Below are 70795 nucleotides of genomic sequence, written 5' to 3'. Positions count from 1 at the left end.
TGACGAAGGTGAAGGAGATGAGGGAAGGCATTGTAATTTAGGGAGGAGCTATTTTATCAGTATGCTACAGAGTGAGCCTGGTTTCTAGGGCTATATGAGGACAGTGTTGTATAAGTTTCACAAGACGTGATGGTAGAATTGAACAGAACCACGTACTCAATGTCAAACTAAGCATTTGGTTGAAGTTGTTGAAGCTGCATTTCCCCAGAGGAAACAGTGTTACATCAAATATATAAAACATGAACTACAGGCCCAGGTTACCAATTAACATGTATTTATTCAGTGTTAAGCTTACGCAATGTGAGGGCCAATGCACTCAATGGTTAAGTATACAACCACAAAGTCCAGTTCAGTCACTGCTGACGTCTCTCAGTTCAGAATCATAACACTCTGTGAAACCTGCGTAAAGGGGAACTGAGGGGAACCTAATATTCATGCACCTAGCATTAATATATTTGTAAACAGCACCACCCTGTGGACTAGTATACAGAGTGAAATGTGGTTTACAATTTAGATAAGAGCCAAACCACTTGATCTTGGGTTTATTATTTGAAAAATACATTCTTTTTTTTTTAATGCTCTAATGAATACAAAAACTCTAATGAAGATTTCTGTATAATAGAAAGCACATATTCCTATTCTTCAGAATTTTTGGAAGTAGCCTATTCTTGATGTTTCATGAATAGGTAGTCTTTTCAATCAGTAGAGGAATGCATTCCCAAGGTGTTGAGACAAAGGTAGCTTTCATCAATGTTTGTGGTCTGTAGGTGTTTGTTCTGTTATATGATCCATTGGCTATTTATAGGACGCAATTCCAAAGTTCTTTGCACTGAGTACATCACAAAACACTGAGTACATCACATCTAAACATCAAGGTTCTCCTAATGCCTGCTATCCAGCTACACACATCTCTGTCCAGTCAGTCCTGAAGTCCTCATGCTCATGGGGTGATGAACTATTTCCCTCACTATGTAGTAGGGCTGGGAATTGCAAGGCACCTCCCGCTACGCTATTATCACGATACTTAGGTGACGATACGATATGTATTGCAATTCTTATGTATTCTGATTCAATACTGCGATTTTATTGCAATGTTATGTTCCAAACATATTGCTCACTATATGTCTGCTGCAGAGAGATGAGAAAGCATGAGACAATTAGTTTTGATCAGTCAGGAAATAAAAAAGTGCTGAAGACATGTTGGCTCACTATTTAAAACAAAGATGGAGAACAAGCTATAAGATTAAAAATACCAGAGTTTTGGTGCAGGTACAGACAACTAGCACTATCTAGCAAAAATTATATATATATAGTGGGGAGAACAAGTATTTGATAACCTGCAAAATCGGCAGTGTTTCCTACTTACAAAGCATGTAGAGGTCTGTCATTTTTATCATAGGTACACTTCAACTGTGAGAGACGGAATCTAAAACAAAAATCCAGAAAATCACATTGTATGATTTTTAAGTAATTCATTTGCATTTTATTGCATGACAAAAGTATTTGATCACCTACCAACCAGTAAGAATTCCGTCTCTCACAGACCTGTTAGTTTTTCTTTAAGAAGCCCTCCTGTTTTCCACTCATTACCTGTATTAACTGCACCTGTTTGAACTCGTTACCTGTATAAAAGACACCTGGCCACACACTCAATCAAACAGACTCCAACCTCTCCACAATGGCCAAGACCAGAGAGCTGTGTAAGGACATCAGGGATAAAATTGTAGACCTGCACAAGGCTGGGATGGGCTACAGGACAATAGGCAAGCAGCTTGGTGAGAAGGCAACAACTGTTGGCGCAATTATTAGAAAATGGAAGAAGTTCAAGATGACAGTCAATCACCCTCGGTCTGGGGCTCCATGCAAGATCTCACCTCGTGGGGCATCAATGATCATGAGGAAGGTGAGGGATCAGCCCAGAACTACACGGCAGGACCTGGTCAATGACCTGAAGAGAGCTGGGACCACAGTCTCAAAGAAAACTATTAGTAACACACTATGCCATCATGGATTAAAATCCTGCAGCGCACGCAAGGTCCCCCTGCTCAAGCCAGCGCATGTCCAGGCCCGTCTGAAGTTTGCCAATGACCATCTGGATGATCCAGAGGAGGAATGGGAGAAGGTCATGTGGTCTGATGAGACAAAAATAGAGCTTTTTGGTCTAAACTCCACTCGCCGTGTTTGGAGGAAGAAGAAGGATGAGTACAACCCCAAGAACACCATCCCAACCGTGAAGCATGGAGGCGGAAACATTCTTTGGGGATGCTTTTCTGCAAAGGGGACAGGACGACTGCACCGTATTGAGGGGAGGATGGATGGGGCCATGTATTGCGAGATCTTGGCCAACAACCTCCTTCCCTCAGTAAGAGCATTGAAGATGGGTCGTGGCTGGGTCTTCCAGCATGACAACAACCCGAAACACACAGCCAGGGCAACTAAGGAGTGGCTCCGTAAGAAGCATCAAGGTCCTGGAGTGGCCTAGCCAGTCTCCAGACCTGAACCCAATAGAAAATCTTTGGAGGGAGCTGAAAGTCCGTATTGCCCAGCGACAGCCCCGAAACCTGAAGGATCTGGAGAAGGTCTGTATGGAGGAGGAGTGGGCCAAAATCCCTGCTGCAGTGTGTACAAACCTGGTCAAGAACTACAGGAAACGTATGATCTCTGTAATTGCAAACAAAGGTTTCTGTACCAAATATTAAGTTCTGCTTTTCTGATGTATCAAATACTTATGTCATGCAATAAAATGCAAATGAATTACTTAAAAATCATACAATGTGATTTTCTGGATTTTTGTTTTAGATTCCATCTCTCACAGTTGAAGTGTACCTATGATAAAAATGACAGACCTCTACATGCTTTGTAAGTAGGAAAACCTGCAAAATCGTCAGTGTATCAAATACTTGTTCTCCCCACTGTATATACACAATATCGTCAAAAATAATATTGCGACATATAACTGTATTGATTTCCCCCCCCAGCACTACTATGTAGTGAAGTACAGTCTCCCAGTTCTACTCACCAGGTCTTGGAGCCAGTGAGAGTGAAGGTGCGGCTGGAGGGGTTGAACTTAGCCCGGGTCTCCATGCCACCGGGGTCACTGCCGTGGTTGGGCTCAGTCAACCCAAAACAGCCCAGGATCTCTCCACGAGCTGGGAGGTAGAGGACATATTACAGGACAAATACACCCAGATACAAACAGGATTGTGCGTCATTTAAGATGAGGCTTAAGGGATGTGGATGTCCCCTCCTCCTTACCCAGCCTGGGCAGCCACTTCTCCTTCTGCTCTTCGGTACCGTACGCGTAGATAGGGTGCATGACCAAGGAGGACTGCACACTCATGACAGAGCGGTAGCCACTGTCCACCCTCTCCACTTCCCTCGCGATCAAACCGTAGGCCACATAACTCGTCCCAGCACAGCCATAGCCTGGTCAAAGTGTGGAGGGAGAGAGGTCACATCATAGGCAATAACCTCCAAAACAAACAGTAGGCCTACATTAAAAGGGAATTAAGTGAATCTACAATCAATTATCTAATTTACATTATCTATATTTGAATGCTTCTGGCATCACACATATAGTTGATTCTGAAAAACAAATAGCCTTTAACATTTTGTGATCAAAATGACCAAAGTCCATTTCACAGAAAACAAAATCCCTCTTTGAAAGCTTACAGAGAATGATATAACCACTGGGAGGCTTACAGGTACATTATCCATTTCAAATTATAAGTTTATAAAACATGTACCAGTAGGCTGTCACTCAAATTAAAATAAGAAAACTAAGAAATACAGTTTAAGTGATAAAAAAAACAGCCAACCATGTTTCCCACCCATTCCCATCCCGCTCACCAGTTTACAGAGTCAAGTATATTTGTCCAAGCCTCAATTGTTCCTTGACTAGCACCATTCATTCTCGCTGTCGATAATTATAACTTCTAACAGTAACTGTATCCACTGGCGAACTTGGAGAGAGTGAGGTGATTACCATCTAAGAGCCAGCAATCATCTCTGATTGATTGAGAGATTCAAGGAGCTATCATCATTAGGTAACATAATATATGCCAAACATTGAATATTTACATTCATGCACATCGCACTTGTACCTTTGCCCCAGAAGCATTTAACTGCAGGGCACTCCCACAGCATATGGAGTTGGGGCCAATTTCATCATAAAACATTTTCTTGGTGTTAAATACAGTCTGTGAAGAAACTTAAAATGTATAAATTGATGGCTTGGATTACAGGATGACTTATTTTTCCATATTCTGTTCCAGTTAAAGGGTTATTCAGATTCAACAAGATCTGTGAACCAAACTTTTTTAATAGCTAGCTCAGAATGAGCTTTCTTTTTTTGTTTATATATTATAGAGATTAGAGGTCGACCGATTATGATTTTTCAACGCTGATACCGATTATTAGAGTACCAAAAAAATCAGATACTGATTAAATCGGACGATATATATAAATATATATATATCTGCAATAATGACAATTACAACAATACTGAATGAACAATGAACCCTTTTATTTTAAATAATGAAACATGTTCAATTTGGTTTAAATAATGCAAAAACAGTGTTGGAGAAGAAAGTAAAAGTGCAATATGTGCCATGTAAAAAAGCTAACATTTCAAATCAAATTTATTTGTCATATACCCATGGTTAGCAGATGTTAATGCGAGTGTAGCGAAATGCTTGTGCTTCTAGTTCCGATCATGCAGTAATATCTAACAAGTAATCTAACCTAACAATTTCACAACAACTACCTTATACACACAAGTGTAAAGGAATGAATAAGAACATGTACATAAAAATATATGAATGAGCGATGGCCGAACGGCATAGGCAAGATGCAGTAGATGGTATAGAGTACAGTATATACATATGAGATGAGTAATGTAGGGTATGTAAACATTATATAAAGTGGCATTGTTTAAAGTGGCTAGTGATACATTTATTACATACATTTTTTTATGATTAAAGTGGCTAGAGATGAGTCAGTATGCTGGCAGCAGCCACTCAATGTTAGTGATGGCTGTTTAACAGTCTGATGGCCTTGAGATAGAAGCTGTTTTTCAGTCTCTCGGTCCCCGCTTTGATGCACCTGTACTGACCTCGCCTTCTGGATGATAGCGGGGTGAACAGGCAGTGGCTCGGGTGGTTGTGTTCCTTGATGATCTTTTTGGCTTTCCTGTGACATCGGGTGGTGTAGGTGTCCTGGAAGACAGGTAGTTTGCCCCCGGTGATGCGTTGTGCAGACCTCACTACCCTCTGGAGAGCCTTACGGTTGTGGGAGGAGCAGTTGCCGTACCAGGCGGTGATACAGCCCGACAGGATGCTCTCGATTGTGCATCTGTAAAAGTTTGTTTGTTTTTGGTGACACGCCAAATTTCTTCAGCCTCCTGAGGTTGAAGAGGCGCTGCTGCGCCTTCTTCACCACGCTGTCTGTGTGGGTGGACCATTTCAGTTTGTCCGTGATGTGTACGCCGAGGAACTTCAAAAACTTTCCACTTTCTCCACTACGGTCCCGTCGATGTGGATAGGGGGCTGCTCCCTCTGCTGTTTCCTGAATTCCACGATCATCTCCTTTGTTTTGTTGACATTGAGTGTGAGGTTATTTTCCTGACACCACACTCCGAGGGCCCTCACCTCCTCCCTGTAGGCTGTCTCGTCGTTGTTGGTAATCAAGCCTCACACTCTGCAAACTTGATGATTGAGTTGGAGGCGTGCATGGCCACACAGTCATGGGTGAACAGGGAGTACAGGAGAGGGCTGAGAACGCACCCTTGTGGGGCCCCAGTGTTGAGGATCGGCGGGGTGGAGATGTTGTTATCTCCACCCCGCTGATCCTCAACACTTAAGTTCCTTGCTCAGAACATATGAAAGCTGGTGGTTCAATTTTCCCAGTTCTTCAATATTCCCAGTTAAGAAATTTAAGGTTGTAGTTATTATAGGAATTATGACGCGTCGACTATTTCTCTCTATACCATTTTTATTTCATGTACCTTTTTGACTACTGGATGTTCTTATAGGCACTTTAGTATTGCCAGTCTAATCCTGGGAGTTGATAGGCTTGAAGTCATAAACAGCGCTGTGTTTCAAGCATTACTAAGAGTAGCTCGCAAACGCAGTAAAGTGCTGTTTGAATGAATGCTTACGAGCCTGCTGCTGCCTACCACCACTCAGTCAGACTGCTCTATCAATTATCAAATCATAGACTTAATTATAATAAACACAGAGAAATACGAGCCTTTGGTCATTAATATGGTCAAATCCGGAAACTATAATTTCGAAAAGAAAAGGTTTATTCTTTCAGAACCATTCCGTATTTTGCTGAACAGGTGGCAACCCCAAGTCTAAATATTGCTGTTACATTGCACAACCTTCAATGTTATGTCATAATTATGTAAAATTCTGGCAAATTACGGTCCGTGTTAGGAAGAAACAGAGTTTGCAACGAGCCAGGCGGCCCAAACTGTTGCATATACCCTGACTCTGCTTGCAATGGACGCAAGAGAAGTGACACAATTTCCCTAGTTAATATTGCCTGCTAACATGCATTTATTTCAACTAAATATGCAGGTTTAAAAATATATACTTCTGTGTATTGATTTTAAGAAAGGCAATGATGTTTATGGTTAGAAACATTTGTGCAACGAATGTGCTTTTTTCATAAATGCGCTTTTGTTAAATCATCACCTGTTTGGCGAAGTTGAATTAGGCTGTGATTCGATGATAAATGAACAGGCACCGCATTGATTATATGCAACGCAGGACAAGCTAGTTAACCTAGTAATATCAACCATGTGTAGTTAACTAGTGATTATGTGAAGATTGATTGTTTTTTTACAAGTTTAATGCTAGCTAGCAACTTACCGTGGCTCAATGCAGCCACAAGGTCCTTTTGACACTGCACTCGCGTAACAGGTGGTCAGCCTGCCACGCAGTTTCCTCATGATTGCAATGTAATCGGCATCCAAAAAGACAGATTACCGATTGTTATGAAAACTTGAAATCGGCCCTAATTAAATCGGCCATGCCGATTAATCAGTCGACCTCTAATGGAGATCAGTCCTTTCGAGAGCCAGATAATTTATTTATAAATCCCATCATTGGATGGTTCGGTAGTTGGGTTTCCCGAGGGACTCCATAGGCCAGCATAGCTGATCTAAATTGTAAATATAGAATAAGTGATATACCTGGTAATGTGTATGTATTTCAAATCTTGGAATGTTCTCAAACCATTACTGTCCATGATATCGGCAAGGCCACCCTCCAGATCGCAAAGGTATTGACTCACCTTTAATAGTTGGGCCCAGGACACCCAACTCCCCCATCTCTGACACAATGTCTCGATGGAACACTAAGACAAAACAGGCAGCATGTTATGTTGACATGGTTTGCATAACTGACGATATTCATAATATTGACATTCCATCTTAAAGGGCAAAATTGATCCTTAAGGGATCCTTCCTAGGTTATTGGCATAAATAGCTCAATGGGCTCTGCCTGGGTGATGGTGTGTCTCAAAAGTCAGACCCACCTTCGTTTCTGTTGGCCATCAGAATGCGGGGCATGAGTTTGTCCTGACAGTAATCACGGAACGAGTCTCGGATCATGATCTCGTCTTCAGTCAGCTGACCCTCCAGCTCCAGGCCATCCCGCCAGTTAAACTGAACCTTGGCTGGTGGTTCAGTAGAGAAGGATCATAGAGCAGAGAAGCACAACTGAATAGTCATCAGACCCCAAAAATAATAGAAGGGCAATATATGTATGATTGATCTGAAAGGAGTTGATATCGACATACGTGCTTTAGCCTTCTTCTCACTAGCTTTCTCTGCATCTGTGGAAAGGACACAGATTGAGTACTTCCCCTGACAAATAGAGGCATGATGATTGTAAGAATGGCTTTGTAAAACTGCTACCATTGTGTTCTCATGATGGCAAGGTCATTATTGAGTAATGTTATACCCTTTTGTGCAGGCGCTACTGATCCCTGAGATCTTGATGCTGAAATGATGGCACATCTCTGGGGGTTGACCAGCAGACGGCACACAGCACTTCTCAGTGCCATGATGGGTAGCTAGATTTCTATGGGAGAAAAACAAGGAGAAAAACGTTTTAGAAGACAATAATCCATAAAACAATGCAACAAACTCAAATATTTGTCATTTCAAAGACATAATGGGTTATAACTTTTAACAATCATGGAATTTGAGAGAGCAGGTGGAGAAAGCAACTAGCAAATTGAACTCATGTAGCTGCATAGGATAGTTTGAGGAGAAATAAGTCGTGATTAGTTTCGAGAATGTTGAAAAAGAGATGTGGTGGTTGGCAGGCAAGTTGTTACACAAGATAACATTAGCACTAGCTTGTAGCTATCCCAACTATTTATACAGTAGCTAACGTTAGCTAGATAAATGTCGATCTGCAGGCAACTGAAACTTGGCAACTATTAACACACCTCACTGTGTGTGTTGGCCACGTTAGTTGAGGTTAAAATGTTAGTTGTGATAGCTAAAAGAGCTAGCTATTTAGCAAAATGCTGCATGCAGATACATTAATACTATTAGTTAGTTTACGTTAGCTAGACTAGCTTGAAAGTCAGTCTTGCTCTAGTATCAAGATGTAAAAGCATAGTATCGAGGTAATTTACTTGACACGAACACAAACTTACTGTTTCATCAATGTCCCAAATATGTTGGCTAACTTCAATACATAGACTGACCTGTAATTTACAGTGCTGGAGATCCGTGACCCAGGCCTCCTTAGTCCTTTCCAAATTGACAAGGTAGAGGAGGACAAACGTTAACACAGGCACCTGCGTAACGTAGGTCAGGAATGGTTAGGTTCTGTCGCCATCTTGAGTGTGGCAAATTGACGTTGATCCACAGTTAGTATGATAAAATAACATGTTAATGGTATGTCTGGAACCAAATGTAAATGATAGTGGGAAGTAAATTATTATGAAATTCAAATATATGTTTTTTTGTGTTAAAGCATTGTTCGGTTTTTTTCTTCTCTTTTCACCACTCCCTATGGCTGCTTTCTAGTGTCTCTCCATGCTGTTGCGTAGTTTTTGTCTAAGCTCTGATTGGTTTATTGGCGGGGGCGTGTAGATTCAAGGCGTGGCTATGAGAGGGTTCTTTTCATGCATTGACCACATTCATGTTCATAACTATTTTCAGAACGTAGGGACAGTGGTGGAAAAAGTACCCAATTGTCATACTTGAGTAAAAGTAAAGATACCTTAATAGAAAATGACTGAAGTAACAGGGAGAGTCACCTAGTAAAATACAACTTGAGTAAAAGTCTAAAAATATTTGGTTTTAAATATACTTATGTATTTTTTATTTTTTTTATTTAACCTTTATTTAACTATGCAAGTCAGTTAAGAACACATTCGTATTTACAATGACGGCCTACCAAAAGACAAAAAGCCTCCTCTGGGGCCGGGATTAAAATGTAAAATAAATTGAATAAAAATATAGGCCAAAACACACATCACGACAAGAGAGACAACACAACACTACACAAAGAGAGACCTAAGACAAAAACATAGCATGGCAGCAACACATGACAACACAGCATGGTAAAAACACAACATGACAACAACATGGTAGCAACACAACATGGCAGCAGAACAACATGGTAGCAGCACAAAACATTATTGGGCACAAAAATGATTGGGCTTAGACAACTGCACGAAGGGCAAGAAGGTAGAGACAACAATACATCACGCAAAGCAGCCACAACTGTCAGTAACAACAGTTAATGTAATTGCTAAAATATACTTAAGTATCAAAAGTTAAAGTATAAATAATTTCAAAATCCCTATATTAATCAAACCAGAAGCCATAATTTTCTTGTTTAAAAAAAAATTGTGGATAGCCAGGGGCACACTCCAACACTCAGAAATAATTTATAAACGAAGCATTGGTGTTTAGTGAGTCCTCCAGATCAGAGGCAACATTGGTGTTTAGTGAGTCCTCCAGATCAGAGGCAATTAGGGATGACCAGGGATGTTCCCTTGATTAGTGCGTGAATTGGAAAATCTTCTTGTCCTGCTAAGCATTCAAAATATAAGGAGTATTTTTGGGTGTCAGGGAATAAGTATTTTTTAATATTTTTTTTGTTAACCTTTATTTAACTAGGCAAGCCAGTTAAGAACAAATTCTTAATTACAATGACGGCCTACACCGGCCAAACCCGGACGACGCTGGGCCAATTGTGCGCCGCCCTATGTATGGATTAAAAAGTACATTATTTTCTTTAGGAATGTAAAGTAAAAGTAAAAGTAGTCAAAAATATAAATAGTAACGTAAAGTACAGATACTACTTAAGTAGTACTTTAAAGTACTTTACATCACTGCATATGGACCCGTCAAGCTGATAAAACGATTGTAATTTATCATTCCATACATTAACTTGACTATGACTTGGAATGTTTTTCCTGTAGATAACAATTAAACATTGAGTCACTACAGTCTGATTACTTGAGCAACCACTTTCATGACTTTGCCCTTCTCTCTGGATCTGTCACGTTCTGACCATAGTTCTTGTGTGTTTTGCTTGTTTTAGTGTTGGTCAGGACGTGAGCTGGGTGGGCATTCTATGTTGTGTGTCTAGTTTGTCTGTTTCTATGTTTGGCCTAATATGGTTCTCAATCAGAGGTAGATGTTTTGTGTTGTCTCTGATTGGGAATCATATATAGGTGGCTTGTTTTGTGTTGGGGTTTGTGGGTGGTTGTTTCCTGTCTCTGTACCAGATAGGGCTGTATCGGTAAGCCACTTTTGTTATTTTGTATTTTGTAAGTGTTCACTGTTTAATCGTCATTATTAAATCATGTTGAACACGAGCTACGCTGCGTCTTGGTCCGATCCCTGCTACACCTCCTCTTCAGACGAAGAGGAGGAAGGCTGCCGTTACAGAACCACCCACCAAACTCGGACCAAGCAGCGTAGCAACGGGCAGCAGCGACAGCAGCAGCAGCGGCCCACTACACAGGACTCCTGGACATGGGAGGAAATTTTGGAGGGTAAAGAACACTTGGCTCACATTGGAGAATATCGCCGCTCTCGTGAAGAGATGGAGGCAGCTAAAGCCCAGGAGCGGTGGTATGAGGAGGCAGCACGGAAGCGTGGCTGGAAGCCCGAGAAGAAACCCCAAAAATTTCTTGGGGGGGGGGATAAAGGGTAGTGTGGCGAAGTCAGGTAGGAAACCTACGCCCACTTCCCATGCTTACCGTGGAGAGCGGGAGTACGGGCAGACACCGTGTTATGCGGAAGAGCGCACGGTGTCTCCTGTACGTGTGCTTAGCCCGGTGCGGTACATTCCAGCTCCACGTATCGGCCGGGCTAGAGTGGGCATTGAGCCAGGTGCCATGAAGCCGGCTCAACGCGTCTGGTCTCCAGTGCGTCTCCTCGGGCCGGCATACATGGCACCAGCCTTACACATGGTGTCCCCGGTTCGCCAACACAGCCCAGTGCGGGTTATTCCACCTCCCCGCACTGGTCGGGCTACGGGGAGCATTCAACCAGGTAAGGTTGGGCAGGCTCGGTGCTCAAGGGAGCCAGTACGCCTGCACGGTCCGGTATATCCGGCGCCACCTTCCTGCCCCGCCCCAGCCCAGTACCACCAGTGCCTACACCACGCACCAGGCTTCCAGTGCGTCTCCAGAGCCCTGTTCCTCCTCCACGCACTCTCCCTGTGGTGCGTGTCTCCAGCCCAGTACCTCCAGTTCCGGCACCACGCACCAAGCCTCCTGTGCGTCTCCAGAGCCCTGTACGCACTGTTCCTTCTCCCCGCACTCGCCCTTAGGTGCGTGCCCTCAGCCCGGTACCACCAGTGCCGGTACCATGCACCAGGCCTATAGTACGCCTCGAGAGTCCAGTGTGCCCTGTTCCTGCTCCCCGCACTAGCCTTGAGGTGCGTGTCTCCAGTCCGGTACCACCAGTTCCGGCACCACGCATCAGGCCTACTGTGCGCCTCAGCAGGTCAGAGTCGGCCGTCTGTCCAACGCCGCCTGCACTGCTCGTCTGCCCAGCGCCGCCTGAGCTGCCTGCCTGCCCAGCGCCATCTGAGCCATCCGTCTGCCCAGCGCCATCTGAGCCATCCGTCTGCCCAGCGCCAGCTGAGCCATCCGTCTGCCCAGCGCCATCTGAGCCGCCCGTCTGTCCCGAGCCGTCAGAGCCGCCCGTCTGTCCCGAGCCGTCAGAGCCGCCCGTCTGTCCCGAGCCATCAGAGCCGCCCGTCTGTCCCGAGCCGCCAGAGCCGCCAGCCAGTCAGGAGCCGCCAGAGCCAGTCAGGAGCCGCCAGAGCCAGTCAGGAGCCGCCAGAGCCGCCAGAGCCAGTCAGGAGCCGCCAGAGCCACCAGCCAGTCAGGAGCCGCCAGCCAGTCAGGAGCCGCCAGAGCCGCCAGCCAGTCAGGAGCCGCCAGAGCCGCCAGCCAGTCAGGAGCCGCCAGAGCCGCCAGCCAGTCAGGAGCCGCCAGCCAGTCAGGAGCCGCCAGCCAGTCATGAGCCGCCCTTCAGTCATGAGCCGCCCTCCAGTCATGAGCTGCCCCTCTGTCCTGAGCTGCCTCTCTGTCCTGAGCTACCTCTCTGTCCTGAGCTACCTCTCTGTCCTGAGCTGTCTCCTCAATCTAGTGGGGACCTTGGTGAAGGTTCCTAGACCAGGGTCGGGGGCGAAGGTCGCCACTCAAAGGACGCTAAGGAGGGGGACAAAGACAATGGTGGAGTGGTGGCCTCGTCCTGCGCCGGAGCTGCCACCGCGGACAGATGCCCACCCAGACCCTCCCCTAGAGTTTTAGGAGGTGCGTTCGGAGTCCGCACCTCAGGAGGGGGGTACTGTCACGTTCTGACCATAGTTCTTGTGTGTTTTGCTTGTTTTAGTGTTTGATCAGGACGTGAGCTGGGTGGGCATTCTATGTTGTGTGTCTAGTTTGTCTGTTTCTATGTTTGGCCTAATATGGTTCTCAATCAGAGGCAGATGTTTTGTGTTGTCTCTGATTGGGAATCATATATAGGTGGCTTGTTTTGTGTTGGGGTTTGTGGGTGGTTGTTTCCTGTCTCTGTGTTTTCTCTGCACCAGATAGGGCTGTATCGGTAAGCCACGTTTGTTATTTTGTATTTTGTCAGCGTTCACTGTTTAATCGTCATTATTAAATCATGTTGAACACGAGCTACGCTGCGTCTTGGTCCGATCCCTGCTACACCTCCTCTTCAGACGAAGAGGAGGAAGGCTGCCGTTACAGGATCATAAAAGGAGGATCATTTTCATATTATTCTAAGATGTTGGGCCCTGACTTTACCAGTAGAGTGCAGCACATTGGCATTTGTGTAATGAGCTCAATGTAACATGCACTAATATGATAGAGTATAATAGAGCTATAATACTCTACAAAGCTCATTGAAGATTTGTTTCTGATTGTTGTTAATTAAATGTGCAAAGAGATGTTGATTCCAGACATCCAACTCCAAATCCCACATTTAGAAAAAGGTCTATAACTAAATGAGAATTAAATATATTAATAATTGGGGGAAAAAGCACTTCAATCCTGTGTGACACTTGGCAGAAGCAGTGTGCTGTTGAAAGGCCCTAAGGAATCCTGTAGTGAGATGCCCATTTAGGTAAGACCTTCAAGGTACCAGCCATGCTGAGACAAACAAACTGACATGGTGTATTGTCACCGGGTGTTATGCTGAATTATGTAACTTTTTTACCAGGACAGTCACACATTTTGAACAATAGCCACGTTGATATGGTGCCAATATGATGCCTTCCAGTGTAATGAAAATGTAATTGTTTGCCAGTCATCTGAGTTGGATAGATAGGCACCAAATCCAGCATTTTTATTTCTTTTGGAAATGATATTTTAACTTGACTGCACGTCCAACACAGTTCTTACATATTTATTGTGTAGCTCAATTAATCTGATAAATTAGAAAACAAATTACTGAGCAAGTAGGCTTAACCTGTATCGTACTCCTAATCCCTTTTCACAGCGGTTCTTCCGGTTCTTCCGTCCTGACATAGATTATTTTAGGAAATCTTGCAGCTTCTCTTCTTGAAACACTGTATCATACTGTATAAAAACATGTCCCTGTGCTCTGCATATGAAGATAAATAGATAGGCTATACTGTCTGCATGTTATATGGTCACATTGACGTACCGTTATAATAGCAGTGTCATCATGCTCACACCCACGTCCAGTGATTCGTATATTTGCCCGTCATTCAAAGTTTTGTTGGCATTCACTGGTCAACTTTTTCAAGAAGTAACGCCTTGCTAAATTTTATGAGTTTGGTTCAGATTTGGAGTGGATTTCAGCGAAGTAACTTTATCGGTAGGCTACCATTTGGACTGGGAATTATGATATATGTAGTCTTACAATTTTAGTTTACAATTGGACTCACTAATTCATGATGGAACTGGAGGGTGAGAAACCGAAGTATGGTAAGTTGTTAGCTTGTTTAGTTTATATAGGCTACCATATCTCTTTAACAGCGCTTTCACTGTCCTGGGATAGCTAGCCGACTAGCCCCATATAGTTTCGTTTTCATGTATGAAGAAGACTGGAGTGTGGAATGCAACATTGTATTGGTGTGTGTTGGATGCATGTAACAATTTAACTCAGCATTTGGCTATTACATATTTGATTTACCCCATTGACGTAGCCTAACTCAATCAACTTTTCTCTGTCTCCTTTTCAGAGAATAGACGAATGGAAATTGACTCTCACAATTCGAGACATCATTTCCATGCGTAATAGTCTATGCTTCTGTTTTCTGCTAGCCTACAGATTGCATTTGATTAGCCTATGTTGTTGTTGCCTCTCTCACATTCCCACGCCCAGGTCCCATCCCTGTGCCAAACAATGAGACTGCTGAGAAATTAGTGGTATAAGGGCCTACAACATTCCATACAATAAATGCACACTTGTATGCAAATACTGTAGCCTATCTGAAATGATCATACAATATGATTCTCAAATAGGCAGTGGGCTTTGAAGTTTCTTTCAATTCTCTAACATTTTCAGTTAATCAGTAGTAAACATGTAGTTTACTATTGTTAGGGTTAAGTTGTAGTGTCCCTACTCAGCCTTTGCTTGTCCAGTTGTTACATTCCTCAGCCTGGTATGGCACACTAGAGAACAACTCACCAGCTTTGTGCTGACAGAAATTTGACCACCATCCAAATATAGATTAGTTAATTAAAAAAATGCCTCATGGTAGGTCTGAATTTGAATTTAGAGAAGATACTGTGCGTGTTTCAGCTATTGTCAGCAAAAACCTGCTATTCCCTGCAATATAAAGGTGTTGGTAGGTTAATGGATCCAAACAATTGTTGTTCATGTAAGGGAAATGGTTTTCCTTGAAGATATGTTCTCATAATACATTAGTTAATTTATGCTGCCTAAAAAGAGCAAGAATCTCTGCTGGAGTAGACAAACCTCTGCCAAAATGATAGAGTCTGACTCCACGGTTGTAATTTGGACTGTAAATATACAGTACCAGTCAAAAGTTTGGGCACACCTACTCATTCCAGGGTTTTTCTTTATTTTTTTTACTATTTTCTACATTGTAGAATAATTGCGAAGACATCAAAACTATGAAAAAACACATATGGAATCATGTTGTAACCAAAAAAGTGTTAAACAAATCAGAATATAAGATTCTTCAAAGTATGACAGCTTTGCACACTCTTGGCATTCTCTCAACCAGCTTCATGAGGTAGTCACCTGAAATGCATTTCAATTAACAGGTGTGCCTTGTTAAAAGTTAATTTATGTAATTTCTTTCCTTCTTAATGTGTTTGAGCCAATCAGTTGTGATGTGACAAGGGGTGGTATACAGAAGATAGCCCTATTTGGTAAAAGACCAAGTCCATATTATGGCAACAACAGCTCAAATAAGCAAAGAGAAATGACAGTCCATCATTACTTCAGTCAATCTGGAAAATTTCAAGAACTTTGAAAGTTTCTTCAAGTGCAGTCCCAAAAACCATCAAGCGCTATGATGAAACTATCTCTCATGACGACCGCCACAGAAAAGGAAGACCAGAGTTACTTCTGCTGCAGAGGATAAGTTTGTTTGAGTTACCAGCCTCAGAAATTGCAGCCCAAATAAATGCTTCACAGAGTTCAAGTAACAGACACATCTCAACATCAACTGTTCAGAGGAGATTGCATGAATCAGGCCTTCGTGGTGAATTGCTGCAAAGAAACCACTACTGAAGGACAGCAATAAGAAGAAGAGTCTTGCTTGGGACAAGACTGTGAAGCATGAAGGAGGTGTGATGGTGACACTGTCAGTGATTTATTTAGAATTCAAGGCACACTTAACCAGCATGGCTACCACAGCATTCTGCAGCGATACACCATCCCATCTGGTTTGCGCTTAGTGGGACTATCATTAGTTTTTCAACAGGACAATGACCCAACACACCTCCAGGCTGTGTAAGGGCTATTTTACCAAGAAGAAGAGTGATGGAGTGCTGCATCAGATGACCTGGCCTCCACAATCACCCAACCTAACCCAATTGAGATTGTTTGGGATGAGTTGGATGGCAGAGTGAAGGAAAAGCAGTCAACAAGTGCTCAGCTTATGTGGGAATTCCTTCAAGACTGTTGGAAAAGCATGTGAAGCTGGTTGAGAGAACGCCAAGAGTGTGCAAAGCTGTCATCAAAGCAAAGGTTGGCTACTTTGAAGAATCTAAACTATAAAATATATTTTGATTTGCTTAACACTTTTTTGTTTACTACATGATTCCATATGTGTTATTTCATAGTTTTGATGTCTTCACTATTATTCTACAATGTAGAAAATAGTAAAAAATAAAGAAAAACCCTTCAATGAGTAGGTGTGTCCAATCTTTTGACTGGTACTGTATACCCCCAAAATGTGTAAGTAGTGGCACACCCAGTCATTTGGCGGGTACGCTACTGCTGCCTGCAGTTATAACATTGTAATTCTAGTACAGCAAAGCATGGTGAAAACCAGTAGAATAAAGAAATGATGAGATTCGCTCAAACTGTATACTTTCTCGCAGCATCACGAACATCTGGAACTCTTTGTTTTGAGCTAAAATATTGTTTTCAGGGTCAACACTGTCCACAAGATGTAGAAACACTGACATATTTTCTCATTTTCACTGTTTGTGTTTTGGTTTTATGTGGGGTTTGCAGGGCCCTGTGAACAACATGGAGGAGGGATAAGGCGAGGTTTATGGTTGACTTGTTAGCTGTCTCCCCTCTCCAGCCATATGAAAGCTGTTTTTCTTCTTTCCTCCGCACACAGCCCTTTCCTCCCTCTGCCTGTCTTATGATGATTCATTTATTATTTAAAACCCTCTCTTTCATTATCCAATACTTTTCCCTCTCTTCCTGGCACAATACATTTTACAACCTCAGTATAGGCTACTATTTTGTGTACAGCACTGTTTGCCTCTTCCCTCTATACAGGATTTAGGAATGTGTTGTAAGGGCTATCATACAAATAAGCAGTCAGGTCAACACCAGAGCAAGATTTTGATGGGAAGAAAAGACAGTAGAGCAACAAACTGCATTGTGGGAATAGTAAGCTGTGACTTGGCAGGAAATAAAGTTGAAGACATTCTGTGAAAAGTTGTGGGGTTAAAGGCCTCTAGCACTATATTGTGACAAAAATGACTCTCCCAAATGACTGTCAAATTCGGTGTAGTACTCTTAAATGAAAACAAAGATGCAGGTGCAGATGTATTGGAATCTGACCAGTAGGAAGCATATTTAGTGATAATCAGGTATTATGTGTTTGTGTGGTTATAAAAAGTGTGATGATTGGTAGACAGAGGCCCTTCTTTTTTCTTCTTCATTGTTTGTTCCTTGTGCGTTTGTTTTGCAGTCGTATGAAGTCTTTCTGCATTTCATGGAAATCTGTCAGGGTTTCACATAAGGCGAAGTACAAAAAACATAACTGTGGGGAGTTTGACACAGGACTGACTCAGAAATACAGTGGGGTTTAGGCTGTGATCTAACATAGTCATCCCCATTTCACATCATGGAGTAATTTCAGGCCAACACATATCAGGAAACCTCAATAACAGGGGAACTGACAGGATCAGACAGCCTCAGCCATGTGCAGTCTTAGATTGTGTGTAATTATAAGACATATTTAGGAGAGTGGTTTGAAAATTGATCCAGAGTCTCTCTGATCTTTATTTCAAGCTCTGGCAAGGTCTAGCTACACTCTTAGAAAAAAGGGTTACAAAAGGGTTATTTGGCTGTCCCCGTAGGAGAACCCTTTCTGTTTCCAGGTAGAACCCTTTTTGATTCTAGGTAGAACTCTTTTTGGTTCCATGTAGAACCCTCTGTGTAAAGGGTTCTACATGGAACTCAAAAAGGTTCTGGCTGGAACCAAAAGGGTTCTACCTAGGACCAAAAAAATATTATTCAAAGGGTTCCTGTATGGGGACGGCCAAATAACCCTTTTAGGTTCTAGATAGCACCTTTCTTTCTAAGACTGTAGCAATAGTGTAGTTTTTGCTATTCATGAACATTTACAATTGAAGTGTGGTCCAGCTGTTTTCTATTACAACAGCTGTCATCGTGTTCTCACTTCCCACATTGTCGCTTTACTCAGCAACTGTATTGAATAAACAGGCATCCCACTGGGCACACTCTGGTTGAATCAATGTTGTTTCCACAACATTTAAATTAAATTACATTGAATCAACGTGGAATGGACGTTGAATTGACGTCTGTGCCCAGTGGCATGCCCCGAGGGAAGGAGAATAGTGTTCCCTGCCAGCCCCAAATATTATTGTTTAATCTGCTTGATCACAGTCTGGTCCAAACAGACTCATGTGACTTATTAACCCAACAGCAGTTACGTTTTGTTTCCATTCAGACAGCAGACAGCCTGTGTTAGATTAAGTTATTAGGGTCATGGGGCCTGAGGAGAAGAGAAGTGGCAGAGATCAATTCCTGTAATAGTGATGTTGAGTTATTAGGAACCCCCGTCTTTGTGTGGTATGCCATGCCCTTCCTCTTCCTGACTGGTAGTCATCACTGTTGGACTTGGCTGCTCTCCCACAGCCTGTCTGGTCTGTCACATCTGGATGTTTGGAAGGTGAAAAACCCCTATACTCTTTGGAATTCTGCATTGTTTTGTAGATTTTCGTAGCTGAATCAGAGCCATGAGTAAGGGGTACGAAAATAGAGCACTATTTTGGAAATTAGGTTCATTTAGCAGACTTTTAGAGAATGTAATTGCGTTTCTTTGTCAATGTTATCAAAACATAGCCAAGTAACCTAATTGATGTTGTCTAATGGGTTGGTGCTGAGGCTCTAGCCTATCTATCTCTGCTATGAGCACAATGGAGAAAACAACAAAGACAAGACATGAATGGGCGTCTGTTTCAGTGAAGTGCAGTGCTGTCTGTTGTCTCTGAGAGAGTCTCTCACTGGAGTAAATTAGGGAGACAGACAGTAGAGGTGACACTCTCTCCTCAGGAAGATGGGCCTGTTTATCCAGCAGGCTTCAGAAAGTGGAAACTGAAGAAGAGGACATGGTTAGGACTCAGGAGCATCTTATATTCAGATATATTCATTGTTACAGCAGAGTTTTGTTTAGGATTATAGTCCAGAGCAGGGATGGAATTACATATTGTCTCTTGGGATACTCTAAAAATAGTGGACTGGACCAACATTGATATTTGTAACGTTTATGGGGGTGTCCTGGTAGCTCTGTAATTCGAACCCTGATCCAAAGTGTACAGACATCTAGTCCAGACCATAAAGAGGATGCTGTTTTTAACAGCATAGATATTTGGAGAGAGGGCACACTTCCCTACCCTAACCACCAACAAGGCTCCATATCTAGTTTCGATATCTCTGACGTAGTTATGTTATCTGCTGTAGTCAGCACTCTTGGTCAAGTCAATCTTATTTTGATTTTGAAAACTCCCTATGAGGGAAACGGTCATACATACTGCACTCAGTCAACACTCTACTGCTGCACTTACTGTAATGAGAGACAGTCTGAGGAGGGGAAGCTGCTATTATAGCCTACTGTGTTGATATGACATCATGCTTCTCTTTTCTCAGGGGTATACAGTGCCTTCGGGAAAGTATTCAGACCCCTTCCCCTTTTCCACATTTTGTTACGTTACAGCCTTATTTTAAAATTGATTAAATTAAAAAAAGTTCTACATCAATACACACAATACCCCATAATAACAAAGTGAAAACAGGTTTGTAGAGTTTTTGGCAAATTTATTAAAACTTAAAACAGAAATACCTTATTTACATAAGTATTCATACCCTTTGCTATGAGACTCGAAATTGAGCTCATGTGCATCCTGTTTCCATTGATCATCCTTGAGATGTTTCTACAACTTGATTGGAGTCCACCTGTGGTAAATTGAATTGATTGGACATGATTTGGAAAGGCACATACCTGTCTACATAAGGTCCCACAGTTGACAGTGCATGTCAGAGCAAAAAGCAAGCCATGAGGTCGAAGGAATTGTCTGTAAAGCTCCGAGACAGGATTGTGTCGAGGCACAGATCTGGGGAAGGGTACCAAAACATTTCTGCAGCATTGAAGGTCCCCAAGAACACAGTTTCCTCCATCATTCTTAAATGGAAGAGGTTTGGAACCACCAACACTCTTCCTAGAGCTGTCTGAATACTTATGTAAATGTAATATTTCAGTTTTTTTGCAAAAATTTAGAAAAACCTGTTTTTGCTTTGTCATTACGGGGTATTGTGTGTAGATTGATGAGGGGATAAAACATTTTAATACATTTTAGAATAAGGCTGTAGCGTAACATAATGTTGAAAAAGTGAAGGGGTCTGAATACTTTCCGAATGCTCTGTATAATAGTTGACTCAGGAGAAGTGCACATTGGATGAGTGTATATTGTTTAAGTGCAGTGCTGTTCACCAGTCCCAAACAAAATACATTATTTCTGTTCTCTCCAGATATGTGCATACACACATTCAGCATGACAGTCACAATCTAGTGCATAAATGAGCAACAGTACTCTATATTCTGTACATAGAGCACTGTAGACATCGGTATGGGTATAAATACAGGCATGGTGGACAGATAAAACATTTAATGGAAGGTTGACCTTATTTATGGTCGTTTTCACTGTGAGAGGAGGAGAGGCTAGGGAGGAAGGATAATATTGAGAAGAAACTCGACTCAGGAAACATTAGAAAAGTTCCAAAGCAAATACCTGAAGCTCAAGAAAACCAGAAGTAAAACTGCCTTGGACCTTGTGTAGTACACTATACAATGAGCTCTCTGTCCATAAGAGAAACCGTGGTATATATATTTCTTTGTGCAGATTCTTGGGAAACATCTAGGTATGGTAGTGTACCCTAATAAAGTTATTCCAACAACCGATGTAGCAAATAACATTTGTCCTGATAGTGAATGTAGTGAAGCTGAGGCCATAGGCACCCCTTTAAGAAAGGATGCATTAATGGATTAAAGCTGGCAGGCCCTGAAAGCACACTCCCACTCACCATGCTTCCCCAACAGAATACCACGTTGTGCTCTTGTTCCTAATGTGCTGTAGCTTTTTTAAAGTCTTTTCTCAAGCCATAGAGAAGTTGTAGAGAAAATGTAACACTGAAATGTGGGAATTCATGTCATACCTGTATTATGTATTCTGTGGAGATCCAACTCTTGCAGGGTGAAATATCCTCCCTGTGCATAGCCCATCGAGATGTTGAGACTGTTGCTGATTTGCTATTTTGTGCTGGTAGCTTGTAAACAAGTCTGTTACTGTGCTTGTAATAAATGGGGCCAGTAGGGTTTTATAGAAAATGAGGACAGAGGTAGCCTTTGCTTTCTCTCACTAACTTGTAATGAATGGAAAATTGGCCATTCCCAGAATGACATAGACTATCCCATTGGCCAAAACAAGTGACTACACTGCCTGGAAAGAGTATGGAGAGATTCCAACAGAAGCTTCTCATCAATACCCATTTTCCAAACACAGCTCATCATGAAACATACTCAATTTCCCCATAATCTGTCTTTATCATCAGCATACACAGCATCCCGTTGGGTTCAGACAAAGGTAATCTAAATTGAAATGTTATAGAGATTGCTTTTCATTGCTCACTGCTAAATGTTTTTTAATAAAATGTAGTCTAATATCCCGCTAGCGTGCAAACCCAGTGAAAGCAAAGGAAATGGCACAACAGGATGTGGTTATGGATATGTGAATATCCAGCCAGGCTGGGTGAAACCACCCAATGTAATACAGTCATGTTTCCACAAGAGGGTAGAAAACACCTATGAATATGACATGCAATGGCTCTGAGAGGACACACCTGGATATAACAGAGAGGAATAGGCAAAGCGAGAGGTTTTACTCAGCCCAAAATATGTCCATGAAAATAAGCCCACGAAGTGAGGTATTTTCGTATGGAGGTCAATGAAAGTGTCGAATTTGGTCAACAAAAAAATGTAAGGTTAGACTTTATTTTGATAGTCCGTCTGTAGATGCTCTATCCAAATAAAGTGTGGCCAAATGTAATTGCTAATTTGCTACGTGAGCTTATTTGATCGAATAGAAGTTTCATAATGATTGGGTTGTTACATGGCTTTTCGGCAACTTTTGGGGGAAAAAACGACTTTATATCGGCGTTGTGCCTGTTCTTATAGAGATAGAGGACTCATCATGGACAAGGCTCGGCATTAATACTTGTCCGCTTGCCCGGGACAAGTAAAACAATTGTCGGACAAGAAGAATATAGATTTAAGTTGTCCAAATGGACAAGTAAAAAACAATCACGCAAAAATCACAATATCAAACATTAGGTTACTCCGATCAGTATTGGATCAGTGTCCTCCGGATGCAATGTGTTGCACACTGTCCTCCCAATCTCAGCAGAGCGCATCTGAGTATAATATTGTAGGCTTGCATTGACAGGCCTTTACATCTTGCAGTCGCGAGATGCGTTTTTGAAATCAAAGCAGCCGCATGTGCACATTTGTTGATATTCATTGCTAGTTAGTGAGTTATTTGCCCAGTTACAGTAAATTCTGGTCAGCAATGAAAATCCTGTAAAAGTCATGGTGTGTGTATCACCTGTGTTCCAGTGGGCCATTACCAGAGGAGGGAGAGAGAGACATTTGCGCAGCAGGTAAAATAATGATATACAACAGACTAACTAGAATACCAGTCAAACTACACAATATGTTTTGAATTGGCTAACTCGCTAGTTGGGCTGGGCACCGGTAGGTGTATAACACTTAAATAAATCATATCAATCATTAACTATCTAGCTTTTAGCATGTATTATTGTCATTGTCATGTCCGATGTCCTAAAATAACTTTCCACCAGCACTCGTGTATAATCGCAAATGGCTGACATGCAGTTGATACGGGTGCACAGTTGATGAAACCAATGCTGCAAACTCCAGTTGTAAAACCGTTTCTCAAGCGCTCAAAATTCCAATACTGCCCATGTAATTCTGACAAAGTTACAAGAATATTCCTAGACTAGGCTTATTGACAAGTAACTCTTATACTGTCAATATCTCCCCTGAACACTGAATATTTGAACCTTATAAATAGATAAACATCTTAGTTAGATACCTCACCCACCTTAGCCATTTGATCCCAGGTTCACTGAGTGAGGGAATTATTTTATAAAGACATAAAAAGTATTTGGTTGTAATTGTATTGTTGCAGGGAGGCCAATCATGCTCCAGGAGATTTCAGGAGTGCTATTGGGTGTGCAGGATTTTGCTCCAGCCTTGCTTGAACACAGCACATTGCAAAAATCAACTGCTCAACAGGACTTGGATAAGCTGACTCTGGTGTGTATTTTACTTTGTGGGGGTTAAGTGACTTGCTCAAGGCCACAACGGCAGGAGATACTGTATAATACATGGGATCAGACCAGCAGCCTTCCATTGTCAATACCAGTGATAATAATGAATTATTTTGTGAAGTGGTTACTTGCATAATACAAAACATTTTCAGTCATATTTTTGGCTTTTTTGGGGGGGGGGTTGATTTAGCCATTGAGGACTTCCACCATTTTAAAGTAGTCAACTGGGTGGGGATTACTATGAGTTGGAAGCAATCAGCCAATGAAGAATAAGAAAATGTACTACCTTAAAATGGAGATGCCATGCTGTCACAGACACTATAATGGCACAGATACAAAGATGAGTCCTCTATCTATCTCTATGGCCAGTTGTTCACACGCTTATCTGCCCTCTCATTGGCTGGAATGGTCCATCCTCCTGCCTGCCTTCCATCTTTGAGGATATGTATTTCCATTGTTAGAGCGGACACATGTCTATCTTGTCAATATAATAGACAATCTTTGGCTATAATGAACTTCCTAATGAGCAGCTTTGAATTGAATGCACCTTGTGAATACTCCATTGGGCAGAGGGGCGCTCAGTTTGCTTTGAACGTTTGCTACGTTGCAAGAAACGGTTTGTACGTTGAAAAGACTTTGAGGTACATTTGCTCCCATTTTGGTGGGTGTGGCGAGTGGTGCCTTGATGCAATGAGTGACGTATTTAAAGGGCAGAGGCCATGATACGGTTTTCCCCAACCTGGCCGTTCAGTTGAACGTTCCAGAACATAAAAACATACTAAACGCAGCCCTGGTGTGAAAAGAATTTTGTTAGAAATAAGTAAAAAAGGCTGCGTTTACACAGGCAGTGCAATTCTGATATTTTTTCCACAAATTGGTCTTTTGAACAACCACATCAGATCTTTCACATCAGGGCCCGGTTTCCCAAAAGCATCTTAAGGCTAGTTGTTAGAACCAACAATGGGCCCAGATCTTTTTCAGAGCTGATCTGATTTGGCAAAAGGTCAATTAGTGGAAAAATATCAGAATTGCCATTTAAGATTGCTCTAAAAGTGAAATAAGGTATCAAAATATAGCTTTGTGTTCATTTGACAGTCAAAATAGCTTCAGGGCTGGAGATCTTGATTAATGCGTTCATCTATCCAGTATTATAACCAGCACACCTGAGTCTCATCAGTCTCTAGTGCACACAACAGCTTTTTAGTTTTTCCCCCAAACAAATGCTTTTAATCACTCCTGTGTAGTTTGCTTGGGATCCACAAAGATATCCAGTAGCTCTTTCACAGAGGGGGAGGGGAGAGTCAGTGTAGTGAAAAACAAGGAATTGTCTTCACCCATTTTGCCTCGGTTGTGCTCCCACCCTTCCCTGTAGGTGAGCTACCTGACCAAACTCTGGGGAGAGAGAGAGTGTGTGAAAGAGGTAGAGAAAGCCAGGAACAAAGGCAGAGAGTGAGAGAAACACAGACAAAAAGAGCTCTGTGTGGAGGGAAAAGGGGAAGAGAAAGGAACAGGTGGACCAGAGATTTGAGCTAGGCAGCTGTTGGGGGGGGAAACAGTGGGTGGACTCTGAGGAACAGGGGTGTGCTCAGAGCTGTTGCAGACAGGTCGGACAAGTTTCTCCCCACAATACCTGTCGCTCTCACTTAAACACACCAGTTGGCAGGAAAAGGAAGTGAAGCAGAAAAGGGCTGAAGAAAAAGAGGGAGAGTTTTCCAGTCATTTTTAAGTTGACTACCAGAAAGGAATTTAAAGATGCCTGAGCAGCAACCCTATTACGGAAAGAATGGTAACTACTAACTGCTCCTACCCAATTTTAGTTTCATTAGAGCTTATGTGGTTTTACCTTTTTCAACCTTATGAAAAGCTGTTTGTGTCTTTTATGATGGCTGGTTTGGTTGTAGCTTAAGTTTGTTCTTGAAGTGAGAGAGCTTTTCTCACTGCTTGAATGTTTTAACGAATCTGTCAGTTGGAGCTTGTTAATGGGTGGTGTAATTTGTCTCTAGAGAAGAGAGCACTGGGTGAAACTAGACCTCTAGTATCGGCATTATGACAACATGGCTGACAATGGGTGTGGGTTAAACCTGCTGATTATACAGGTGTGTGGAGAAATGCAAGTGAACATTGTATCAGAATGTTTTCTCTCCTTTATCAAATGCTGCTGCATTGTGTGTGTGTATATAAGGACTGAAAAATTGGCAGGAAACATTGTTTGTTTTCAGCCCTGATAAAATATAAATGCATCAGCCACTGTTGTTTTGGGCAAATGTTGCTCCAGCCTACACTCCCTCTGCAGGCTGTTTCCACCATGTCTTTGAAGGGCATCTCAGGCTGAGTATGCCCATTTAACACTTTAACATCCAGACTCTGTATCTCTGTGCTTGTGGACCTGCTGTGTCCAGTGGATTGATGTTCTCAGGGAGCAGGCCCACTATAATGCATGCTGCAATAGCACCCTGACCACTACTCTGCATTATTAATGGCTGCCATGCTGAACATCATACTCTAGAGTATCTAGTCTAGACCCAGTGGTTCAACCACCTTAAGACTGTGATTATTGATGTTCTGTGAAGTTGAGATTCACTATGGCTCAACTTGAGCACTTTTGACTGATTGTTATAACCGTACCTTTTCTCATCTAGGCCTAAATGTAGTTGACATTAATGCCTCCTTATGGTCGTCTGAGGATTTAGAACTGGCAATGAGTGAATGTAGTTTGCTCATGACATCCATTCCCTCCTTGTACAGTAACTGTATTTAACGTTGATTTATGTGGGCTGATGGCAGATGTGGAGAGTGTAGACTCTGTGCTCCTCCTCACCCTATTGGAACCCCAGGGGTCAAATCCAGGTTACACATTATATTGGGTATGAAAGGGAGAGGATATTGTGCGCTGGTTTATAGCCTAGTTTAATTTGGGGAATGTTATCAAGTTAAGAAAATCAAGAAACATTAACAAGAACAGAATTTTTAAAAACCTTTTTCATGGCATTAATCAACATTTACCTTTAAGAATGAATCAATACTGATGAACAGGGTAATCTGTCATTTTGTGTGTCTTATGTCCTTAAAGCAAATGCAGCATCGGCTGAAGGAGACATTACACGCGTTCATTCCCCACATACGCTGCTGCCTTATGTATCCTGTTGCCTGGTCACTTTACCCCTACCTATATGTAGATCACAGGAGGCTGCTGAGGGGAGGACGTTTCATAATAATGGCTGTAATGCTGTAATGGAGCAAATGGAAAGACATCAAACACATGGAAACCATGTATGATGTATTTGATACCATTCCGCTCCAGCCCATCCTCCCAACTTAAGGTGCCACCAACCACCTGTGATGTAGAGGACTACCTCGTACCCCTGCACATCAACTCGGTAGTGGTACTCCCTGTATATAACAATGTTACTTTTTACTCGTTGTTGTTGTTCGGTATTCACTGTGTATTATTCCTTGTGCCACCATTTTTATATTTTATCTTAACTCTGCATTGTTGGAAAAGGACCCCCAAGTAAGCATTTGACTGTTAGTTTATGAAGCATGTGACAATAAAATGTGATTTGATGAATAGGTTGTGCCCACATGGTAGAGTTGCTGACCTCTGGTGACTGTTTTGTGGTACTGCAGGTTCTCATGTTGCAGAAGGGCTGCTTAGTCACTACAGAGGAATTTGTTGGGTTGCCAGGTGTGCCTGCCCTGAGGGAAAAGTAATCTGACCAACAGTAAAGGGAGCAGAATGTCGACGCGTGGGCAATCCACTCTGTTTACCCCATGAAATGTATAACTAGGAGGCAGACGCCCCCACATGGAACAGTGTCAAAGTGCATCTTGGTTATTAAATGTCTTCTGACAGCCCTGCAGTGTGTACACTTTCATTCAAATTCTACGCTGCAAGCTATTTACCATCTGAAATGGTATTCCTACTGTATGTTTCAATATTTGCGTTCTTTCCATCTAGGTGAACCAAAAAAGTATGACCCCACCTTCAAAGGCCCCATCTATAACAGGTGAGAGGATTGCCAGTTCATCCACACTGTAGTCAGGATGGCACATAATTCACATCTAAAAACTATTGTTCCCATAACGTTTCCATGTCTCCCTCTCTCTTTACTCTAGGGGTTGCACTGACATTGTATGCTGCATCCTCTTCATTATTTGCATACTGGGCTATGTTGCAGTGGGAATTCTGGGTAAGTAAATGTGTCCTGTAGGCACAAACAAGCTTAACTGACCCCATATTAAGGACTTGGGTATACCCTGAGTCATGCCCTTAGGTATGTCTCTGAGTGCTGCTCACCTAAAGCATGTCTGTGTGTTAAAGATGTCTGGAATTTGATTGTTCTTTGTTGTTGATGGTTCCCTTCTCCCCTAGCCTGGTCCCAGGGAGACCCCAGGAAGGTGATCTACCCCACAGACAGCAGAGGACAGTTCTGTGGGCAGGCAGGCACTCCTCTGGAGTAAGTTCTGCCCTCACCATTCATGCACAGTGGAATACTTAACAGACAATCACTAACACTCACATGTGTTGATTGTCTCCATCATTCCCCCCTGGGCATACTCTCTCTTTAAACCTGCTCTTGTTCTCTGAACAACTGGTTGTGTGTGTATTGTAGGACGAAGCCCTTGCTGTTCTACTTCAACATCATGAAGTGTGCCAGTCCCATGGTGCTGCTGGAGTTCCAGTGCCCAACCACACAGGTGACCTGAACCTTTGTTTTCACTTGATACATTCTTGAACGCCATGTTATTTATGTATGCCTATGCACTTGTATTATCTTGTCTCATGGTAACATTTCTTTTGCCATCAGATGTGTGTGGAGAAATGCCCTGATAAGTTCTTGACGCTCAATAATGCCTACACCAATAAAGAGGACTTTAAGTATTATAAGAACTTCTGCAAGGAGGGTCTAGAGGGGCTGGTGAGTAGCATGTGAAGAAGAATCTGAGATAGGTGGCGTAGTAGTTTTTCAAATCAACATGGATGACAATGTCAATAAAATGTCAAGAATGTGACAGTGTTTTGTTCTACAGAAATAGTGTGCCGAGTGGCAATTTAGTGTGAACAATTCAAACTTTGAATATACATTGCCGCACCAATGGTTGAGATACTAAGTGCTGATTGTTCATGTGTGTTTTAGGCTGTAACACAGATCCTGACTTCTGGCCTGTGTCCTGCCATGCTGATGCCAAGTAAACCCTGTAAGTACGGCTCTAGTCTATTTTGCTCCCCTATCCTGTCTACCTGCCCTTCTTCCGTTCCTCTGAGTCGAACTCCCCAACCCTCCATCTGGCCAGCCCATCCTCCCCATTTCCGGAATTTGAAAAAAGTGAAAGACATTGTTTTACTGCTCTCCCTCATTGTCCTGTGTCTTCCCCTTCACCCCCCCTTCCTCTTCCTCCAGTCACCCGTAGGTGCTTCCCTGCCCTGGGCCAGAAGGGAGGGGAGATCACCGTGGGAAATAAATCCAAGTTTGATGATGGGGAGGGGACGATGAGAGATGCCAAAGATCTGGTGGCGGGGGTCAAGTGAGTCCATATAATTTGCATGATGTTTTCTTGTGATGGGTGCTAGTGCTACATTTACAATCAGCATTGGTCACTGTCTTTTCTTCTATAGGAATGCCACAGTGGTCATTGAAGCTCGACAAGTGGCCATGAAGATCTTTGAGGATTACACCCAGTCCTGGTACTGGATCCTAATGTAAGTCAGAATCTTCCCTTTGACACTATTGTGCAGTAATGCATTCACACTGAATTCCAAAAAGCACTTGATCAGCAAAGAGTCAGTTATGGAGCCACTAAAGTCTGTTTTTGTGTCGGGGTTCAGAGGGTTGGTGATTGCCATGCTCATCAGTCTCCTCTTCATCGTACTCCTGCGCTTCCTGGCCGGGATCATGGTGTGGGTCATGATCGTCATGGTGATTCTGGTCATTGGATACGGTAAAGACCAGTTCAACAGAAGTCCCATTTTTAGTTGTTTCTTAATGTTCATGTCTCTATGAACTCTATAATCAACAAAGCCATCTCCTGTGTCCCTTTCCCATCTCTCTATCTAAATGCTGTACTTCCCTATTGTGGCCATGCTCTGTATTGCACCACAGGTATCTTCCACTGCTCCATGGAGTATGTTAGCCTGAAGTCAGAGGCAGGCTCTAATGTCACTCTAAAGGACCTGGGCTTCCAGACAGACTTCTCTGTGTATCTGCATATCAGACAGACCTGGCTGGCCTTCAGTAAGTTTCTCCACTAACTTCCTCTCAACCTTAGTGTGGCTCAGGAGGTATATACCTGGGCCAATACATTAGAGTTATACTGTATATCATGAAGCAGGATCAATGTTAGCCAGGTAACTTTTATAAACCCTTAGATATAATGCATTGCAGTGTTATTGCAAGCATAAACTGATACAAGGACTACTAGGATTCCTGTATAAATGGCCGTGACTGAATTCTCCATTTGTTTTTATGCCTTTTCTCTCTCCCGTTCTCTTTAGTTATTATTCTGGCCATTGTGGAGGTCATCATCATTTTGCTGCTCATCTTCCTCAGGAATAGAATCCTCATCGCTATCGCTCTCATCAAAGAAGCCAGCAGGTCAGGAAACGGGAGTGCTCTCTGCACTTGCAGCCTTTTCTAATGGGATTGGATGGGAAATGGATCATTGAATGCTAGATCATTGTGGTTTAAATGGGGACATAATACATAGATGGTGGATAAGACCTTTCTAGTGCTAAACTGTGATGTTTTGTTTACAGGGCCATTGGGTATGTGATGTCAGCCCTGTTTTACCCCTTGTTCACCTTTGCCCTCTTATCCATTGTCATCGCCTACTGGGCCGTCACCGCTGTGTATCCTTCATGTTTGGAGAAAAATGACTCATAGGCTTGAGTAACTCAACATGCTCTTCTGAATGATTGATGTGTATTTGCTGGGATTTGTAGTTTTGTAGAGTCATACAGTCCTTGACAGCCTCTGGCCAGGTTCCTGTCCACCTCCAATCAGCCCATCTATAAGGTGTTCAATGATACGGCCTGCGATCACTCCAGGAAAATCTGCGAGCCAGCTGTGAGTCCTGCTTTTCCGTTAGCCCATGCAATATGTCACCATCTAACAGCCTGATCTTAATTGGAGAGACATTGAACCATCGGCTCACATCCCATGATAAAAGTGTATACAATGGATAGAATGTCAACGGTTGATTCTTCTCTACCTGTCTCCTCCAGAACTTCAGCACCTCCAGTATGAAGGCGGAGTGCCTAAACTCGAAGTGTCTGTTTGCCTACTACGGTGGAGAGACGGTCTACCACAAGTACCTGATTGGCCTGCAGTTCTACAACGTCTTCCTGTTCTTCTGGTGTGCCAACTTTGTGACAGCGCTGGGTCAGATGACCCTGGCTGGGGCCTTTGCCTCCTACTACTGGGCCTTGGTCAAGCCTGACGACATGCCTGCCTTCCCCATCTTCTCATCCCTTGGCAGATCACTCAGGTGTGTGTGACTGTTTACGTTCCTGTTCCTAACCAAGTTGGGTGTTCAGATATGTACATAATGCTCTGTTGCATATGTGGGTATCTTAACGCCATTTAATAAGGTTGGTTAGTGACATCTCCTCACTCCCCTGCTCAGGTATCACACAGGTTCCCTGGCGTTTGGCTCTCTCATCCTCTCCATCATCCAGATCATCAGGGTTCTGCTGGAGTACATCGACCACAAGCTCCAAGGTGAGCCATAGATCCTGTATTAGCAGTACTACGGTATGCTGTCATTGTATATCCTCATCAGACTTTACACTAGCTGTGTATGAATGTTGGGTTTTTTAGTACTCGTGTTGTCTCTGATTTGGTTCTGCCCTACTGTCTGTTATTCTCCCCTAAAGGAACCCAAAATAAGTGCACAAAGTTCCTACTGTGCTGTCTCAAGTGCTGCTTCTGGTGCCTGGAGAAATTCATCAAGTTCATCAACAGAAATGCCTACATTATGGTGCGTGTACTACCTGTTTGTGTGCACCTGCTATGACCAATGTCACCCAGTTAAATGCATGTCATATTGGATATAATTAATTTCAGAGGAGCTTTGTCACCTGGATCATCTGTCGCTGTTAACTGTGGGAAAATGTTTGGTTTATGCTTGATTATGAATTTGAGTCTGCTGCCTCTAGGTGGCGATATATGGCAAGAACTTCTGCACGTCTGCCAAAGATGCCTTCTTCCTCCTTATGAGGAACATGATCAGGTGAGTGAGTGTGCTGTCTCTTAATGTTTGTGTTGACTTAATGAACTTTACAAAATGGACTATGATCCATCACAACGTATCACTGTTTGACCTTGCAGGGTAGCCGTCCTGGACAAGGTGACAGACTTCCTGTTGTTCCTGGGCAAGCTCCTCATCGTGGGGCTTGTGGGTAAGTGAGGCTGTTTCTACAGGAAACATGATGAACAATAACACACTCAGTAGGGCCAGTCTTCTAATGATTGTATTTAGTTTTATTACGTTTCACTGTTGACAACCAGTGGTGCTATTGGATGAGAACTCTTCCGTCCTGTTTCCCAGGAATCTTTGCGTTCTTCTTCTTCTCTGGGAGGGTGAAGGCCTTTGAGAACACAGCTCCCAACCTCCACTACTACTGGGTTCCCATCCTGGTGAGTAGCATAGCCATGCTCCGGGTCTGGTGGGTTATGTACAAAGACATGTAGTTTAATCTATGATTTAAATGTAGCTGAGTATAACCTGTTGTGTATAGTAATGGTTGGAGTGTGTTTCTCTCCTCAGACGGTGGTGGTTGGTTCCTACCTTATTGCCCACGGCTTCTTCAGCGTGTACGCCATGTGTGTGGACACACTCTTCCTCTGCTTCTGTGAGTAACAGTAGAACCATCCCCCTCTTGTTTTACGCATTGTCATTCCCCCACAAACACAAGGTACCAGTGGTGAGAAGGTAAAGGATTATGGTGTACACAGTATACTTAGGAAATGGCTGCCTCGTGTTGGCAACTCTTTTACATCTCAAAGCTTTACTAAAAGTTTTAAGTCAAGATGTCCCAATGTGTCTAGAGTTCATGTTGTCCTGAAACGGTGACCTCCTCTCCCTTTCTTCATGACCTCTTTCACTGCTAATGGTGTTGGGCTGCCACTAATTATGAATTGCATGATGATATTCTGGTATTCTTCATAATGCTTTATTGCTAAGTTATTGATCCTAACCCAGCTATCTAGGACTATTGTTAACTTGCTGGTTGCAGACAATGGGGAAGTTTAGGTGTTGATCTATTCATTTAAAATGCGAATGGGTGCTTTTGCTGGGAATTTTGACTGACTTTCTCTTTCTCTCCCTTCTCGATTCATATTGTTTTCCTCCATCTCCCTTACTAATGCCACCCTTCACCTTCATCATCCTGTTTTCCAATCAACCATCCCATGACCCCATTTAACACACACACACACACACACACACACACATAGGCGAAGACCTGGAGAGAAATGATGGCTCTCTGGCAAGACCGTATTACATGTCAGCTTCGCTCCATGACATTCTGTCGGAGAACAAGGCTGTGGAGGAGACCGAGGAGCCAACCCAGTCCTCTCCACATCAGCCAGACGACTAAGACGTCCAGCTGAAACAATAGCAGCCTCCGATGCAGGGGAAAGACGAGGACGTTTAGGAGTAGTCATAGCAAAGACACTGTGGACGAGATCGCCACCTGCAGATCTGTCTTGTAGAAATGGGCATGCTACTGTTCATGATTGGTAGATCGACATCAAGGCCTGAATTTGGACAAGTCAAATGCTTGACCAGTGTCTTTCCTTCTCCCTATAGAAACGTGTGTGTGTGTATATATTGTGCTCTTAATGGTTGGAGTTGGCAAATGATAGTTTCATTGATTTGGAAAAAAGAGACCGACCCATAAACAATGCTAGGGATTCCACTGATGTTTTAGTGAACATGTTGCAGTTCTGACATTGTTGCTAGAAGGGAAACACTGTCAGCCATAGGAAACAATGTGCCTAATTGACTAACTATCCATTTTGGTCTGATGTATTGAACCGCCTACAGATATCACATTGTTTACAGTTAAAGCATTCAAAAGATCTCTGCAATGCTACCATCTTTAGTATTACTGCTATCAGTGCATTGTTAAAATGTTGATATTTTCAATGATCTATAAAAGCCATATGTAGTTTTGTATATACTGAAATGTATTTCTTAGTTCTGCTTGTGAGGGAAGCGACTCCATTTTTGTTCTGTAAAGCAATGCAATCAGATCCCTCATTGCCTTGAAATATTTGCCTGTCAGCAAGGTCTGTTTGACGAACTCCTAGGATCTATGAGCATTAACTGAATGCAGTTTCTCTTTCCTCTCTCTTTCTTGTGCATGTTGGTAGTATGTCTGCTAGTGATTAAAGCTGCCAGTCTTTCTGTTATTTGTCTTTCCTCCTCATTCTCTTTCTGCATTGTGTTGATGGGGAACAAGCTAAGGTAACAAACTTCCTTTTGGGTTTGACTAGGCAAGCTTTACCAATTCTGTCAAAAGCAGGCAAATTATATGTTTTGTAGGATGACATGTTAAATGACTTAAAGCACTTCTGTTTAACTTGGTGTAATCTTTGAAGCTTTGCTAATCCATCACAAGTTGGTTCTGATCTGGCCCCTGCTTGGAAATGTAACAATGTTCAAGTTTTTCCTTTTGAAATCATTTCATATTTTTGTCTCATGATGTTTTTCTTGATTCTTCAGTGGAGGACCTGGAGAGGAACGATGGCAGTGCGGAGAGACCCTACCTGATGTCTGACCGCCTCCTCAAAGTCCTGAATAAGAAGAACAAGCCTGAACCAGCAGAGTAGAGCTCTCCCATGTGGTGTGGAGGAGGGCAAAAGCTCTGTGTACAGGTGTGTAATTGTATATAGTGGAGTATGCTTTAAAGACTGGGTTGTCCAAGGACCTCATGCTGTCACTCATCCAGTACCTATGTGGCAATCTGTTGTCAGAAGTCCAAACAATCGCTGCTGTCCTCTGTGGTCGAGTGAGGCGTATAAATCCTAAATTGAATTTTAATGCTGCATGCAGAGTGCTTCTTACAAGGATGTTTTTTTCCCATTTTCATTCAGTTATTTGGTTTTGATGAATTCATAGTTTGTCTATTTAAGTATATTTTGATGACCTCATTTTCAAAAACGAGCAACCAAATGTGGTTCTTATTGAATATAGCTGTATGTTACTGTAATCAGACCAGCTGTACACCAGTATGTTATGAGCATGCTTTGTTATGAATGTTACTTGGTGTGTTACATAAAGGTGAGCACAGAACTGATCTATTTAGTAAAGTATTTTATACATTTACATAAAGCAGCATGTTTGTATGTAACCTATGCAATTATTTTAATACATGCAGTACTAAGACATACATTTTATACTTGTATAACTACTTTATATTTGTTGCAATATTTTCTCCGCTTTGTCATTACCAAAGCCCCTTTTTTAACCCGCTGTTAAACGTCAATGCTTGCTCTCTGTTATAATTGCCAGGGAATGAGCGGGAAAGAAATGTATTAAGATGGTGTGAAGCTGAAAGCAGGGGAAAATATGGGTTGTGGATCTGTTAAGTGCCTGTGGAGTTCTGAAACTAAAATAAAAGTTTTGTACATTTAGTCCTGTGTGTGTGACTGCCTGCCAGGGCAGATAGTCAGTTAAACTGTTTTAATGGTCAACTGTGGATCCTCACGGCTCTCTGAATGGCGCAAGTAAAGCATCTATAAACAGAATGAACTGTTCTACAGACAATCAATTATACAGTTGAAGTTGGAAGTTTACATACACCTTAGCCAAATACATTTAAACTCAGTTTTTCACAATTCCTGACATTTAATCATAGTAAAAAATTCCCTGTCTTAGGTCAGTTAGATTCACCACTTTATTTTAAGAATGTGAAATGTCAGAATAATAGAGAATTATTTATTTCAACTTTTTTCTTTCATCACATTCCCAGTGGGTCAGAAGTTTACATACACTCAATTAGTATTTGGTAGCATTGCCTTGAAATTGTTAAACTTGGGTCAAATGTTTAGGGTAGCCTTCCACAAGCTTCCCACAATAAGTTGGGTGAATTTTGTCCCATTCCTCCTGACAGAGCTGGTGTAACTGAGTCAGGTTTGTAGGCCTCCTTGCTCGCACACGCTTTTTCAGTTCTGCCAACACATTTTCTATAGGATTGAGGCCAGGGCTTTGATGGCCACTCCAATACCTTGATTTTGTTGTCCTTAAGCCATTTTGCCACAACTTTGGAAGTATGCTTGGGGTCATTGTCCATTTGGAAGACCCATTTACGACCAAGCTTTAACTTCCTGGCTGATGTCTTGAGATGTTGCTTCAATATATCCACAATTTTCCTTCCTCATGATGCCATCTATTTTGTGAAGTGCACCAGTCCCTCCTGCAGCAAAGCACCCCCACAACATGATGCTGTTGGGGGTGACAGCTTGCAAGCCTCCCTTTTTCCTCCAAACATAACGATGGCCAAACAGTTCTATTTTTGTTTCATCAGACCAGAGGACATTAATCCAAAAAGTATGATCTTTGTCCCCATGTGCAGTTGCAAACTGTAGTCTGGCTTTTTTATGGCAATTTTGGAGCAGTGGCTTCTTTCTTGCTGAGCGGCCTTTCAGGTTATGTCGATATAGGACTCGTTTTACTGTGTATATAGATACTTTTGTACCCGTTTCCTCCAGCATCTTCACAAGGTTCTTTGCTGTTGTTCTGGGATTGATTTGCACTTTTCGCACCAAAGTACGTTCATCTCTAGGAGACAGAATGCGTCTCCTTCCTGAGCGGTATGACGGCTGTGTGGTCCCATGGTGTTTATACTTGTATATTATTGTTTGTACAGATGAACGTGGTACCTTTAGGCGTTTGGAAATTGCTCCCAAGGATGAACCAGACTTGTGGTCTACAATTTTTTTCTGAGGTCTTGGCTTATTTCTTTTGATTTTCCCATGATGTCAAGCAAAGAGGTACTGAGTTTGAAGGTAGGCCTTGAAATACATCCACAGGTACACCTCCAATTGACTCAAATGATGTCAATTAGCCTATCAGAAGCTGATAAAGCCATGACATAATTTTCTGGAATTTTCCAAGCTGTTTAAAGGCAGAGTCAACTTAGTGTATGAAATTTCTGACCCACTGGAATTGTGATACAGTGAAATAATCTGTCAACAATTGTTGGAAATATTACTTGTGTCATGCACAAAGTAGATGTCCTAACCGACTTGCCAAAACTATAGTTTGTTAACAAGAAATTTGTGGAGTGGTTGAAAAATGAGTTTTAATGACTCCAACCTGTGTATGTAAACTTCTGACTTCAACTGTATATCATTGAAAGAACAGCTCAGCATAGAACTCCGTCACCTTCTGCAGAATGAGCTAAGGCATCTCCATATCTCTCCCAGTCCCAATGCTGGCTCTGCGTCAGGTGCTTACTCATCTGGCTAGGAACCATTATGATCCAAGAAGCATCCATCGTCCTTGGCACCAGCATGACTGACTTTCTCTTGGCATTGTCCCAACAGGACTTTACATAAAACGTATACTGGCAGCACCATAGACTACAATTGAGTCATTGTATAACATATTAGAGATGACTCGATCAGGCTTTCGGGCATATGTTCAGTGACCTCACATAGGCTTGTGATTATTTAGGTCATAACCTATGGACGTCTGTGGTTCCTCCATGGGACTCTATGATTGAACTGTGGATGTATCCTGGGTCAAATACGTTTCTGGGAGGTGCTGACAGAGCCAATGCACCTTCTCAGCTCACTCAATTCAGGAAATAACTTGATCCTATCCACTCTAGAAAAAAGGGTTCCAAAAGGGTTCTTCTGCTGTCTTCATAGGAGAACCCTTTCTGGTTCCAGGTAGAACCCTCTTTGGTTCCATGTAGAACCATCTGTAGTACGGGTTCTACATGGAACCCAAAATGGTTATACCTAGAACCTTTTAGGTTCTGGATAGCACCTTTTTTCCCCCTAAGCGTGTAGCCTAAAATATGCATTCATAAATGCCTGAATAATGCAAAATTGAATTTAATAGGTCGGCCATTTATTGTGCCATCTATTGAAGTCTTTTCATGAAAGGTCTTTGTGTAACAATATTTTGTAACCTACTATGAAAGGTCGTCCCTTTAGTACCATATTTAGTCTTTACATACACAAAGGCCAATAAAAGCATATCAGTTCAACAAAATGCATTGTGCTCTATTACCATGGAAACAAAGCCTTTTCAATAGAGTATGTCTCAAGTGACAATCACAAGACTTTGTTTCCCTCTGGTGCTCTGGTACGTCACGCCAGTCCTACAGCACAATAATGGGGTGTTTAGTGAGTAAGAGGAGGACACTTCCCCCAGAGGCAACTCAGCTTAATAGGGACAAAACTCCATTGTAATATAAGTGGTGCTATTCTTTTTCTCAAACCCTTTAGCGAAAACGTAATCAAGTTGTCCAGTTTATATTGGCTGGCTGGACCACATGATCATATCACAGTGGCTTTTATGTAACAACTAAGTGTGTATCTTGTTTGGAATCAAACAGGGTAACAATGTCAAAGGGATGCTGGTGGCTGTGTGCGTCAGCATTGCAGAGGTCTGAGTCAATCACGGTATTATGGATTCCTCTCATTCTTGTCCGAGTGGACCTAGAGGGCTACAAAGTCATCATTAGAGGTACAGGCCTTGAGACAGTCTGGCATGCACTGAATGTGGTGGCATCTGCTTCAGAAATGTCAAGTACCTGCTGTTGCTATTTAGGATTATAAATGAAGGATTATTACATGCAAACATGCCACTGTTGACCAGCACTTCCTTATACAAAATGCTAAGAGATTTATGCCAACAGGGAGAAGAGAAAGGATTCACCTTCTGTGTAATCATGAGGAATGTTCAGACCGGTATTCAGCACGCAGTGTGACTCCAGCAGGCATACCACTGTTTACATGCAAAAAAACAAAAAAAAGTTGACCTCATTCAGCAGGAATTTATCTAAGACACGCTCAACTTGCTGTCATTGTCACGTGTCGAGCTTCATCTGCACTATGGGTTAAGGACTCATCTCTACATTAGATCACTTTAGAGATCTGAAACCTCTTGATTTTAGTGAGAGTGAACTATCCTAAAATGTCTCTTTTTACTAATTGTACTGTTTTGGATTGTTACATGATGTAAGTAATAGGTTCCCCATCCAACCATACAGTTCACTCCCCCCATTGGGGGTTAGGGCACTGCTTAAACTGCTGCCAATTGCAGAACTTAGTGACTTAAACGCAATTAGGCCATAGACAAGAATCATGGGAAAACACTGCACATTTTTTTTAAACCTTTATTTAACTAGGCAAGTCAGTTAAGAACAAATTCTTATTTTCAATGACGGCCTAGGAACAACAACTGCCTTGTTCAGGGGCAGAACGACAGATTTTTACGTTGTCAGCTTGGGGATTCGATTTTGCAACCTTTCGGTTACAAGTCCAACGCTCTAACCACTAGGCTACCTGCCGCCCTGTATGTAGGGGCCATGTGTTCTCAGCCACACAGGTCAACCACAATGGTCAACCCTCAGTCACGACTCATGAGCCTCAGCTGTGGCAGCACTTTCTCTCCACAGGTAGGAATGTGTTGACTGTAAACTCCACCTAACGCTCAACCACATTCCACTTAACTTCAAATGTCAAAATGATGTCTAGCCCTCTACAAACACCATCCTATATTCTAAGAAATTGCATTGACGTCATCTGATGTCAGATGCCCATCAAACATCTGACTGCTAAAACTGCAAATAAGGTTTAGAGGAAGACATTGTAATGGAGCCAAGACAGTCGTGAAGAGGGCACGACAACACCCTTCCCCCCTCAGGAGACGGAAAAGATATAGCATGGGTCCCCAGATCCTCAAAAAGTTCAACAGCTGCACCAACAAGAACATCCTGACGGGTTGCATAACCACCTGGTAGGGCAACTGCTCAGCATCTGACCATAAGGCGCTACAGAGGGTAGTGTGTACGGTCCACTACATCACTGGGGCCAAGCTTCCTGCAATCCAGGACCGATATACTAGGCGGTGTCAGAGAAAGGCCCAAAAATGCTCCTTAACAGTTTCTACCCCCAAGCCATAAGACTGCTGAACAATTAATCAAATGCCCCCCCCCCCCCCCTTTGTTTTTACACTGCTGCTACTCGCTGTTTATTATCTATGCATAGTCACTTTACCCCTACCTACATGTACAAATGACCTCCACTAACCTGTATCCCACACATTGACTCGGTACTGGTACCCCCTGTATATAGCCTTGTTATTTTATTGTGTTACTTTTTATTTAAATGTTATTTTATTTAGTAAATATTTTCTTAGCTCTAATTCTTGAACAGCATTGTTGGTAAAAGGCTTGTAAGTAAGCATTTCACAGTAAGGTCTACACCTGTTGTATTTGGTGCATATGGCAAATAAAATTGGATAATTTTTGACCATTCCATTGGTCCTCCTTAGGAGAGGTCTCCTGCAGCCCGGGGCACCAGGTCATGCAAGTGAACTCCTCCAGTATTTTCCCAGAGAACATGGTGCCACCACGTGTTAATAGGCAAGCATAGGGAGCATGAATTGTTGACATAATTGTAATCCAAAAAAAATAAACTCAAGTAAGTCATGACACAATCAATTACCAAACTCAGTTTTGAACAAGACGTACTTTATGACCAAATTATCCTATTTACACTTTATAGTAAATTTTGACACTAGAATTACTGTTTCTGACTCATGTCGATGCCACATAGGCCGTTCAAAACCAGAGAAGTTGGTTCTAAGGGGCAGTTGACCTTTAAAGGGAAAGTCATCCAAAAGTAAGTAATCAGAGTAATCAGATTACGTTACTGAGTTTGGGTAATCCAAAAGTTACGTTACTGATTACAATTTAGGACAGGTAACTAGTAACTAACGGATTACATTTAGAAAGTACTACCCAACCCTTACACAACCAGCTTCGTGAGGCACTTGTATATTAATAGGAGAAGAATCAAGTTCAAGTTTCCGCTTTATTTGTCCCAGAGGTAGTACATACAATGCTAGTGCATCAGTCATGGGCTGACAGCCATCAATATAAATATAAACAATACTAATGATCAACATTAGCAGCAGCAATAGTACAACCTACAACATCTAAAGTATCATACTGTGTAATGACCTATACAATCAGTAATAACAATTACTGTGTAATAACATCCAATCAGTAATAATTGCTGTGTAATAACTATACAATCAGTAATAATTATTACTGTGTAATGACCATACAATCAGTCGGAATAATGTCTTAATTTTCCCTCAAAACAAACTATTAGATGTCTGTTCTGGAAAGAACAGTTATTTGATAGGTTACAGAACCATACCATACAATGTTGTAATTTCTTTAACTTCCCATAACCTAATTTGTAGATGACACATGAATAACAGATAAATGGAAGGTCCTGACGCCAACAGGTACAGGTTTAGAGCCCTAGGCTGATATATGGTGACATATTAAATAGTTAATCAGATACAGTATGGATGTAATACCCCTCCAACAAACGTCACTGATTTTAAAGCACTATTTGGCAGACATGGATTGAGTGGGTGACAAGTTTTTTCAGGAAAGTTCTCTGGAAAGGTGAGCATCTGTGCAAATATCTGTTATTGCAACTCACTGAGAAACACTCTCTTTCCATTCCATGACACACATGTTACACAAGTAGCCCTACATTGTAGGCTTTGTTGGCATAGTCTTTCTGGGGTGACCAGCTCTTTAGCTTATGGGCATTGAAAGAAAATGTGTCAATTTGATGTGCCATGTCTATGCAGTGTAATCGCAATTCTATCCATGGATTGGGATTGATTGAGCATGTTTGATTTGTCATCTATCTAAATCAGGGATGGGAAACTCCAGTCCTCGGGCTTGATTGGGGACACACTTTTGCCCCATCCCCAACTGACACACCTGACTTCAATTATCAACTAATCATGGTCTTGCAATTAGTTTAATCAAGTGTGATAGCTAAAGTGCTGGGGGAAAGTGTGACACCAATCAGAACCCAGAGGACGGGAGTTGGTCATCCCTGATCTAGGTCTACATGTGAGCTGGTGTCCTTCCAGAACCACATGCTCATGTACGTGGTTTGCTTTCCCTACTCAAGTCTATGAGGCCGGAACCCCACTGGCAGCACTTGTAACCATTAAAACCATCGTCCAGCCTTGGAGAATGTGTAAGGCAACAAGATCTAAGGGAATCTAAGTAAATCCATTATTAGAACTACAAATATAGTACATTTACTGTTATATTTTCAGAAGATGTCAACACTACAGTTCTGCACTGATAATTTAATTACTATGTAGACAAAATACTCACCTGTCACGTCCTGACCATAGAAAGCCTTTATTTTCTATGGTAGAGTAGGTCAGGGCGTGACTAGGGAGGTTAGTCCAGTTTATATTTTCTATGTGGGGTTCTAGGTTATTTTTTCTATGTTGGGGTTTTGGTATGATTCCCAATTAGAGGCAGCTGGCTATCGTTGTCTCTAATTGGGGATCATACTTAAGTAGCATTTTTTCCACCTGTGGGTTATGGGATATTGTTTATGTTTAGTTGCCTGTTAGCACTGCATTGTCGTCACAGTTCATTTGTTTTGTCTTTGTTTAAGTTTCTCTTTATTCATTAAAATTATGTGGAACTCAAAGTACGCTGCGCCTTGGTCCGACCATCATTCCAACAAACGTGACATCACCAAATATTATTCTATCTTTCAGCTACAGGAGACTCTAATAACAAGTCTCAAAAGTGGAGTCTCTACGCTTAGAAAACTGCACCTACATCCCAGAACTTCAGAGAGCAGTGTTGAGAAGACTCTCAATTGGTGCTGCTAAGGAGAACGATCCTGAGATCAGATGAACCAAGACTCCCTGAAGTGCCAACAACGGCTGAGCTGCTACAACTTTGAGGAGATGTCACCACACAACACAGGATGCAGTTAGCACACCTTTGAGCGGAGAAGGAGCTTTCCCTTATGTCAGACTTGGTGGTTCCCGGGAAAGTGTGAACCTACAGAGTACTCAAATGTTGTTGAAAGAGGGTGGAGTACAACCAAACATAAATCATATGTAAATAAGGGAAGTCTGTGTGGGCAAAAAACTTGTGTGGGAAACAATATTTGTGCAATCTTTGTCTAGCATATAGGCATCATTATTGTAATTTTGAAATGGTTTTAGAATGATTTACTAAACTGTTCTCTTTTCCTGGATATCTATGCTCCTGATGGATTTCACAACAAGTTAGCAGACCTACAGGAGGGTACATATCCAGAAAGACGATGGACTACCCTGGTGTAAATACAGTTCAAATTACACAGATGAGGTCAAATAAAGTTGTATTAGGGAGATAAACAACAATACAAGGTAGTTTCTGTAACCTTCTCAAAATAACAAAAGCACAGTGTAAAGAAAACATTCTGATAAAGTACTGAACTGATATCACCCAGACCGAGGAAGAAATCGTAAAAAAACTACTTCAAATAATATGGTACTTGTCACATGCTTCGTAAACAAAAGATGTAGACTAACAGTGAAATGCCTACTAAATTAAGGGCCATTCCCAACAATGCAGAGAATTTTTTTTATATAATAGAAAAATAATACGAGGAATAAATCCACAATGAGTGGATAACAACTACCTTACCGGGATTGTTTGCAATTAAAATGGTTAAAAATAAAAAATAGCTTCTTAAAAAAAAATTCAAGCAACAATTTTGCTAGGATTGTCTGGGAGTGGTCTGAGTAGGGAGGGGGAAACAGAAAACTAGCTGTTATTGGCAGAGAGGTTTGGAGCACGCTTTCTTTTTGGTCTAACTAATTTACCACATAGTGACATCACCAGACAGGTCAAAACCCCATTATACCAAAACGGGTTGTATTTTCAGGCGGTCATTTCAAACAGCTCTTACACTAAAAGGGCAGTATCATAATTTTCACAATATCACAGTACTATTCCAACCTCATAGTGTGGAAAAATGCACTGCTCAAAAAAATAAAGGGAACACTTAAACAACACAATGTAACTCCAAGTCAATCACACTTCTGTGAAATCAAACTGTCCACTTAGGAAGCAACACTGATTGACAATAAATTTCACATGCTGTTGTGCAAATGGAATAGACAACAGGTGGAAATTATAGGCAATTAGCAAGACACCCCCAATAAAGGAGTGGTTCTGCAGGTGGTGACCACAGACCACTTCTCAGTTCCTATGCTTCCTGGCTGATGTTTTGGTCACTTTTGAATGCTGGCGGTGCTTTCACGATAGTGGTAGCATGAGACGGAGTCTACATCCCACACAAGTGGCTCAGGTAGTGCAGCTCATCCAGGATGGCACATCAATGCGAGCTGTGGCAAGAAGGTTTGCTGTGTCTGTCAGCGTAGTGTTCAGAGCATGGAGGCGCTACCAGGAGACAGGCCAGTACATCAGGAGACGTGGAGGAGGCCCTAGGAGGGCAACAACCCAGCAGCAGGACCGCTACCTCCGCCTTTGTGCAAGGAGGAGCAGGAGGAGCACTGCCAGAGCCCTGCAAAATGACCTCCAGCAGGCCACAAATGTGCATGTGTCTGCTCAAACGGTCAGAAACAGACTCCATGAGGGTGGTATGAGGGCCCGACGTCCACAGGTGGGGGTTGTGCTTACAGCCCAACACCGTGCAGGACGTTTGGCATTTGCCAGAGAACACCAAGATTGGCAAATTCGCCACTGGCGCCCTGTGCTCTTCACAGATGAAAGCAGGTTCACACTGAGCACATGTGACAGATGTGACAGAGTCTGGAGACGCCGTGGAGAACGTTCTGCTGCCTGCAACATCCTCCAGCATGACCGGTTTGGCGGTGGGTCAGTCATGGTGTGGGGTGGCATTTCTTTGGGGGGCCGCACAGCCCTCCATGTGCTCGCCAGAGGTAGCCTGACTGCCATTAGGTACCGAGATGAGATCCTCAGACCCCTTGTGAGACCATATGCTGGTGCGGTTGGCCCTGGGTTCCTCCTAATGCAAGACAATGCTAGACCTCATGTGGCTGGAGTGTGTCAGCAGTTCCTGCAAGAGGAAGGCATTGATGCTATGGACTGGCCCGCCCGTTCCCCAGACCTGAATCCAATTGAGCACATCTGGGACATCGTGTCTCGCTCCATCCACCAACGCAACGTTGCACCAAAGTTGGATCAGCCTGTAGTGTGGTTTTCCACTTTAATTTTGAGTGTGACTCCAAATCCAGACCTCCATGGGTTGATAAATTAGATTTCCATTGATCATTTTTGTGTTATTTTGTTGTCAGCACATTCAACTATGTAAAGAAAAAAGTATTTAATAAGAATGTTTCATTCATTCAGATCTAGGATGTGTTATTTTAGTGTTCCCTTTATTTTTTTGAGCAGTGTATATAAAACACAGGAAAACACATTTTTGACTGCACAGGACTTTTAACAAAGATGTTGCTAAATTTAGGTCATAATTTTTCCAAATGACCCAGATTGGCTACACATACAGTAACTATACTGAACAAAAATATGAACTCAACATGCAACAATTTGAAAGATTTTTCTGAGTTACAGTTCATATAAGGAAATCAGTCAACTGAAATACATTCATTAGGCCCTAATCTATGGATTTCACATGACTTGGAATACAGATATCTTAAAAAAAAAAGTAATGGTGTGGATCAGAAAACCAGTCAGTATCTGGTGTGAGCACCATTTACCTCATGCAGCGTGACACATCTTCTTCGCATTAAGTGTTTTCTTCCCAGGCCTTATGCAAGGCATTATTGTTGGGATATGAGGTAAGAACAGGCCTACGATAAAGGTGTTCTAAAAAAGTACAACGTCTTTGTTAGATGTTAAGCCTATGTTAAAGGATGCTTAAAATTATTATAATACAAAAGTGATTGTGTTGAATTGTGTTTGGGAAATAGATAGACATGGTTTTAAAAAGGTAGTGTATTTCATTCAGTAGATACATTTGTAGGTGGCTTAACTTACCCATTCCCGGGGTAAATTGTGCCAAGATTTTTAAAAATTGGACAAGCTGTGTTTTCAAAACTAATGTTTACATGAATTCTGATTATTTCCAGGGATACTCATCATCCTGAAATATATGTAGATATAATTATTAGAAAGAATACTATATTTCCCTTGACGGAATGACGCTGAATGTAAAAATGGCTAAACTTACCCCACTATCCCCTATTGCAAATAAGGACAGAACACAAAAATGTTTTATTTCTCTCCCAAAACACACCCAAACTGGCCCAGAGTCTGCTTCCTCCATTGGCTAGTGCCCCTTTTTCATTCTTCACAGTGAGTTGACAGTCTGGAAGACAGATGGACAGACGGAGCGCATTGATTTGGTTGATTTGATAAAGCATGTGTGGGAAACAAATCCTGATTTCAAATTTCCTGAAAGAAAGGTCTATTTTTGGTAAATCTCAAATTAGTGAATTCAACTATCTATGGTGCATCTTCTTAAACTCGTTTGTGATTTATACTGAACAAAAATGTAAACGCAACATGTAAAGTCTTGGTCCCATGTTTCATGAGCTGAAATAAAAGATCCTTAACATTTTCCAAATGTACAAAAAGTTTATTTCTCTCAAATGTTGTGCACAAACTTGTTTACATCCCTGTTAGTGAGCATTTCTCTTTTGCCAAGATAATCCATCCACCTGACAGGTGTGGCATATCAAGAAGTTGATTAAACAGCAGGATCCTTACACAGGTGCACCTTGTGCTGGGGACAATAAAAGGTCACTCTAAAATGTGCAGTTCTGTTACACAACACAATGACATAGATGTCTCAAGTTTTGAGAGAGGGTGCAATTGGCATGCTGACTACAGAAATGTCCACCAGAGCTGTTACCAGAGAATTTATTAATTTCTCCACCATAAGCCTCCAGAACCACAGACCACGTGTATGGCGTTGTGTGGGGGTGAGCGGTTTGCTGACATCAACGTTGTGAACAGAGTGCCCCATAGTGGCGGTGCGGTTATGGTATGGGCAGGCGTAAGCTACGGACAACGAACACAATTACATTTTATCAATGGCAATTTGACTGCACTGAGATACCGTGACGTGATCCTGAAGCCCATTGTCGTGCCATTCATCCGCCGCCATCACCTCATGTTTCAGCATGATAATGCAAGGATCTGTGCACAATTCCAGGAGGCTGAAAATGTCATCCATTGAGCATGTTTGGGATGCTCTGGTTCAACATGTACGACAGCATATTCCAGTTCCTGCCAATATCCAGCAACTTCGCACAGCCATTAAGAGGAGTAGGACAACATTCCACAGGCCACAATCAACTCACTGAACAACTTAAATTTGCTCAACTTGCCATTGGTTCAACTTACCCCATGAGCACTGGCTCAACTTACCCCAAGGCAAGCATTTTAACTATATTAGCCCACACAGCTACAACGATGCACTTTCATGCTAGGTTTAGGACCTCATATTGAAGCTTATAGAGACCCCAACTGATGTATAGAACACTCTTTAAATTATCTACTTTGGTTACGATACAAGCGTCATGAAACCTCTAACACAAATGCATTTGACTTGCTGAAAATCTTTTGGACCTAACTTGCTTACCATTTTCCCATGTGGTTTCTTCCTTCACAGACTCCATGAAATGACCTGTTCCTAAATATTTGGTCAAATTATGAATTTTGTCTATGGTTTCCTAGAAACAAGGGAGGCTCAACTTACCCCACTCACCCCTAATTATCCTTGTGCTCATTCTGCCACCCTTGTTTTCCATAGAATATATAGGTTGTGGAGCTGCCAACACGCTTACAACAGATTTTACTTTCAGCATCCAGCTTTTTTCTTTATCATCACAAAAAACTCATCAGAATATGAACTTGCAGAAGCAATGAGCTCGAGTTTCGATCAGATGATTATCCCCTATATAGTTTTTGTAGGAAATATGCAAATACTTACAGAAGAGTAAACCAGAGAGCACACCCCTTTCATCAAGACCGCCCTCAAACGAGTAGCCTATTCTTCCCATAGCCGCCACCCACTGCATAAAAGCTGGGAGTTTCAAGCAAATCGCCAAGCTTCGCTTTGAAGAATTTAGATAGTGGAATTAGGTGCGGAGCTAGTGTAGTTCATTGATCTGCCTGTTGATCAGCTATGGGAAGCTCTTGACAAGTGATAGCGTGTAACTTGTATGCGGCCGCAAAATGTGACGAATAGTACGCAGATTAAAAAAAATACATGATATATTTTTATAAATATGTAGTTTAAGAAAGACGTTTCTGTAAAATATTTATTCATATCACCATGCTGCCGTAAACTTCAACTCCTTCGAAGTGGATGTGTATTTTCAACTTCAACACTTAGTTTGAACAAGATGGAAGTTATCACACCATAAACGTTCTGCGGTGACTGAGGAGATGGGAAAATGGGAGATATCAATGGTAATTTCCAATGATATGCATAAGAATTTTGTGGTTGTACGACATGCGTTTCATTTAGAAATTATAACTATCTTATTAGTTTTACTGTATTTTCAGGACTATAATGTAATGTAGGCTATTTGTTCAAACAATGCATAACCTATAATTCAGAGTCAAATGCGGTTAATAGCCCAATTTCTCTTCTTACACCTGTTGGTCATAAATCAGACAGTGCTGGCTTGTCAGAGGGTTATAGTCATGTGTAGCTATAGCCCAATAATGGACTAAATGAGCCTAACGTTACTCCGTATAATCTAAGGACATTGGATGTTATGTTTCGAGGTGAATTGGTTATGGCACCCAAATACTCCATCTAAACGTGAATCGATTCACAATTGCGGTCTGCTTTTTAGGGGCATAAAGCCCTCTACTTTCATGTCACATCCAAAATCATTCCAAAAGTGCAACATTTTGGCTACACTTACTGTACACGGTTTTAACAGTTGCAGCAGACAGTATTTTTCAGTGACAACACTTTGTGGCATCAGTCTTCTGTTTACACACAGGTGTTTGGAGAAGCAGTTAATTAGCATAGGCAGTGGACTTTGTCTTCTGTCTGTTCGCTGTAACATGGAAATATGTTTGTGTGGGAACCCTAAAGCATGCTCCTGCGGGAGAGTCGATATCTGCGCTTATAAACCCAGGGTCGTTACAATATTTTAGTCTCATTGTCTATTTATTAATTAGATAAAACTGCCTGAATGGAAAAACGAGTATTAGACCTATAGCTGGTTTCCAACAATACATGGTATCATAATGCTAACTGCTTTAGCAACTATTGACAATAGTATTTTCTGGTCGGGGCAGTTTTAAGATCACTCGTTCTAAACGGTAAAACGCATCGCTTGCGGTATGTTATTGGAAACATAAGGATCATATTTTATATCGGCGAGAATTTAATTACTACCGACCTTTTAGGGTTAGTGTTCCTACACAGCCATAACTCCATGTTACATCGCTTGTTTACGGAAGACATAAGCTGCCACCTGTGCTAATTTGCTATCTAGCGTTCTCCGTTAACCTGTGTGTAAGCATAAATGGGGTGGAAGTGTATATTATCCTGCCAACCACTATATGAAGAAGTTTTTAAGAAAAACATCAACTCAAATTGCTCCTTTTGTGATGACCACCCATAAACAGTGTTGCATTTTTTTGGGGCATTGTATTCATGTAAGAACTGGCAAGACATCAGTAGATTTTAGAATTGAACTAATTTATGAAGATTTTACACTATTGTGGAGAGATGTACTGCTTGGATTATTTACCTACGATAGAAATAAGCTGAAACATTTATATGTAATTAATTTCATTATTCTTTTGGCCAAATTTCATATTCACCAAAGTACATTTACAAACAAAACACCACATTTTCTTACCTTACAAAAAGAAATTGAACTGTATTTTAAGACAATTAAATACTCTACTAACAAAAAAGCTGTTAGAATAATAAGTGTCTGTATGTCCCTTAAGGTCCTTGTGTAATGTAATATTGTACCCCCTAGCCTAAATGTCCTTTGTATATTATTTATATATAGACTTGTGTTCCCACATGTACTTCCTGTATTGATTTGTTGTTAATAAAAAATAAAAAAAAGATTTGATCTCTCTCAAAAACTGGGGAGGAAGTGTAGTTCGTCACTGGAGGCACACAGTTTGTGCAAAGCTACTACAGTAAGTTATCTTATTTGAACATTTTTCCCGCTGATATGAAAGATAAGGTGCATATCGGAATGTGTTTCGAAAACCGGTTTGAAAGCTATGATTTATGTTTCTAAACATTAAAACCAAGCATCGAAATTGTAGTTCACATACGGGGAAGAAGGGTTTTCGAGAGCTATCCTGATATCATTTGTATCATTATGTTTAGTCTCAATATTTGACAATTCTTGTCTGTTTTGAATTTAGTTTGGTGCACCAAAGACTAAGATAAAGATGTTACTGTATAGTATCCTTGCACATAGAATTAGGATATCTGTGCCTTGGCCTCATGTAGGCCTACAGATAATCTAATGCAGTATTCCATAAAGGACAATGGTGTGATATTGGTCCCCTCACGACACCGATAATAGTGTCTCTCTTTCTTGACCTGGTCTTTTGTCAAGTATGTATAATTAGATTGTGACGCACATCTGCCTGCCTTGTACCTCAGTAACGCTCTGTAATTTAGGAGCTGGGTAATGATTATAATGTGCCTTGAGTGCTCTGCCCACCATACGCATCTGTACGTCTGTCAGATGGTATATGATTTAAAATGCTCTGATTTGCTTTGATCATACATGAATAATATTAGTGCCAATGTTAAAAACAGACCGTTTAGTTTTGACAGGGACATAGGGGGGAAAGCCTAAATTATATCAGAAAGCAGTGGACAGATATGAGGGGTGTGTATTAGAACAGAGAGATTGATTGGGGGCTAGCGACAGACTTGTATGGAGGACTGAGTTGGGGGAGTGGGTGGAGGGATACAGTGGCAAGAAAAAGTATGTGAACTATTTGGAAATACCTGGATTTCTACATAAATTGGTCATAAAATTTGATCTGATCTTCATCTAGGTCACAACAACAGACAAACAGTCTGGTTAACCAATTTAGGTAATCCAGGTAATTCCAAAGGGTTTACGTACTTTTTCTTGCCACTGTAGATTTAATAGGTTGCATATTTTAAAGGGGATTATGCTGATTTATTTACGATTTCTTTGATCATGTCGTTTCAATTATTTGACCCATGTGCCGTCTCTTTGTACCACATTGCTCTTGTCCTCAATAGGCAAGCTGTGTACCTTTTCATGTTGTTCTTTGGCATACATTAGAGTCAAGTTCCTTGTCCTGCTAAATATGCAGCCTATTGTATGAAATGTTGTAATTGGGTAAATCCATTTGAATTCAGTCACTTTTTGACAGCACCCCTTTTGATTTGAACAAAACTTTCCATACATATTGGCCCATTGTAGAAGGGCTCAGAAAGTGACTTTTTGGATCTGAATGCCAAAACAGAGAAAGGTGCTTAAAATTGGCACATTTTGCATATCATACCATGAGACAACCATGTCTTCATCACAGGAAAATATTTAACCTTAAACATAAATTATATATTTGTTCAAATTGGCACATGTTGTAGCTTCGACCCTATTTGACATAATCTGAGGTTGTGTTGTGCCCGCCATCAGTTGAGATACAACATGCTCAAGAAATTATAAATGAGTTTGACAATCCTGTTTAACCATGTATCTTTTCCAGTGATTAAGACATGGATGTCTGATGGTATGGTGGGGTATGCAAAATGGGGAAACTTTGAGCACCATTATCTCCTGAATGTTTTGTCATTCATGTCCAAAAAGTCACTTGCTGAGCACTTCTTCCATCAGCAAACATGTATGGGGGGAAAAGGGATGCTGTCAAAGTGATTGAATTCATACCTCCATTTCTGCTCAGTGTTTTCTCTAATGTAAACAGTACAGTGTTTCTAAGAGATTTGAATTAAACCTTTTAAAGCGAAGAAATCTCACCTAAATCTAGCTTTGCTAAACCAATGTGTGAATATCCTGAGAAAAATCTGTGATGGTGTGTGTACAGATGCAAACATAAGTTTGTCTTTTCACCTCTCAGCTGAATAACTGATAAACCCAAACCACCCCCTGTATCACAGACCTTCCAGGTGAAGTGTCTACATTTTGCTCACAAGATGGGCATGCCTCTGAATAGGCTTACTGTAATGGACCATAAACATCAATCTGGTCTCACAGTTGGTCATTATGGTCTGTAGGATCTGTCCTGTCAGTGGTCTACATGTCTCCCCATCTCATTGTGTGAGTTCCTCCTTCCCACCCAGAACCCAGTGCAGGAGTGGGGTGAGGAGTTTGAGGAGGGGGCGTTGTATGGAATCACCCTGCGTCGGGAGCCCGTCCAGATACCAGCCAGCCCCACCGAGGCCCGGCCATGCGTTGCCTTCGTCCAGTACCGGACCTGTAAGGTGCGCAGGCTGAAGGCAGCCACCCTGAACCGTCTAGTGAGCCACCTCCTGGACCCCTGCTGCCAGGAGCCCGACTACAGACGGATCTTTCTGTCCACCTACCAGACCTTCACCACTACCAGTGCACTCATTGAGCTGCTCTTCCAGGGGTGGGCCATGTCATTAAGTTACAGTACTCATAACTGCTGTCATGTTTCACCTGACCATTGTCTCAGAGCATAATGCAGAAGCTGTTTCACTGTAAAAAATTAGACAGTATAAAATGATGTGAGCAAGTTGTTTGACCTTTGTAGTTTGAAAACACATTGACGGTCTAGTTTTACCATCTTCTATCAAATGAATGTTTGGTGAAATGACCTAAAAATGTCTCTCCCTCTTCTTTTGCCTTCTCGTCTTCACCCAAACACACTCGTCTTTTTGCAAACACAACTCTTTTGACAAATTCCGAGTTAGTAACAAATAAGATTAGCCAAATTGGATTCAGAATGTTATGTTGGACACAGATGAGAGGGTACGTCGAGAGTGGCTGTTTTTGAGCAACACCTCTCGCTGTGTATGCAAAGTCACTTAGTTTCGTCATAGTCATTTTGTGAGGGAAGCAAGAAAGAAAAAACAATCTCAGCATCTTTGTTGTAATGATAATAAGCACCCAGCAGGTAGTTAGCCATTACAGGTTTTACAACAACAACATTTATTCACTGAGTTTGGAGTGAGGTCAGTGTCAGGATAACAACGGAGCATAGAGACAGACCAAAGAAAAACAGTCTGAAGAAGAATGTGACCAACAGGACAGTGGTCCAGTCACGATTTAGATGAGTCTGACACTCTTCCTAATTGTTCTCACAGGGACAATGGGGCTTCAGACGTGTACAACAGTGAATGTCACAGGAGGTGAGCTGGCTGCTTTTCCATTGATCACATTTATTTCCTTGACTCTGAAACAGGGAAGACATTGTTTCATCACGTTGTCTCCTCAGGTGTCTGTTGCCCCTGATCCAGACTTGGTTGGAGGAGTACAGTGAGGACTTCCGGGATCCTCCTCAGCATCCCTCCCTAAGGCTGCTGTTGGACCACCTGCACTACCTATCCTCCTTCTGTTCACTGGCCCAGCGCTCTGAAACTCTGCTTAAGAAGTTCCAGAGAGAAGGTACAGGATTCTCAATTTACTTGTTTTTCCTAACCTTTTCTGTGAATTGCCTTTGATTTTTTATACCATTGTTGACCCCCTTCTGTCATTCCTCTCTCCTTTAATAGAAATGGATAATGGTGGCCATTCTGCCCAGGCTGAGGTTAATCAGGAAAACGAGAGCTCAGGGGAGGAAGGCCTAGAATGGTACAGCCCACTGGATCAGGGTGACATCATGGACTTCTCAGTCACAGGCATCGCAGAACAGCTCACCCGACTGGACGCTGTAAGTGTCAATCCTGGCAGATAATTTCTGACTCTTAATATGCGTCCTCAGGAGTGGATCACTAACACTCTTTTTCCATTTTACCTTCCTTATCTGTGCATCTCTCAGGGGCTGTTTAGGAAGGTGGTTCCCTACCAGTGTCTGGGCTGTGTGTGGTCCCAGAGAGACAAGAAGGAGAACCTGTCTGCTACCGTTAGCGCCACCATTTCCCAGTTTAATGCAGTCACCAACCGAGTCATCACCTCCCTGCTCTGCCGGCCCACCTCCAGCCCCACTTCTGTCCGCAGGGCCTCCAGCCCAGCTCAGAGGGCCTGCGTCATTGAGAAGTGGATCAGAGTAGGACAGGTCAGACACATCTAGGGACTTGGACCATTTGAGGGATACACTTTCAAATCCAAGTGCAGCCTTCTTACACATTCTTCCACAACTTTAACCTGCATCCTGGTTCTCAGTGCATTTAGTTCTAAGTAGTAAGTTCTAAGTCAGTCTCTAACTTGTGACTGTTTTCTGAAACAGGAGTGTCGGCAGCTGAAGAATTTCTCCTCTTTGAGGGCCATCCTGTCTGCCCTTCAGTCCAATGCTGTCTACAGGCTGAGGAAGACGTGGGCTGCTGTGTGTAGGTACGGACTGTTGGGTCACACTGGAAGGGTTAGCTGAGTCATGAAGCTAGAGGGCCAATAACATTGACTGAATATGGCAAAAAAAATGAACAAAGGTGTCCTTATCCTCTGAGAATGTAATGCTTAGTAAGGAAATGATTTACTAGTAATTGACCTACATTATTCAACTAACCTTAGTTTGTACTTCATGCCATAACTATGCAATAAGCAATTTTTATTGAGTCAGTCAAGAATAGTTGAACAATAATTTTAGGTCAACATGCCATGCCTTACCAACTCTAAATCCCTTTGAAGCTTCAAGGATATCTTTTGTAATGAAGTTGCTAGTGGTGTCTTGTCTGAGTGTTATTTTTGGATTGATTTAATTGGTTTGTTTTTCTTCAGGGACAGCGTGGCCATCTTTGATAACCTCTGTGAAACCTTCCCTGATGAGAACTGTGTGTTAAGCAACAGAGAGATCAGTTTGGAGGTAAGAATCAAGTACCTTAAGGAAAATGATTTGACTTCATTTTTTAAAACTTTTTTTTAAACAGTGTTTTATTGTTTTGAGAGCAGTTGACCTTTACTTACATCTTCAAGCACTTTGATATTCTACTTTTACGACTTATTAAAACCCATCTTTCTGTGAAGTTAATGTTTAGTGAAATTGCCTTACAATGTGTTAATAGTAAGCCATTGTCCCAAAGCAAAAGAGAGGGTGTTCTATTTTTCTGTCGGCTCTGGGTGTTTGTGTCAAATCTTCATTCGGTCTGGTTACAGTGAGAGGGCTCTAAAGTAAAATTCTACATATTGCTCAGAATTTCCAAATAACATGCTAATATTAGCATAATTGTCAACAAACACTACACTAATGACAATTTCCCCAGCATTTCCTTGAGAAACACCTTCATTTGCCTCACGTCTTTATTTAATTTTACTGTATTGGTCCACCCCTTGTTCAATTGAACTGTTCCAGAAAAATAGTTTCAGTTGTGTCTGCATTAACAGCCTCACAGTATTTGTGCTTTTGACACATGTTCTTATCAAAATGTTCCTTAGCACAAAACTGCTTTTGTTCACATGTTTGCATGGATTTTAAAAGCTCAATATATTGTTTACATAATGTGTGTGTGTGTGTGTGTGTCTATTCTAAGAACAACCAATGTGGTGTTGACCCCATAAGCTGGTAAAGGAAGTTCTGACCTAGACCATATTTGACTGACTCTTTGCATATGCTGTAGGTCATTGCAGATGAGTGGACAGGCTGACAATGGAAGGCCATAAATGCAGACTGAATTTAGCTTCTATCTGACCCCTTTTCAGGATGGAAGCCAAACAGCCATGGATAACATTTCTCCCAAGATATCCAAGCGATGTCCTATTGCCAGACAGATGGTAAGCAATACTTCAGAGAGCGATTGAGTAAGAGACATTGCAGACATGATATGTAGACATGAGATAGATATATATCGATATATAGTGGGGGTCATTAAGTTTGAGTTTAGCTTTCACTTCTTTCCATGCAACATTAAATGGACAGAAATGATAGCAGAGGCCTCCTGAGTGGCGTCGTGGTCTAAGGCACTGCATCGTAGTGTTGCAACTTCAATACAGCCTGGGGTTTGATCCCAGGCTGTGTCACACCCGGCCGTGACCGGGAGTCCCATAGGGCGGTGCACAATTGACCCAGCATCGTCCGGATTAGGGGAGGGTTTGGCTGGGGGGGGCTTTACTTGGCTCATCGCACTCTAGCGACTCCTTGTGGCGGGCCGGGCAACTGCAAGCTGACTCTGATCGTCAGTTGAACGGTGTTTCCTCTGACACATTGGTGCAGCTGGCTTCCGGGTTGAGCAGGTGTTAAGTAGGACGCGTGAGTCGACCCTAGGATGCTTGAGTCGACCCTCACCTCCCCCGAGCCCAGTGGGGAGTTGTAGCGATGAGACAAGATCGCAATTGGATATCACGAAAAAGGGGGTATAAAATAAAATAGAAATGATAGCAGAATTCTGTGTATCTGAAAGTAAAATAAATAAATAAATATATATATATATACGTTTATTATAAGCTGTTACGGGGGGGGGGGGTGGAAAGGGGAGGAAGATCCTAGTACTGTCTACTCAGTATTTTGCGGTGGCAGTTTCTGCTTCTTGAAGTCACATGTAGCCCCCTAACCCCATCAGCTCTTAACCCACAAGAGGTTACAGTGATTCCCCTAGAGGAAAAATCTATTCAAAGACCGAGAGTGTCATGTGTGGCAAGAGGAAGCCATCCTAACCTTAGCCACTGATGTTTCAAATGGCCACAGATTACTAGGCTATGAAAGGACAGTAATCATAGACCAAGACCTTTTCTAGCATCATATGCACATTCTCTAAGGCTGTGTTACTAGAATCCTCTGCTGACATGCTGTCTCTGTACTGTTGTCTCCTCAGAGCACCTCCAGTGGGGTGGTTCCTTACCTGGGCACATACCTGACTATCCTCACAATGCTGGACACTGCTCTACCAGATACTGTGGAGGTAAGCAAAGAGCCATTGAAACAGACGTCTGAGTTATGGCAGCTACTTTAAGTTAATTCTATATTTACCTTAGCAGATTGCTATCTTAATGTTTAATATTGATAATAAATCTTCCATATTGTCAAGTATAATAGCATGTTGTGCTATTTTTGACAGGGGGACCTCATAAACTTTGAAAAGAGGAGGAGGGTAAGTTGTTGCTGTTTTTGTCTTCGGTCTCTAAGCCTGTAGGGAATAGGATTTTACGTAAAGAAAACAAAAGATGCAGTACAAACATGTCTAATAAATATTTCACCCTTGTTATAGGACATGACATGCATTGAATTGGTGGTACACTCACCACCACATTTTAGTGGTACTTTGACATGCCGAAGGGAAAAGTACACACCTTTATGCTTAGGGATGTTTGCTTACTGCTCTAAATTACTATCTCTTAGCCTTTATTGGAGCCCCATGACTGTTAAAATTGTTGTCAGGTGTTACTAGTTCAGGACAAGTTACATAACAACCACATAGCAGACATGGCCTCATGATCTCCCTCTCTCTGCAGGAGTTTGAGATTCTCTCTCAGATCCGGCAGCTCCAAACCTCCTGCTCTCAGTACAACCTGCCCCATCACACCAGGATCACTGCCTGGTTGCAGGGCCAGAAGCTGCTCACTGACCAGGAGAGGTGAGAACCTGTCCCCCACTGGTTTTATTGTAGATCAATGAGGAGATAAAGAGCTTTGTAAGGATTGATGGGCCTAATAATGTCTTAAAATGATGCCCCTTATAGCCAATAAACCCGTTATACAACCTGAATTGTCTCTTTCTAATATACTGTATACCCAAATGTACTACTCAAATTACATGTAAAACACAATTCCCATAATCCCTACCCTGGTTTTGCCTGTTAAGGAAAATGAATAGAAAACCCATCTAGAGCTGGGGTTGAGACAGGGCTGCAGTGTGTTCAGGCTTTTAGAATCAGATGTGTTGGTGCAGGGCTGGAACAAAAGGCTGTATACATTTAGACGAGTCCACCCTGACCTCGGGGCTCATACGTGTTTTCTATGTGTTCTGCCACAGCTATGAACTGTCCAGAAACCTGGAGCCTCCAATAGACCTCTGCTCCCCAAGCGCCTGGAGCCACCGTTTGCTCAGCAAGAAACTGTCCTCGTGAGTACTGAACACTTCTCTTAACAGCAGTTGCCATCTTGTTAATTCTACTCAAGACAGTAGTATTCACCCCATCTCTAATATATACAACTATTGTAACATTGTTGTAAATAAACAAGAACTGTAAAAGAACAATGACAAAATGCAGTATTTAAGGTTTTACTAGTGTACGTTGACCGCATTTGTTAATTTAGTGGAAAGTTCTAACTGTGTGTATTTGCAGACTCCTGAAAGTGAGTGAGGGATCCAGCAGGAAAAACCATGCAGACCAGATCAGTGTGTCGTCTTCAGGGTCCAGTGGCTCTGAGATGGAGGATCTCTCCACCCCTCCCTCCACACTCAGACTGCAGGTACAGCTCTCTCCTATCCCCTTTAGACATGCCTCTGACTGTCTCTCTCGTTCTGTCAGTCATTGCTCACCCTGGTTAAAGCTGTTTCAAATGTTTTAATAGAACACACTGTACTACAAAACATCCTCTAGTTACACTTTACTAATACCAGTAGTTACACCATGAAGCAATTCAAAAGTAATTGCCATTATGTGGCTTTTTATATAACCTCCCATTCATAACAGTGATCCCCATTGACATCTCATCGAAACTGATGTCCTTGAGAACTGGAATGTCAATTGACCAGGTCCTTGAAGCCAAGCAGGAGTGGTGTTTGCTTAGCACATGCCTTGCTGGTGAAGCATGGCTCAATACTTCAGTTGTCCACAAAATGTGCTGAGGTCAATATCTCAGAGAAACTGAAAGATTAATTCATTATTTCCATAGGCACTCATGCATGTTCTGTCTCTCTACCTTGTCCCAGTCTCTGTCCAGCTCCTGTCAAAATGTGGCGGAGGCCTTACCCTCCTCCCCGGATGGCTCCACTCCCTCCACTTGTTCCTCCAGTTCTCAGCCTGACCTCTCTGCTCCAGTGGCTGCCCACCCTAAACCCATGCTGGCCTCTCATCATAAGCGCTCTGTGTCCATGACCTCCCTCCCCCTCTACAACAGACAGGTGGCTGACTCCTGTATAGTGAGGGTCAGTGTGGAGGCTGGCAACGGCAACATGTACAAGAGCATCCTGGTGAGCTTGGGTTGTGATCTGGCGGTAGGGATTATCTTGGGGTACTGTTATGGAAATGTAAAAGGGATCATGTGTGTAGTACTCTAGCTCTGTACATTTGGTTATGATGAAATCTAAGATAAGAACTGCTGTGTTGGTTACATTTACATTTTAGTTATTTGGCAGACGCTCTTATCCAGAGTGACTTAGTTATTGCGTTCATCTTAAGATAGCTAGGGGAGACAACCACATATCACAGTCGTAGTATGTACATTTTTCCTCAAAGAAGTTATCAGTGAAGTCGGGGGGGGGGGGGGGGGGGGGTGTTGTTATTTAAGATACTCTGGTTGGTTGAAGGGAGGTTTTGCAGCCAAACCCTTCGCTTCCTCATTACAGCATATTAACTGCTTGTTTGACTTGTCCTTCTCAGCTGACTGGTCAGGACAAAACTGCCCAGGTGATCCAGAGGGCCCTGGAAAAACACAACCTGGAGCACCTGACCTGTCAAGACTTCACCCTCACACAGTTGATATCCCAGGAAAGAGGTGAGCTAAAACAATCAATGCTCTAACACAGTACATATGCCCACTCAAAGATGCCACATCACTGTGCAAATCAGTGTTGGTCAAGCAAAGAGTTGTTATAGTTTTGCATTAACTACACCTACCTATAGTAGAAATATTACTGAAGATATTGTTGTCCTGGAATGATTGAAGAGGACTTTTTAATAGTGTACGCATACTGTATGTAATATTCTCCTTTCTCATACCAACCCCATCATCTTCTGTTTTTCAGAGTTACTCATTCCGGACAAAGCTAACGTCTTCTACGCCATGTGCACGTCGGTGAACTTTGACTTTGTTCTGCACCAGTGTCCAAAGGGTCAAAAGAAACCTCTGTGCGCTACTTCCAGCCTTGGACGTTATTCAAAGTAGACACTGTTCTATGGCAATGATGAGTAACTGCAAACCAGGACTGAGTTCAAAGGATTTTGTACAGACATTTACCTGGTTGTACTTTTGTTTTTAATAACTTTCTTTTAGGACAAAAATCATGTTTAAATGTTCCATGATGGACAGACCCCTGTTTGGTTTGTTGTCAAGTGGGTGCCATGAGAGGAACAGGTGGAAGATGATAGTATGATGGCACTTCATATAAAATACACGTGTTGTGTATATACGTCTGAAGACAACAGATTTGGGGCTACATTTTGAAACCCATTGAACAGAATGTCCTTTATTTATTGGTGGAGCGAACTCTACATGATTTCCACCATTGAACACTCAACATTCCTCAAAGACTTCCTTGAGGTGCTTTACTTTGTGGAAAGGAGTCACATTGGAACAGCATCAGCAGTGACTGTGATGCTCTCTCCCTCAGTCACACAACAAAATATACAGACACGTAATAGTTGTTTCCTATTGTCTCTTCTCCTCTGAGCAAAACCAGTCACCTATTTGTTTTAATGAGAGAGATGACTGACGTTTCCCAACAGGGAGAGACAACCTATGAGACTTAAAAGGGAATGAGGTCACAGGAGACGGCCTGCCACCTGAGAAGTGGATGGGAATGTTCTCACCTGGATCACTATGTTCCCCAGGGTATCAGCCCGCCGTCATGGCGATACTGATTGGGGCTGTGCGTGCGAAAGGAGGGGCTGCCCTGACTGGCTGGATAGCATTCCACATACGCTACAGTCAGCTGCTGTAGAGGGGACACTGACAAACATTTATGGACTCAGACTGTCAAAGTTTTAATGATGGTGATAGTAATGTGTGTTGTAAATGGTTCTGTGTTGCATTTCAGTGTTAATACTTAGATTTTTTACATTGTTTTCTATTTGTCTCCTATAATGCTCTTAATGATTAGGTGGGCCTCCATGGCTGTGTTGCCTAGCTACCCAAACTCCTTGTTCCGGCCAAACGCCACGCCAACGGACGTTAATTTCTCCTCCGCAATGAGTCTGGATCTGACTACCTCCCCGATGATTTCTAGAATGAAAATCTATTCTAAACCGTCTGATTGGTCCCAGAAACCAATGGGTTGAGCCAGAACACGTGGGTAAATCGGCGTTTTGAAAATTCGTCATTGGCTTTGATATGCTGATGGATTAGAGATGATCAACCGCTGATGCCTTGTTTTGTACAACACCTCTCATTTTGACGTCGCCACAAATGACTTCAATGATCGCACTCTCAGACTGAAGTATGTTACCAACGATAGAGCAACGGAAGAATTCAGTTTGAGTCGTCAGGCAAGGCTGTGTGCACTTGTCAATTGAATATAAAATATACTGAACAAAAATATAAGCGCAACAATTTCAACTAATTTTACTGAGTTAGAGTTCATGTAAGGAAATCAGTCAAATGAAATAAATTCATTAGGCCCTAATCTATGGATTTCACATGACTGGGCAGGGGCGCAGACATCGGTGGGCCTGGGAGGGCATAGGACCACCCACTTGGGAGACTGGCACACACACTGGGGAGCAAGGCCCAGCCAATCAGAATGAGTTTTTCCCCACAAAAGGGTTTTATTACAGACCGAAATACTCCTCAGTTTCATCAGCTGTCTGGGTGGCTGGTATCAGACGATCCCACAGGTGAAGAAGCCGGATGTGTAGGTCCTGGACTGGCATAGTTACACGTGGTCTGCGGTTCTGAGGCCGGTTGGACGTACTGTCAAATTCTCTAAAACAACGGCTTATGGTAGAGAAATGAACATGCAGTTCTCTGGCAACAGCTCCGGTGGACATTCCTGCAGTCAGCATGCAAATTGCCCATTCCTTCAAAACATCTGTGGCATTGTGTTGTGTGACAACTGCACATTTTAGACTGGCCTTTTATTGTCAGCAGCACAAGCTGCACCTGTGTAATGATCAAGCTGTTTAATCAGCTCCTTGATATGCCACACCTGTCAGGTGGATGGATTATCTTGGCAAAGGAAAAAATGCTCACTAACGGGGATGTAAACAAATTTGTGCACAACATTTGAGCAAAATAAGCTTTTTGTGCGTATGGAAAAATTTCTGTGATCTTTTATTTTAGCTCATGAAATCATGGGACCAAGACTTTACATGTTGCATTTATATTTTTGTTTAGTATACATTCTAAACCATGCCAGGTTTCTTGACTGTTTAAAACTTGCAGATGAATCACCGATTGATAGGCATTTCCAAAATATGTTTTTTAAATATCAGTGTATGACACTACAGTAGCTTAATTTAGATGTTTAGAAGGACTATCATGCAAATAAGTGTTTGATATATTAAAACTTTCCACTATGATTGAACCAAGTTGGTTATGCAACATTCTGAAAAAAGGTGAAAAGAAATTCAAACACTTAGGTGCTATAAATAACTCGAGGCGCTTTCATCTGCCAGAGCATTTCATCCAGCACTTGTAGATGGGTAATTTGAACCCAGATTTAAATCTAATGTATATTACAAATCTGCCAAAACTGAATTCTCAGAGGTTGCTTAGTTGTCTCTTTGAGATGAATAGCGTTAAAGGTAATTGTAAACTAAAGAGGAAGTGTTAAATATATATGGCTTGTACAATGCTATGTGAAAATCCTGCAAACATGAAAAAACTGAATGATTCAAGCAACAGGATATCTCAGAAATGCCTGTACTTTTACTGAGCTGTCCAGTTTCATTGTCTCTGAGCTCCAAATAAAGTTTCTCTACACCTTTTCTGTGTTTGTCAACATTTCTTATACTGTATTTGCCTTTATGATTCTAAGATTATTGGTTTCCATATCTCTGAATATATAGGCTAACGTATGCCATTCTGTAAGACTGGCACTTATATGCATGATGTAATTCGGTGTTCCCCAACTGGTGGCATGAATTTGGCCCACGGGTGATTTTATTTGGCCCCCCAAGTTTTCTGAAAAAAAAAAAAAAAACTTTTATTTGTTTTAGTTGTTGGACATAAAGGACTAAAAACACCAGCAAATCAGGTCCTAGTGATTTCAATTTTGGAAATATGTTCTAAAGTATTCCCACCCATATTAGAGTGATATACACTGATTGTTCAAAACATTAGGAACACCTGCTCTTTCCATTACATAGACTGACCAGGTGAATCCAGGTGAAAGCTATGATTCCTTATTGATGTCACCTGTTATTGTAGATGAAGGGGAGGAGATGGGTTAAAGAAGAATTTTAAGCCTTGAGACAATAGATGTTTAAGCCTTGAGACATGGATCCTGTATGTGTGTCATTCAGATGGCGAATGGGCAAGACAAAATATTTAAGTGCCTTTGAACAGGGTAGGTGCCAGGCGCACCGGTTTGTGTGTGTCAAGAACTGTAACACTGCTGGGGTTTTCATAGTGATAGGGAAACAAAGCTTCTTGATTAGATTAGATTGTGTTTAGTCACACGTACAAGGAAGCAGATGTAATTGCAGGGTACAACGAATGTTATGCTCCGGGATCCAAGAGTGCAGGTAAAAAAATAAGTGAATGAGACAAAATATGGATAATAATAATTAATACTAATAATACACGTTTACAACTGTATCACTGATAAATGACCTCTGGATAAATATCCTACCAACGTCACCGTTTTTAATGTCCCGTCTTATGTTTCACCGAGATGTGGCTAAATGAAGATGCGGACAACATAGAGCTAGCCGGATTTTCCGTGCACCGGCAGAACAGAGACCCTACCTCTGGTAAGACGAGGGGGGGGTGGGGGGGTGTCTTTTTGTCAATAACAGCTGGTGCGCGATGTCTAATATTAAAGAAGTCTCGAGGTATTGCTCGCTTGAGGTAGAGTACCTTATGATAAACTGTAGACCACACCATCTACCAAGAGAGTTCTCATATGTATTATTTGTAGCCGTCTATTTACCACCACAAAGTGAAGCTGGCACGATGACCGCTCTCAACCAACTCTATATGGCCATAAGCAAAGAAGAAAATGCTCACCCAGAAGCGGCTCTCCTAGTGGCCGGGGACTTTAACGCAGGCAAACTTCAATCAGTTTCACAAAATTTTTACCAGCATGTCACATGTGCAACAAGGGGGAAAAAATCCTAGACCACCTTTACTCCACACACAGAGATGCATGCAAAGCTCTCCCCCGCGCTCCATTTGGAAAATCTGACCATAATTCTATCTGTCTTGTTTTGCACACTTTGTACAAAATAATAAAATGCAGTACTACAGGATATTTCTTAACGTAGCTCTTTATTAGCTAGCTATAACTGGCATGTTCACGTATCGCCAACCAGGATAAAACTGACCATGACCTAACCATTTGGGTGGTCTTAACCAATCATAGCACAGTATGATATGGCGGTAAAATCCATCCAATTATAATTCAGTATGTTTACACATATGAATATTACATCTCCCTTTTAAAACAAAAGAATAATGTTTACATATTCTAAGCGTTTCTTTTGAAAACATGCTCTGCAGTTTGAACTCAAGGTAAGTAACCATTTATATTGCATACTACACCAACTGAATCAACAAAGACTCTGAAACAATGATCCAACATACTGTTACTTTTCGAACAAGGGATTCTCAGCAACTCGGCTTTCACAGTAGAAATACATCTTAACATTTCAAACAAATACAATACCAAAGCATTTCAAGTGAACTTTCAATAACAAGTTTACAGTCTGGAACTCTTTTAGGGCAGCGATCCGCCTACACCCTTTGACATTTCACAGGTCTAGGACAGCTCTGGGCTTGACCTCTCTTCCTGACCTTGTGCGATATGATGCTGAGCATGCTTCTGTGTCAGTCAACAGCTCTTGTGGTGTTGCAGGTAAGTATGGTGTATGTTGTGCTGTGTGTGTGTTTAGTCCATCATGTTCTCTTTCAGGGGAACAGTTCATCTCATCAGTGTGTTGTTCTTTTGTGTTCAGTAGGTGACGGCGATTGCGGCAGTACACCGCTCCTTCTGCGGTGTGGACGTGATATGAACGTTCAGTGTCAGCTGGCTGGATGACGACTGCTGGCTTCCAGAGGCCATGCTCTTGGATTCTAACTGACTCTCCGTCGATCAGTGGTGGCAGTGGTCTAGCTGACCTGTCGTAGTATCGCTTTTGTTGTTGTTGTCTCTGTGCACGTTTTCCATGCATTTCCTTGTAGCTGACGACCTCAGGTTGCAGCTGCTGGTTGGTGCTGGGAAGGATTGGGCGAAGTCTGCGGCTCATCAACAGCTGGGCTGGTGATTTGAAGTAGTCAACTGGAGTGTTGCGGTATTCAAGAAGACTGAGGTAGGGGTCTCTCTTGTCTGCTTTTGCTTTATCCATGAGTGATTTAGCAATCTGCACTGATTTCTCAGCAAGGCCATTACTTTGAGGGTAATGCGGGTTTGTGGTGACATGTGTGAACTCCCATGCTTTTGTGAAGGATTCAAACTCATTTGATTTGTAACAGGGCCCATTGTCAGATATTAAAGTCTCTACAATGCCATGCCTGGCAAAGGCTGCTTTCAGCTTGTGTATCACAGCTGCAGATGTGGTGCTGTGAAGCTTGTCGAGTTCGAAGTATCTGCTGTAGTAGTCCACTGTTACGATGTAGTCCTCGTGATTGAACCTGATGTAATTGAATGCCATGTATTCACGATGTAATTGGGTTCCATGTAATGTTGACTTTTGAAGGTTTGGACTTACAGTACATGATCAGAGCTGTATCGTGTTACCACAAGTTAGTAACTTTTTTGGAGCACATTCTAAATGAACCTGTAAGTGTGACTACTTTGTTTTTAATACTTTAAGAGACTTGACTCGTGCATCAAAGTAATTTAAAAAATCCCCATCAGAATTAAAACATTTAAGCTAGAGATGTTTTTTTGCACGGGCTGCGTCTCAATCCACCGCATCCGCCTATGTCAGCCTTCCGCATCTGTGGTGGAAGGTGGCCGAGCTACAGCTGTATTTGTCAGACCATTGAAAGGTGTCCATGCCACATGTCATGATGACAGACACCTGTCTTGATCAATGAGAGAAGACTTGAAATAGACAAGATAGCAGCGTACAAATTGTTGGATTACTTAATGGAGCAAAAAAAGTAACTGAGCGTTTTCTAAATTCAAACAGACCCTCTTGCAACTGGACACAAGACATTTTATGAGACTCCTTTTTCCACAAATTGAGGATGACAGCATCACCAAGTTAAGGTTGGTGGAAAATTCGGTTCTACACCAAACAGTACCTTTCCTGTAACTCCCAGTAATGGATACCAAAAATCTTTGGATAAATCACATTATTTGGTGTAACAATCTGTAGCTAAGAGAACTGGTGATCAGCAGATGATGGGAGAGGTGGTCATGATGAAATTGTCATTCCAAAGAAACACACTAAGTTCAGGGAACACTTGTAAAGCTGTGGGAGTGTTGTCATGATCAAACTGCTATTCATCTCCTCTTGAGTCATCTTCTGCTTGTTCAATCCATCGAGAGGGATACAGTTCATGGGATACAGTTCTGCTACAATGACATACGCAGGCAAAGGAATTCTGTTTCTCTCCAAGAATCCAATCCAGAAAGAAGCCCAGGCACCACACGGTATTCTGTAAGACAAAAAATATATAATAAATGATACTCCACAGTTTGAACGACAGTTGAACTATGCCAGCATAACACCACTAGGACAGACTAGTTGAACATGTGTACATGTGCATAGGCACAGAGATTACATTTAGAACAATATCTAGCCTAATAGAAGTAAATATGGCATAACCCTCAACATTTGCACAGTGACCAGACTGTAGAAATGTACATAGGTAGGTAGGCAGACAGTATCTAGCTACAGTCATGTCTAACAGCATGCTTAGGCAAATACTTTTTATAGTAAAACCAGCTTATCAGTTGTAGAGATTTACAACAGTTAAATTGTTGTATTGTTTCTCCTCACTCTTAGTCAATTTAGCTAGCTAGCTTGCTGGATAGCCAATAATTGTTATTTACATCTGTTTGGAATACTATCTAGCGTCACGCCTTTCTAAAATCTTCGAAAGCCAAGTTAACAAACAGATCACCGACCATTTTGAATCCCACCGTACCTTCTCCACTATGCAATCTGGTTTCCGAGCTGGTCATGGGTGCACCTCAGCCACGCTCAAGGTCCTAGAGGATATCATAACCGCCATCGATAAAAGACAGTACTGTGCAGACGTCTTCATCGATCTGGCCAAGGCTTTCGACTCCGTTAATCACCGCATTCTTATCGGCAGACTCAATAGCCTTGGCTTCTCAAATGACTGCCTCGCCTGGTTCACCAACCACTTCTCAAATAAAGTTCAGTGTGTCAAATCGGAGGGCCTGTTGTCCGGACCTCTGGCAGTCTCTATGGGGGTGCCACAGGGTTCAAGTCTTGGACCGACTCTTTTCTCTGTATATATCAATGATGTCGCTCTTGCTGCTGATTCTCTGATCCACCTCTACGCAGACGACACCATTCTGTATAGATCTGGCCCTTCTTTGGACACTGTTGTCGTGTCTTTGGCATCATTAAAACTGAAGACGTATCTTTATCAAAAATTATCTGTAATTATTATTATTACGTGATTAAACTACATAATCATGTAACTAACTAGGAAGTTGGGGGACCAAGGAAAATATTTAGATTACAAAGTTATAATTTTCCTAATATAACTTTCAGATATTTTAATATCTGGTCACTTAGTCTTCTGATTAATTAATTATTTACCTCACGTTAGTCTCATTCCAAACGTCGTAAATTGTTGGTTATCTGCACGAACCCAGTCTTCACTATGAGTCATCCATACATCAATTGTCTTAAAATCATTTATTTACTAAGTAATTCACAGAAATGCATCACACAAACAAACAAAATAGATATGTTTACAAAGAAATGATAGGGGGGTGTGCCCTAGTGGGCTAAACCAGTATGGCGGCTTGTTAGACAGAGTGATAATTATAACAATTGAAATGCTAATCCTTTGCACATGAACGCTCACTCATTCGGGAGCAATTGCAATCAATATATATATATTTACGCTCAGTGTGTCGTCGGGATCTCTGTAGAAAAGTTTGTTTCTGTTGGAGAGTCTGTCCGCCCGCTCTCTCTCTGTCGTGATTAGAATGGATAGTTCAGAGTGACATTCATTCATGTCGTCATAGAATAGATGTTTCGGCGGTTGTCGGTCTTCGCGTTCAATGATACCAAATTCCTAGCTGCAGACTAGTAATTAATATCAAAGACTTGTTCTTATTCTGTCGGTATCGATAGTCTAAGAGTTTAACCAGGTGGGATGGTTAAAAGTTCAGCAGTCTGGTCTCAAACCTTGGCCCTCTCGTTATCGAGGTAAGCTGGTCTGCAACCTTTAGCCATCTCGTAATTGAGGTAAGCTTGGTCTGACGATAGAAAACCCGGGTGGGGGTTTTATTCGGAAGAGCAGGCCTGTCCCAGGACGAAAGACCATAACTGTGCTCATGGGCGGTCCTCTGATTTAGTTAAACTCCAAAGGGAATTGGAGTTTCCTTCATTAAACAGTCCAAAATCACATTACACAATTTCACAAACTGTATCATCCTCACTCATTCATCTTATACAACAATTAGATGTAAGCCTCATATCTGAGGCTATTGTATAAACAGCGTTATTGTAACGATCTTCATCTGAACAGGAAAGATCGGACCAAAACGCAGCGTGGTAAGTGTCCATTTTAATTTATTATAACTGAACACGAAATACAAAATAACAAAATGAAACAACGAAAATCTAAACAGTCCTGAAAGGTGCTACAACACAAAACAGAAAACAGCTACCCACAAACACCAGGTGGGAAAAGGCATACCTAAGTATGGTTCTCAATCAGAGAAAACAATAGACAGCTGCCTCTGATTGGGAACCATACCAGGCCAAACGCATAGAAATAGAAAACATAGGAAAAAAACATAGAATGCCCACCCCAACTCACGCCCTGACCAAACCAAAATAGAGACATAAAAAGGAACTAAGGTCAGGGCGTGACAGTTATTGTAATGTGGCCGTATTGTCTCCCATGAGTTTCACAAAATTGTACCAAACGGACCAGTTCGTAGCTGGATTCTTCACCGATCTTTTATACCTTCTCCAGAACATAAATGTCATTCGGTTCTGTGAGGTGTAAGAAATTCCTTTGTTCTCTCTATGACACTCACTCTCTCTATACTGTCTGGCCATGAGGCAGGATCTTCCCTAGGAATTTACGACCTCTCTGACCACAGCAGCCTGGTTGTAGGAGACAGAGAGAGATGGTGCCGAGGTAGGGGGATGGTGCTCGCGGTGTCCAAAGAGGGCAACGCTATGACATAGTGCTAACAAACCTCCGAACGAGCTTCAACACCATACAACACTCCTTCCGTGGCCTCCAACTGCTTTTAAATGCTAGTAAAACTAAGTGCATGCTCTTCAACTGATTGCTGCCCGCACCCTCCCGCCCGACTAGCATCACTACTCTGGATGGTTCTGACTTAGAATATGTGGACAACTACAAATACCGAGGTGTCTGGTTAGACTGTAAACTCTCCTTCCAGACTCAGATTAAGCATCTCCAATCCAAAATTAAATCTAGAATCGGCTTCCTATTTCTCAACAAAGCCTCCTTCACTCATGCTGCCAAACATACCCTCGTAAAACTGACTATTGTAAGAAATTGTAATAGAGACTGAAAACTAGTAATAACTACATTTCAACATAAGCCATATTTTATACAAAAATACACATACTCCTCATTTCTCTTGGACATATGCTGGACTTATTAAGACACCGACTACAGACACACATAATTCCCCTCCCCCATAATAACCACAGAACACACCCAACACATGCTTGGAGCTCAGGACAAAGAACTGTCTCAGGAACCAATGGAACGTGGACACCAGGCATGTTCAGGACTACCCAAGACCCAGATCGACCAATCGGAAGGCCAGACTCGCAGATCTACCTACTTTGCTTGTTGTATATATAATACTGTACGATTCTTGAAACTGCCTCTTTCCGGACGATTCAATAAGAATCAGACTGAATGAGCCGTGCCGCACGCTTTGCCTAATATCTTTACACTTGAATAAATCTGCCTTATTATACAATTATCCACCTCGTCCTATTGTCTCCTCTTGTTCTCCTGTCAACAGTAAACGTTTTACTAACACTATCCTACCGATCCTTGACTTTGGCGATGTCATTTACAAAATAGCCTCCAACACTCTACTCAGCAAACTGGATGTAGTCTATCACAGTGCCATTTGTTTTGTCACCAAAGCCCCATATACTACCCACCACTGCGACCTGTATGCTCTCGTTGGCTGGCCCTCACTACATATTGACTATACATTTGTTTGTGTAACTCTGAGTTGTTGTTTTTGTCGCACTGCTTTATTTTATCTTGGCCAGGTCGCAGTTGTAAATGAGAACTTATCAACTGGCCTACCTGGTTAAATGAAGGCAAAATATAAAAAATAAATGCCTATGATTTTGAAATGTGTCCATGGTCATAATCATAACCAATGTCAACCCTTGTCAATTATGTTACATAGCTAGCTAGTAAAACTATGTACAGTTGCTGATGTTACACATTTGCTAAAAAGTTACAAACGGGAGGCCTGGTGCATAGTGACAAGTTAGCCGGTGCCAGGCTAACTAGCTAACCAACTCCAGTCATGCTAACGTTGGCTGGTAAACCTAGCTTTAGGTGGCTGGCTGTAACGTTAAAGCTTGCTGT

General features: G+C 42.0%; 3 protein-coding genes across 6 annotated transcripts in view; 2 read left to right on the top strand and 1 right to left on the bottom strand.

Moving 5' to 3' along the window:
• Window positions 1-8838, bottom strand: part of LOC120038403 (glutaryl-CoA dehydrogenase, mitochondrial-like) — an 11595-nt gene extending 2757 nt beyond the window's left edge. The window contains exons 1-7 of one of the 2 annotated variants that reach the window (XM_038984168.1): window positions 8728-8838; window positions 7971-8090; window positions 7807-7842; window positions 7543-7683; window positions 7300-7362; window positions 3256-3426; window positions 3020-3149 (exon numbers count right to left, since the gene is read on the bottom strand). In XM_038984168.1, the coding sequence (XP_038840096.1) occupies window positions 3020-3149; window positions 3256-3426; window positions 7300-7362; window positions 7543-7683; window positions 7807-7842; window positions 7971-8073 (644 nt within the window). In that variant the 5' untranslated portion in view covers window positions 8074-8090; window positions 8728-8838. Of the gene's footprint in view, window positions 1-3019; window positions 3150-3255; window positions 3427-7299; window positions 7363-7542; window positions 7684-7806; window positions 7843-7970; window positions 8091-8676 lie in introns of both variants that reach the window. The other variant, XM_038984176.1, reaches the window with a different exon arrangement.
• A 5452-nt stretch (window positions 8839-14290) lies between these two features.
• On the top strand, window positions 14291-35481 carry LOC120038373 (choline transporter-like protein 2). Of its 3 annotated transcripts, none has more exons than XM_038984152.1 (22): window positions 14291-14457; window positions 27801-27849; window positions 27959-28032; window positions 28215-28299; window positions 28456-28540; window positions 28651-28761; window positions 28981-29041; window positions 29245-29368; window positions 29460-29543; window positions 29670-29782; window positions 29944-30075; window positions 30336-30435; window positions 30597-30689; window positions 30822-30906; window positions 31065-31327; window positions 31466-31560; window positions 31716-31819; window positions 31998-32071; window positions 32170-32240; window positions 32390-32478; window positions 32609-32693; window positions 34571-35481. In XM_038984152.1, exons 1-22 carry the CDS (start codon window positions 14424-14426, stop codon window positions 34675-34677), a joined length of 2118 nt encoding a protein of 705 aa, XP_038840080.1. In that variant the 5' UTR covers window positions 14291-14423; the 3' UTR covers window positions 34678-35481. The 3 variants fall into 3 exon arrangements, with proteins under 3 accessions (XP_038840080.1, XP_038840085.1, XP_038840082.1); XM_038984157.1 differs by lacking the exons at window positions 14291-14457; window positions 34571-35481 and adding exons at window positions 25485-25628; window positions 33298-34532; XM_038984154.1 differs by lacking the exon at window positions 14291-14457 and adding an exon at window positions 25488-25628.
• Window positions 35482-39422: 3941 nt separating this feature from the next.
• On the top strand, window positions 39423-60037 carry LOC120044034 (ral guanine nucleotide dissociation stimulator-like 1). Its single transcript, XM_038988626.1, has 16 exons — window positions 39423-39482; window positions 52219-52508; window positions 53206-53250; window positions 53337-53506; window positions 53614-53771; window positions 53880-54116; window positions 54288-54391; window positions 54776-54860; window positions 56803-56889; window positions 57046-57078; window positions 57440-57561; window positions 57960-58049; window positions 58273-58399; window positions 58863-59123; window positions 59533-59647; window positions 59898-60037. The coding sequence occupies exons 1-16, from the start codon at window positions 39423-39425 to the stop codon at window positions 60035-60037; spliced, it is 2124 nt and encodes a 707-aa protein (XP_038844554.1).
• The last annotated feature ends 10758 nt before the right edge of the window (window positions 60038-70795 follow it).

This window comes from Salvelinus namaycush, chromosome 3 (genome assembly GCF_016432855.1).
Source record: "Salvelinus namaycush isolate Seneca chromosome 3, SaNama_1.0, whole genome shotgun sequence".
Taxonomy (NCBI): domain Eukaryota; kingdom Metazoa; phylum Chordata; class Actinopteri; order Salmoniformes; family Salmonidae; genus Salvelinus; species Salvelinus namaycush.
Note: the sequence above shows the minus strand (reverse complement) of the source record. Positions and strands in the feature narration are given on the sequence as shown.

Coding starts and splice junctions, on each gene's coding strand:
- LOC120038373 (XM_038984157.1), top strand. CDS start 25,595: ATGCCTGAGCAGCAACCCTATTACGGAAAGAATG. Junction 25,629..27,800: donor ACCCTATTACGGAAAGAATG/GTAACTACTAAC, acceptor CTTTCCATCTAG/GTGAACCAAAAAAGTATGAC. Junction 29,369..29,459: donor GATCTGGTGGCGGGGGTCAA/GTGAGTCCATAT, acceptor TTTCTTCTATAG/GAATGCCACAGTGGTCATTG.
- LOC120044034 (XM_038988626.1), top strand. CDS start 39,423: ATGGTCAACCCTCAGTCACGACTCATGAGCCTCAGCTGTGGCAGCACT. Junction 53,507..53,613: donor TAAGAAGTTCCAGAGAGAAG/GTACAGGATTCT, acceptor CTCCTTTAATAG/AAATGGATAATGGTGGCCAT. Junction 57,562..57,959: donor CTGCTCACTGACCAGGAGAG/GTGAGAACCTGT, acceptor GTTCTGCCACAG/CTATGAACTGTCCAGAAACC.